We start from the raw sequence: 65,618 nt of genomic DNA on the forward strand, positions 1-65,618 counted from the left end.
GATGGTATCGAAGTTTCCCTCTATGTCCAATGACCAGCACCGCTATCTCTTTCTCTTTTAACCGACTCTGTAGATGCTGCATCAGATCATACAGGAAGTCTTCGGTTCACCTCTTCGGCAAAAAGTCGTATTGGTGGCGACTGATATTAGGTACACTTTACCCATCACTCATATTAGTGCGACCTTGTTGATCCCGAACACAGTTCAGCTGTTTGAAATTTTGTTTGTGGACCTTCGGTGACGACTCCATGGTTGCGAAATTCCTCCGCCAGTTCAAAATCTTTGTAAACGAAACTTAATAGTTCTTTGAAGATTTCAACCGAAAACAACGATGGAATGGGGCTGGTCTCCAATTAAAAAAAGGTTTTTTTTTTTTCTTTCCGAAGACCTTGTTAGTGAACGTCCTATGCTGCGATATCCGATCTGTATCTCCACTCCAAAACCTTTATTTCCCGGCGGCTATCTTTTAATTAATCAATTGCATTTTTGAACAGTCGATTGGACTCAATTTAATTAATATTACGACTAAAGGCTAATATGTTTCTAGACCACCACCAAAGACATCTATTGGAGAGATATACCATAATCGCCACGTTTGGCAGGCGAGTTGACGATCGCAGTGTGGTATATTATTGAGAGCAGTGACAATTTTAATAATGCTTGACCTATCGTTAGTCTCAATCCTCTATAAGATTACCAGTGCTATGATGTATTTAATCGACTTTTTTATAATTTTCAAATTATAATATTTTTAAATAATATACATACTCGTACTTTCTTAATCGACATTAATAAACAGAAAAAAAAAAACGCATTGAGAGTTATTATTAAAAGTAAGCAGTAAAGCGCTGGACGGAAAAAAAAAACAAGCGCTCGTGTGATAGTGGGTGTTAGATGACAGTGAGTTATCATGGCGCATTCCCACCACGATCTCAAAGTAGCGGATATTCTCTTTGTCTTGTCTCGCAAAGAGATCAAGAGATACGTCCCTCATTTACTGTAGTATTCAAACGCTAATACAGCTGCCAGATAAAAGAATAACATTGTGAAATATATTCACTTAGCGGATTTTACGTTTCCTTTTACAATTTTTTTAAAAACATTGACACATGTCAAATTAATTCAAAATATATTTATTAAAGTAGGCATTAATATGCGCTTTGTACATTATTTTAACGTTATAAGTAATAAGTTACCACCGATTCACTACGCTGATCTATTAATAGCCGGACAGAAACACAACTGTTGCACTAAAAATTAAACTTTACAATTTTTTTTTCATGTCTGCATTAAAATATTAATCGTATGAATGAGTGAACTATATTCCACACATTTCGATCAATTAAAAACGGTTGAATGCTATACTAAAATTTATTTAATAATATACGTTTAATTTTAGATTTAAAACAAAGAACTGGCAGGTCTAAGATATCTTGTGATACTTTAACATATATGCATACACCCGTACCCATAAAGGATTTGTTAGCTTTTTTAAAGTTTTTTAACATACACTATATTAATGTGCGGATGGTAATGATAGGGAAATTATAATAGCGTCATTATTTATTTCAAAATAGGAATTTACCCGTACATAACCATGCCATTCGAGAAACTACCTTATACTGTAGACCATAAAGTTGATTTTAATTAAAGAAACGGCATATTGTATCACAGAGATTTACGGCCAATAAAAATAAAGAAAAGTTCAATTTTTTTTTTACTTTTGATGTATCATTAATATAAATGGCCGGTACAAAAGAAAAAAAAATACAATAGCAAATCCGTTAAGCTATGAATAAATGTCGATAAGCAAATACGTGAATTTTGGTTTGTAACGATTTAAAAATATGACATAGTTTACCTTTTAAATTTTATTAATTTAATTTTTAAAAATAAATACGAAAATGAAAATGAAAATTAGTAACGAATGCTACGGCAGTTTTTTATTATAAAAATACTTTTAACAAAATACTTATGGTAATTATTCTCTTCGTAAAATTGATTTGTTTTTTTTTAACTTAATCCTTGTTGTTTCAGCCTATAGACGCCCACTGTAAGGAATAGACCTCCAGTGCTTCAAAAGCTGGACGGAACCACTTGTCACACGTCTAATACCAGCATGGAAGTCATACGAGAAAGATTGACAAGAATATATCCAAGAGGTGTGGCATCGGATGGCCACCACGAAATCCAGATTTTTCCCTCTGTAATTTTTATAGGGACTTTTCAAGAAACCTCGAACTATTCAAAAAATCTGAATTAAAACGAAACATTTGCGTCGAAATGGCACCGGTCCCTGACTTGCAGGCGTGTTTATATAAACATTGTTCCATTTAGATATCCCCAAAGATCGGGAGGTCACCTCGTCGATGTAATTGTAAAAAAATGATTCACATTTCTTCCTTCTTTTACTAAAAAATACGTACACATTTGCACAATATATTTGTTGTATATTATTTTCACAAGTACACTTTATTATGGCTCCTATATATACATCGTGTCGAGTCGTTTGAGTATAGAAACAGGAGTGCTAATTAAAAAGGCTGCAAGACATTTCGGGCTCAAGTTACACCGTTACCGGTAATTAACTGCTAACGAACGACAAACTATCTCTTAGAATTACTTTAACCGTTTACTTGGGTCGTTATTTCTTAATGTTGTTTATTTCACATATAATCGGACACCAAAGTTAAACATAATGCAATACAATTGGTTTTAATTAAACGGTTTTATTTAGTTCGACCCGTACGGAATTTATTTGGATCAAAATTAGAAATTGAAATTTAAGCACCTTCCCGTTGTCAGATTGATCTGAAATTTGGTACACACATTTAATTTAGATGACAATACAATATAATAAAATCAATAACATTATAAATCTAAGATGGCCGCCGATACAAAATGGCGGATTACGTATTTTTCCTTAACCCCCTCAATATGGGTATCAAAAGAAAGGGCTACACTAGTAAAATACGATGATTATGTCAAAATTTAAAAATTCAAGATGGACGCCGTTCCAATATGGCGGACTAGGTACATATTTTTCCACTACCACCACAATATGGGTATCAAAAAACCGTTTAACTTAAGTTTTTTAAATGTATTTATTTAGTGTTTATTTATAACATTTTTAACGTGTACTAAAAATGTATAAATAGTTTCATAATAGCTAAGAAATAAGAAATCTTATCACTCAAGTGAATTTCTTCCAGACAGCCATAGTGGAGAAATAGAAGAATAAATAACGAGTAGTTAACGTTTACATACATAAACATACATGGCCGTTTCAGCCTATAAGACATAGGTCCCTCAAAGATATCTATGAGGGGATATACCATGATCGTCACGTTTGACAAAAAGTATTCGCACATTCTTTCTGGTATTATGGAACGCAAAAGACACTACTGCCCATCTTCTAGAAAGTTTTTTGTGAGCAGAGTCATATCCTATATAATAAATGCACAAAGTGTGAATTATGTAAGATTTTATCTCTGGAATCGAACTGGGAAGTCTCAGTCCTCTACCGCTGGGCTACTATCGCGTGAAGTACTAAGACAGCGTAATTAAAACATAGTGATGTATATAAAATGCATATATTATTAAATGTATGTATGTTTGTACGTGTAAGTCGAATACCCTCTATCCGGCATTACATTTATAATTAATGCACGAAGTGTAAATTAAGTAAGATTGTATCTCTGGAATCGAACTGGGATAACTCAGTCCTCTATCACTGGTCTACTCCTGCTTCTCAGTACGAAATAATCTAAGTTAAAGTTATGTTTTTATTTTATGCTATATTCATAGTGTTTATCGCAAGAAGTTCTTGGATACAGGCAGCGCAATACCAATAATTGTGGCGACAGTTGGTGGAGGCATGCGCCTTGCAGTGTCCGTCTATCAGCTAAAATAATGATGTATATAAAATGTATATATTATTAAATATATGTATGTTTGTACGTGTACGTCGAATACACTCTACTTGTATTTCTTTTATTTGCATAATATAATTGCATCTATGAAATTGTTCCGATTGAAAAGACCGGCGCATAAGCAATAATGTAGAATAATAACTTATAGGATGTAACTAAGTGCCGAAAGACTTAGTTTACAAAAATTACTAAAAATACAACCTTAAATATGTATATATATATACAACGCGGATGTTTCTAAGTAAAAGCTACATTACAAAGTTATATGATACGATCGCAAGTTCCAGTCCTCTACCACTGGTCTATTGCTTAAGCTATTATTAAGCTTAAGCTTATACATTTATTATTATATACTTATAATTAATACATTTTAATAATAATAATAATAAATCTTTATTTCATTCCATACAATGACTTAAATTTAGTAATTTTAAATTTTAGATAATAGTTTTAATAATTTTGTACTAAGTTTTTATGGATCCCCTCAGGGTAAAAGCCTTCTTCAAAGCTTTCCATTTTTCTCTATCTTTGGCAGCTTATAGCCAACCGTGAGCTGCCGTAGCCACAATCCCATCAGCCCATCCATCATTAGGTCTACCTCTCACTCTGGTACCTCGTGGACCCGTCCTATTTTATAACCCTTTGTGTTCACCTGTTATCAGTGAACCTCACCACGTGACATGCCCACTTTCTTTGAAGGGAATAGGTAAGTGCATCTGTTACACACGAATTTTTGCAGATGGCTGTGTTCCTTATTTTGCCTTTTAATTTGATATCCAAGTACCTTCTCTCCATTCTTCTATAAGTGGTCTGTATTTTTTACTGGTCTTCAGCTCAAGGCTGAATACATTATAATACATAATTATAAAAATGAAAATAAATTAAAACTTCGATTTAACTAAAATCATACTAATAACTCGCCTACTTTGGACATGGTTCGTTCGTCTCGCTCGCACCTTACATAAAGGTAATTCATTTTAATGGCCGGCAGGTAAACAATTCTTTGTTTACACAATACAATGAAACCTTTGTACCTGTTTACCTGGTCCTGCATCGCGATATCAAAGTTTCAGAATCGGCTGAGTATATATTGAAAGGCCGCGGCAAACTCAACGGGGTCCGTCTCTGCACAGGAAGGCAGTTCACGCGGGAGCTGTACTAATTCCCCTCCGCTCTGAAGGAGTGTTCGAAAATTCCAAAACGGAGCGTAGTGGTGCTGTGATAAAATGTCTGATGCAAATGTTAAATGACGAACTAGTTTCTTAGTTTGAGGGCAAACGGATGCACCCTCCACATCACTGATGTAGAGAATTTGACCCTACTTTTGTTTATTTTTTTAATCAATGCGAAATGGTCAGTCAGCGTACCATGTAGTCTGAGTCGATGTTACTAAATCCAATATTCGTTCAGAGTAATAAAACCTTTTTTTTTCCAATAAATATGTTATAATAAATTTTTAAACGAGTGAATGGTAACCCCATCTATTAGCAAAAACCTTTAAAGTTTTTACACGAATGCTTTCAAACTAATGTCACACACAACTCTTTATACTAAACCAAAATATAAATAGCAAAGCGTGATAGTCACTCCATGATAAACCATAGCAAATAATCTCTTCAGAGTGTAAAACAAATTTGTTCTTCTTCAGTCGTCTTATATAATAAACCTATTTATTAATTATATAATAAGAACCTTTTTCAATAATAAATAAAATAGTAACTTCATAGAGGTAAGATAAAACTTAAAATCATTATATCTAGTTATCTTATATATGTAGATATTTATCTATGTGACTACATATAAAAGGTGATAAGTTATAGGTTTAAAATCTAAATTGAATGTATAGCTGATCTATATATATATATAAAAATATATATATATAAAAAAGCTCTAAATCAATGTTTCCCAACGAGGGGCCCAAACCCCACAGAGGAGCAATTCTAAAATGGACTCAACACGAGTTTAACCATTTCGCTTTAATATAAAAATTACATATGTTACATAGCACGGAGTAAAAATCTTAGATAAGCTAAGGTGAGACATGGCACAAAAAAAGGTTGAGAAACACTGTACTAAAGCACCTGAAACTTTTAAATCATTCTGTATATAAGAGATTTCCGAATCCATATATCGTATGACTGTCATCACGATATCCATGGAACCAAAAGGCATGGAGACTTCAAATTTTGTAAAAATATCTCTTACGCCGAGTAGAGAACTTAAAGAAGGGTTGAGAAGCGTTTATCAAAAAATGCTAATTTATAAACTAAAACTCTTATATGTATAAAACCAGATAAGAATATTTTTGGACATAATAAAATTTACCAAGAATGTATTCAGGTTATCCACTTCTATCACGAAAAGAAACATTTGAGATTGATCTTGTTAAGTCTATAAGAAACAAAGTAAGTTATTAGGGTCGAATTAAAGGAAGCGCTTTCAACATTAGCGGGCGAACGCAAGCTTTTATATTAAAGTATCCTTAGGGATCGCTAAATTTTCGAACGAATAATGCTCTAGAATTTTCGTCTGAGATTCCATTCTAAGCATTTGAAAATAATAATTCGCAGTCAACTTTAATGATGTTCATTGCCAGAGATATAGAATTGCTGAAATCACTGTATTTTGATTCTATATAAGAAAAGAACCAATATTTAGCCACTTCCGCACATGCAGTGGTAGTCATGCAACAAATTACTCAAAGTAATTTGATGTCAGAGTAATTTTGCGGTGGCGGTTGATTCGCATTGTTTGCCGCATACGCATTTATCAGCGGGCTGGCGGGCTGTGCACTTTGTTGCACAACTACCACTGCATGTGCGGAAGTGGATAAATATTGGTCCTTTTCTTACTTAGGATGGACTTCCGCAAGGTAACGCCTGATTCCATTAAATATTGATCCTAAATATTTATTAACCGATGTATTTTAAAATCTTATTTTTTTTACGTTAGGATCTACATTATTGCCTTGTTGACATTTGCAAATTTTACATACTTGAGGAGACAGATGGCAAAAGCCACTTAGCCTATGATGCCATTTAAACCTGCAGAGCTCCTGCGAGAACCTCGACTCTGGCCACTACATAACCACTACTGCTATTTCACCAGAGTGAGAGGTCGCCAAGCTCTTAGATCGCTTCAGCAGACGCTCCATGGCGTGACTATGTTCAGGGTCCCCACGAGGATACCTCAACATGAACTGTGGCTAGTAGATAATACCCACTTAGAATTCCGACAAAATGACGCCCGAGAAACCCCAACCTCCACATGGTCGGGTGCTATTGCCTCATTAATAATATTACCACAACTTCGGAAAGCGTTAACGCAGGGAGATAAACTGGCAGAATAACGAAACTTCTATCTAATATGATCGAAGGTTTACGCCCCCTATTATACCACGGGACCATGTGGTTATCAAATGGTGACGATGGAGGTGCAGTGTCCGGCTTGTCTTATTGTCATGGCGCATAAACACGGAACCCTAGGACCAGGAAGTGCCGTAATCACGCATGACCTTGCAGTTATTTATAGGTTTTAGTGTACAGTTCTCGGAAATTCTAACCGAGTACTATCTCGAACGTATTACTATCATGTCGACAGTTCAGTGTTATTTTTCGAGTTATAAGATTAACATCTATGATCAGTGATACAAAGTGACTATTTGGTAAGTTATTTGGACAGCGATTCCTTGAGCGATTTGGACTAAGCGAAAGTATACTTTTTGTTATAGTAGAGTGACCATGTGATTTGTGAATAAAGGACTCCTTGTGAACTAGTGGTGGTGTTTCATTCGAGTCAGAACCCACAGTACGTAACAATATGCAAAAATTAAAAAAAAAATCTAAGGTTTTGTTTAAGTTTAAAATACCGCTTATTGTCGACATTTGTCTTGATATTTTGTTTGAATTGATTGATAATTTCAATTGTCAAAGATCACTTTAAGTAAAACAAAACAGCAACAAAAGGTTGCTTCTAGATTTCTTACAGAACCGGTTGGAAGCTTTGACAAGGCCTCCTGTCCGCCTTGTGAGGGAACATCCTACGCTACGCTTGCCTATCGGTGGTGTACTCTAGAATCTAAAGGCTTCAGCAACTAACTGTTCTAGTCGCAATGTGGTCTACCTACCGCAACTTCTACTGGACAATCCGCTGGACTATGTCAGTTTGTCTCCTCAATCCTTGATTCAAAGTAATAAAGAAATCTTGGGCACTCTGTATAATCCTTTATAGCTCTCTCCATTAATATAGTTTAATCAGTAAAAGACTACGCATTAATTCCGTAAATCATTTTTGTGATTTGTACAATAATCTTAATACATTAGTTAATGCAATTCATTTCCAAAGGGATAGTCATAATCGGTGTAACATCACTCGTAGTTGTGTGATACGCATTGTTGGCCGCATTTGCATACTGGTGCATGGCGGAAGTAGCTATATATTGGTCCTTTTCTTACTTAGGATGGACTTGCGCAAAATAACGCCTGAATCTATTAGATAGTTTAATATATGTTTTAAATAAAAAAATGATAATTCAGAGACAGCTAGGATGACAGTCTTTTGTAAAGCCGTACACAATTGTCCAAAAAAAAAGTTACAAATGTTATGGAACTTAGAGAATCTTTATGGATAAATCCATTAATTTTTTTTAATAAGGTACTTGTATAAAATCGACATAAATAATGTCGGGTTGCAGACACGATGTTTGTGTGATACACAGACATACACACGTCCCAGCACCAGTACAATTGAATCCATATTTACATTCACTCCGGTAAAACAAGCGGAAATCTATCCGCTGCGGTAACAGTTGTTGTGTGTAGCAAAAATTGTTTCATATCCTGCAGGAGTAAACAAGGCAAAAGTTATTTATTGTTACGTACTATTACCTAATAGCCAATTTCAAAATGTCAGATCGATTTTAAATTTGGACAACTGACGTTTACGGGTCGAATCGTTTCGGAGTGTGAATTCAGCTTGCGTGTTTTTTTTTATACAGATATTTGTGGCAAACAAATTCGTCTGGTTATATGTGTATCAATTAAAAATTCTCTTTGTTACTGGCCACTATGGCCATAATACTTTTATTATTCCGCGTTTGAATTCAAATTCGAACGCCATCAATAGCTGGCAATATATTTGCGTCAAAATTGAATACCACATCGAATACACCTGGCATTAATTTTCCTCGCTATCGATGAATAAAAATACACGAGTGGTCTCTCACCGGCACCCGCTAAGCGTTCCTTTGCATTAGAGTACTATATGGGGAATCACATGAGGTTATTGACCTTTGAGCAAACTTTTCAGGATTTCCTGAATAAAACGAATATTAAACACCCACTGTGAAGATAGTCTCGTGGTTTCATGATGTATGTTTAGAAAGACATGTTTTATCACCTTCGACGATATCAAATACAACATTTGAGACACCACCGTAAAATTTCAATGGCATTTAACGACGTTTCTACGCTTTGTTCAACTCATGGTGTCCATCTAGAATAAAGCTTTTTATTGTCTAAATCAATCTGATGTATTTTACCTTATTTCTTATAAGTATATATGATTATATGTATATATGTATGTTTTGTACACATTAACTATCATTATTTATACTTCTACATTTTCAATACTATGGTTGTCTGTAAGAGATTGCCTTGTGTGATAATACCGCCCATTGTATTTTTTTGTTTAATATTATGAAACTATTTGAATGTAATGTAACCTAACATGTACAATAAAGAATAGTAAATAAAAATAAAATAAACAAATGATCATGCAAACTATTTTTAATTTTACTCACCAAGCTTGGTCGAATTTTCTGGTAGATTTTTTCGGCAGGTCGAGTCTTGTCTGTCACCTACCACACAACTTCAATACAACTTTTAATAATCGATTGCAGAACGAACCTAATTAAGACAGCACTGTAATTAGTATAATCACTTATTAAGTCATTAAAACACTTATATATAGTAACAAGAGATGGACGTTCATTATAAAAAGTTGGAAATGAAATAACAACAATATTTAAGTGTTGTCAGTTTGTGAAAGTAAATGTCAGAATTATGCATGTCAAAATATTAGTAAAGAGTTCTTTTTCGAATTTCAATATGGTTTTTATACTGGCCAGTCTCATAAACTTTTAATGTCACCTACTAGTATTTAATTTTCATATGATTTCTTCAGAAGGTATTTTTCTTTCGTAGCTTTTCTTTTCAGGTTCACAGGCTTGCATGCCGAGCCTGGGACCTGCAGGAAGGTCTTAAAGGCATACTTAGTAGTTTTAGGTGGGAAGATGCCAATGTAGCTGCCACTTGAAACTTCATGTTTTTTCTCCCGCTAGCTAATCCCCGAATCTCAACAGACGCCAAAACAAGTGCAATTGAACACTATAACTGCGCAACTTTGGGACCTCTGCATGCTATTATTCCCGCAGGTGTATTCCGTGATGACGTTCCGTATGGAACAGCACGCGATATACTTCACACTTTCGTCTTGTAGGAGCTACATAACGTCATCGTCAGCGGCGCTTCGAAAAGGGGAATTCCACAGAAATATAATTCTTTATATGCTTCAGGCGAAAGAGAGCGCTCTACAGAACTTCTGGACTTATGATTGGCCAACTAAAGCTTTTTATTGGTTGAACATTGATTTCAAAGTTTTAAATCGGTGTATAAATGGACTATGCTCTTATGAATATACACACTTCTACTTCGGACTTTATGTTTTTATTACCTTCAAGATCTACCGGCCCTAGGAAGAATCCCACAGTCTTTTATTAAACGGTTTTATTTAGTTCGACCCGTACGGAATTTATTTGTTTATTTATTTGGGTCAAAATTAGAAATTGAAATTTAAGCACCTTCCCGTTGTCAGATTGATCTGAAATTTGGTACACACATTTAATTTAGATGACAATACAATATAATAAAAGCAATAACATTATAAATCTAAGATGGCCGCCGATACAAAATGGCGGATTACATATTTTTCCTTAACCCCCTCAATATGGGTATCAAATGAAAGGGCTACACTAGTAAAACACGATGGTTATGTCAAAACTTAAAATTCAAGATGGACGCCGTTCCAATATGGCAGACTAGGTACATATTTTTCCACAACCACCACAACATGGGTATCAAAAAACCGTTTAATTTAAAAGTTTTTTAAATGTGTTTATTTCAGTTACAATAGGGAGTATCTCGTCAAGTGTGGTTAATGAGAGGCCGATAAAATATTAGAGTTCAAGTTACATCATTATCGTCGTTTCAGTCCCTAGACGCTCACTGGAAAGCTTAGACTTCCCCTAAAGGTATATCTACGGAACGATATACCATAATCGCCACATGTGTTATTATGCTACGCAGAAGTCGTGACTGTCCAATTTCTTTAAAACTTGTTTGAGCAGTGGCAATTTTATTAATGCACAAATTGTGAATCATATAAGATTGTATCGTTGAAATTGAACCAGCGACCTAGGATCTCGTGTCTCAGTTCTCTACCGCTGGACTATCAATATTCACAGTTCATTATATGGGAGTTCAATCTGATTCTAGTTTCTATAAAAATAAGTTTCTTCTCACAATCTGAAGATGTACACACTTGTGACCACTTGCTAAATGTTTAATTTAATTTGTCAATATTACTCTTCAATCATCACATAAGTTATAGATAATAAATATATAATGCCTAATGCTAAGTTTAATGTTTATATTGATTATCTTAACTCTTAACACTTGCCTAAATACGATGTTATGTTATCGTTTTATGTTACATTATTTATGGTAAACTGTTATTCTGTTTGACTCTTTTCATGTGTCGTACGGTTTTTGTGAATATATTTTACGAGTTGGAGCATCAACAATAGGTTACAATCACTCCAGACACAATCAGCAGTTTGAAACGACTATTCCATGTTTTTTTATTATACGAATGTTTATATTCATAAAGTATGAAATAGTATGTACCATGTGCAACTTATTTACGAATTTAGTTAGGACAACTTGCTTTTTATTGCTGATTTGAATCCATTACCACAGAGGGACGTGTTAACTATGCTATACCCTTTTAGTCAATTTTTTTAACTGGGCTATTTTATGCCTTTGCTAACCTGGGGTAGCAACTGGAAGTCATGATGTAATGTTGTGACACAGCGCGGATCGGAGTTCTAGTTTATTCTTCATTATCTATGTAGTCTAAAAGCTCCAGGTTATGTACTCCCTTCAAGTACTTCAAGTGTCTTGAAGAAAGTATTTAGAAAAATAGAACGGGAACATCAAAACATAGAAGTTGGAAAGAAAATGTACATTTACTTTAACATAGTTTGTTTTTCTATTTACTGTATATTTTACCTTTGTGTTGTCGTCATTAGCATACAGCGGCTTCCAACGGCCTTAACAAGATTGTCTACCTTGTGGCTGGACGTTCTCCGATATTTCTGTTTTAAATAATTCAATTAATAAAATCCATGAGAAAATACGCAAAAGAACTGTTCGTTCGAAGTGGCAGTGGTCGGGGTATATCGCTTAAGTAACCGAAGTCTGCTGCGGCCGAAAGATTCTCAAGTGGCAGCTAAGAGCCTGTACATACGGTCCAGTAGGTAGACTAACAATATAGCCAAGGCATCAGGAAGTCGCTGGATGTGTAAGACCGGTCTTCCTGACGATCTTTGGGAGAAGGCTTATGCCATCTATCTGTTAACACAGAGTTCCCCAAACTTTTTTGTGTCGTAGACCCCTTGCCATGTTTTTCCGTGTTGGATAAACTCCCTACTTACCTGATATTGATTTCCTGTATATTTCTAACTGTAGTGAAGTTTAGTGTTAAAAATTTCATGTTAACACATGTTAATTTATACATTTATTAATTAAATTTAAATTAAAACTTTAAATAAACATTAAATAAACTATAAATAAAATAACATAAGCAATTAGTCAATATTTTTAGTGAGAAGGATGAAACTGATGCTTTAATAATAAATTATCAACATTTGGCGTCAATTTTGTAAGGGTTAATCTTAAATCTCCCCGGCTAATGGTGTCCAGTCTGTTTCTTTTTTTCTTTATATATATTATGTGTATGTTTAATATTATAAGATAGTATGATGTAAGTAAATAGGTACTGTCAGTGTATGTGTTGAGACCCACTATTGTGGATCCCCATTTTCATTTCATAGACCCCCAGATTTTTTTTCGCTGACGTAGACTCCTTGTAGGTTATCATAGACCCCTAGGGGTCGATATAGACCACTTTGGGAATCACTGAGTTATTATATTGATCATGATGCAATCATTTTCACACTTAAAAGGTGATCAGTAAAAGTTGGATGTATGCTACTTCTCATCAGTCTCATTTCAAATATATGCGGGAGGACTCTGTTCAGCAGTAGTTGAACGAACGTCCCACTACTGAATTGAAGACGATGATCTCTATATATTTAATATATTTCGTAAAAATTTTAAAATTACAAACACTCTTATGTAGTAATAAAAGCGAAAAAAAAAAACTTGTTGTAACCGCAAGCAATTTGGAAACAAATTAAACTCTCTTGAATAGACGCGGGCCTTGGTGGATTTCTATTTCATTCTTCCCTAACAACTAATGTTGAGATGTTCCCACGGAAATGGGCCAAGGTGAACAACCGTGCGGTCTGTCTGTTTGCAAAAGTACGAATTTTCTTGACTCTCTTAATATGCCTTTAGCTATTTTGAACAAGCGTGTTACATTGCTATAAGCGAAATGTATGTAAAACATCGTGATTTCTTAAAAAATGTCGAATCTCTTCACTATTCGTTAATATTTTTTAATAAAGAAATTTTTCTATCAATAATCTCGAAAAAATGTAACATTATCTATACAGGGTGATTGTTTATAGGTGTGAAAGGTGTGAATGTATTCTCTTTTGCTGTCAATGAATATATGGTACACCTTATCCGAAGTCGCATGTGTTCCGTTTCGAAGCTTCTCGAAAATTTTTCTATCAATAATCTCGGAAAAATGTAACATTATCTATACAGAGTGATTGTTTATAGGTGCGAAAGGTGTGAATGTATTCTCTTTTGCTGTCAATTAATATATGGTACACCTTATCCGAAGTTTCATGTGTTCCGTTTCGAAGCTTCTCGAAAATTTTTCTATCAATAATCTCGGAAAAATGTAACATTATCTATACAGAGTGATTGTTTATAGGTGTGAAAGGTGTGAATGTATTCTCTTTTGCTGTCAATTAATATATGGTACACCTTATCCGAAGTTTCATGTGTTCCGTTTCGAAGCTTCTCGAAAATTTTTCTATCAATAATCTCGGAAAAATGTAACATTATCTATACAGAGTGATTGTTTATAGGTGTGAAAGGTGTGAATGTATTCTCTTTTGCTGTCAATTAATATATGGTACACCTTATCCGAAGTTTCATGTGTTCCGTTTCGAAGCTTCTCGAAAATTTTTCTATCAATAATCTCGGAAAAATGTAACATTATCTATACAGAGTGATTGTTTATAGGTGTGAAAGGTGTGAATGTATTCTCTTTTGCTGTCAATTAATATATGGTACACCTTATCCGAAGTTTCATGTGTTCCGTTTCGAAGCTTCTCGAAAATTTTTCTATCAATAATCTCGAAGATATGTAACATTATCTATACAGGGTGATTGTTTGTAGGTGTGAAAGGTGTGAATGTATTCTCTTTTGCTGTCAATTAATATATGGTACACCTTATCCGAAGTCGCATGTGTTCCGTTTCGAAGCTTCTCGAAAATTTTTCTATCAATAATCTCGGAAAAATGTTACATTATCTATACAGGGTGATTGTTTATAGGTGTGAAAGGTGTGAATGTATTCTTTTTTGCTGTCAATTAATATATGATACACCTTATCCGAAGTCGCATGTGTTCCGTTTCGAAGCTTCTTAAAAAATTTTCTATCCATAATCTCGGAAAAATGTAACATTATCTATACAGAGTGATTGTTTATAGGTGCGAAAGGTGTGAATGTATTCTCTTTTGCTGTCAATTAATATATGGTACACCTTATCCGAAGTTTCATGTGTTCCGTTTCGAAGCTTCTCGAAAATTTTTCTATCAATAATCTCGGAAAAATGTAACATTATCTATACAGAGTGATTGTTTATAGGTGTGAAAGGTGTGAATGTATTCTCTTTTGCTGTCAATTAATATATGGTACACCTTATCCGAAGTTTCATGTGTTCCGTTTCGAAGCTTCTCGAAAATTTTTCTATCAATAATCTCGGAAAAATGTAACATTATCTATACAGAGTGATTGTTTATAGGTGTGAAAGGTGTGAATGTATTCTCTTTTGCTGTCAATTAATATATGGTACACCTTATCCGAAGTTTCATGTGTTCCGTTTCGAAGCTTCTCGAAAATTTTTCTATCAATAATCTCGGAAAAATGTAACATTATCTATACAGAGTGATTGTTTATAGGTGTGAAAGGTGTGAATGTATTCTCTTTTGCTGTCAATTAATATATGGTACACCTTATCCGAAGTTTCATGTGTTCCGTTTCGAAGCTTCTCGAAAATTTTTCTATCAATAATCTCGAAGATATGTAACATTATCTATACAGGGTGATTGTTTGTAGGTGTGAAAGGTGTGAATGTATTCTCTTTTGCTGTCAATTAATATATGGTACACCTTATCCGAAGTCGCATGTGTTCCGTTTCGAAGCTTCTCGAAAATTTTTCTATCAATAATCTCGGAAAAATGTTACATTATCTATACAGGGTGATTGTTTATAGGTGTGAAAGGTGTGAATGTATTCTTTTTTGCTGTCAATTAATATATGATACACCTTATCCGAAGTCGCATGTGTTCCGTTTCGAAGCTTCTTAAAAAATTTTCTATCCATAATCTCGGAAAAATGTAACATTATCTATACAGGGTGATTGTTTATAGGTTTGAAAGGTGTGAATGTATTCTTTTTTGCTGTCAATTAATATATGATACACCTTATCCGAAGTCGCATGTGTTCCGTTTCGAAGCTTCTCGTAAATTTTTCTATCAATAATCTCGGAAAAATGTTACATTATCTATACAGGGTGATTGTTTATAGGTTTGAAAGGTGTGAATGTATTCTTTTTTGCTGTCAATTAATATATGATACACCTTATCCGAAGTCGCATGTGTTCCGTTTCGAAGCTTCTCGTAAATTTTTCTATCAATAATCTCGGAAAAATGTTACATTATCTATACAGGGTGATTGTTTATAGGTGTGAAAGGTGTGAATGTATTCTCTTTTGCTGTCAATTAATATATGATACACCTTATCCGAAGTCGCATATATTCCGTTTCGAAGCTTCTCGAAAATTTTTCTATCAATAATCTCGGAAAAATGTAACATTATCTACACAGGGTGATTGTTTATAGGTGTGAAAGGTGTGAATGTATTCTCTTTTGCTGTCAATTAATATATGGTACACCTTATCCGAAGTCGCATATGTTCCGTTTCGAAGCTTCTCGAATAAGCACCAGGTCCCGATCGTTCGCGGTTATCATATAACTTTCTAACGTAGCTTTTACTTAGAAACATCCGAATTATAAAAATATTTAAAATTGTATTGTTATTATTTGTGTAAATTAAGTCTATCGGCACTAAGTTACATCCTCTTAGTTATCATTCAACATTGTTTCTTATGCGCCGGTCTTTTCACTCGGGACAATTTCATAGATGCAACTATATTATGGAAATATAAAAATACAAGTAGAGGGCATTCGACGTACACGTACAAACATTCATATATTTAATAATATATACATTTTATGTATATCATTATTTTAGCTGATAGACGGACACTGCAAGGCGCATGCCTCCACCAACTATCGCCACAATCATCGGTATTGCGCTGCCTGTATCCAAGAACTTTTCGCGATAAACACTATGAATATAACATAAAATAAAAACATAACTTTAACTTAGATTATTTCGTACTGAGGATCTGTGGTAGACCAGCGGTAGAGGACTGAGTTTTCCCAGTTCGATTCCAGAGATACAATCCTACTTAATTTATACTTTGTGCATTAATTATATAGGTAATGCCGGATAGAGGGTATTCGACTTACACGTACAAACATACATACATTTAATAATATATGCATTTTATATACATCATTATGTTTTAATTACGCTGTCTTAGTACTTCGCGATAGTAGCACAGCGGTAGAGAAGAAAAAAGAAAGAACTTCCCAGTTCGGTTTTTTTTTATGACCCCTGCTATTGTAGGCCTCTCGTACCCCTATTTATGGTGGGACAGGGACTTTATTTGCAATTTATTTTTTCACATAGTTTTTTATTTTCTTTCTCTTCATTCGTACTTTATTGTCTCTTTCGGTCTATTATCTATCTTTCATGCTACAGTTCTTCTATCTTTCTCTTTTGCTCTGTTCAATCTTTCATTCTTTCCTCTTTTGTTATTACATTTTTCATTTTACATTTTTTTTATTGTACATTTTAATTTTAGATTATTATTACTTATCCTATAATTATTCTCTATCACAGTTTTATGTATCACTTTGGTTCTATTTTATCCTTTTTTTACCCCCTTTTTTCCCAGTTCGGTTCCCGGGATGCGATCTTATATTTCACAGTTTGTGCATTAATTATACCGCCACTGCTCACAAACAAGTTTCCAGAGGAAGGGCAGCAGCGTCTTCATCGTACCATCATACCACATGCTTTTGCTGCCGCGATAAAGGTATATCCCCCATAGATATATCTTTGAAATCAAATTGAAACCCTTCTGATATAAAATCTCTGTATAGCAAGCAACAAGCGCAAAGATCTCTCTAAATAAAAAAAAATATGTAGAATTTTATTAAAATTAACGGAATTTGAATTTCAGTTTTTTACTGTGACTGTTTGAAAATATTCTTTATGTGTTTCGTTAACAATTTTCTAGTGATTTCTTTTTGATACGTATGAAACTTAAATGTACATTTTTTAATATTTTAGCGACCATAAAAACTTAAAGTTTGAGAAACCGTGTTCTAGGATGTTGCGTTTCTATAATAAAGATATTCAAGTATCTAAACAGTAAGGTTTCACAAGCAAGCCTTTATAGATGCGAGACATTTAAGAAAGATAAAAAATTTCATTTTGTTTTATTTTATTTTATTTATTTTTTCACAAAGAAGACAAAGTACACAATAATAGCCGAGGCCTGGCAGTGAGTTATCACGGCATTACCACACTACGATCTCAAAGAAGTGAATTTCTGCTTTGTCTCGCGTCGCTGAGTACAACGAGATCAAGAGATACGTCCTCTCGTTAACTTTGTTCATTCTCTGTATATGTGTGAGATAGTGTTTGTATTAGTATAAGTGTGGTTGTATACAACAGAAAGTTTTTTTTTATAATGTCACATTCGCTTAAACCAGTGATTCCCAAAGTGGTCTATATCGATATCTATACTTACATCATACTATCTTATAATTTCAAAACATTTAGATTATTTATAAAAGCATGAACTAAAAAAAATATTAATATGTTACGTATATTTTTCATAGCAGATACAAAATTTTATTTTGAGTAGTTTTAATTTAAATTCAATTAATTAATTAACAGGTGTTTTTACTTTAAGTTTTTAACACTAAACTTCACTACAGTTAGAAATTTACAGGAAATCAATATCAGGTAAGTAGGGGGTCTACCCAACACGGAAAAACATGGCAAGGGGTCTACGACATAAAAAAGTTTGAGGAACTCCAGCTTAAACCTTCACTATATAACGGCAGAGATATTTCAACTTGGATGTTTTTAAACTATCCATAATTTTTATGGTTTACTATCTATGCCCCGTGACTTCATCTTTATTGTGAATTTAACCAAAAAATTATATTTATTTTCATCGTCTTTATTTTAATTTCATGTTTCGTTGTTTTCGTTTCAATTCAAATCAAGTATGAACTGTCACGGCGCTATATGAAATTCATTAGAATGACATTGGCAAAGACTCAAAAATTGGTGGTGATAACTTAGAAACATTTGTGGGATTATGCACAATTACTTTACTAAAGATTATCACATGATCAAATGCATAGTTTACAATTCTATAAAGGACATACAGAAAAACACTCATTTATATATATATATATATATATATATATATATATAATTATCATAATATCAGCTGATAGATGACCATTTTGCGCTGCCCGCAACCTGCAACTTCTCACATCCTTAACTAAGACTTCTGTTCACCCAATGGTTCAAGAGTGGCGTACGTGCCGGTAAACTTCAGTATATTCTAATTTTTTGGGCTGGACTTTCACTGCTGCTCTAGTAACATTTGCAGATATGGCGGATCCAAAGACAGGAAGCAGAGTGCGGAGCCCAAGAACTCTTCTAGAGTAACAAAACTCAAGGACTCCTAGAGGCATCTCGGATCAACTTGACAAGACTTGATAATAATTATCATTATGTCAGATGTAGACAGTTCAATGGGCCACATAGGCCTTTCCTTGTCCTTGCTTTGATTCTCAAATAGTTGGAGCCGTGACGTCATGTAGTGATCTTATCTCTTACATTCTTCCTCCATCGTGAAATGTATGATCTTAGAATTATTCATGCACCGACGCATAGGATCACATCTCCTTGGTCTCCTATCATAAACGTTGACAATTAATTTTTGGAGATAGTATCGCAAGGTTTTAGGGAAATATTTCCAAAGAACTTGAGATACTCTTTCTGCACATATTTAATATCTTCCTATATATATCCAATAAGACCGGACCAGCGGTTTCCGACAACCATTGCAGGGTCGTCTGTCATTATAATTGGGCGTCATTTATTTGCCAATCCAAGGTATCCACTTTAAAACCTGCAAAGCCTACGCACTTCCACTTGAATAATACATATTTGCAGCGATTTTTGAGACCAGAAATAACGAAATACTATAAGTGATATTCATTTATATACAAAATTATTTTAACTCTTATCTATATATAATTAAAAATCAATTGTTTGCATACAAAGCGCCTAACTCGGTAACGGCGCTTTCTAATATAATACCGGAAGAAGTGAAAATTAGAAACATGCCTTCGTACCTTTAAAGAGACTCATCAAGTTCAATCGGCTTTTTGCCTAATCGCTATCAAGAAAGCTCTTAATAAAATGGAGCAAATCATTCACATACTTTATTATTATTAAAAAATCTTAAAAAAATTCAATAAATCTTCTTGTATTCAATAAAAAATTTATTTCAGAACTTTACAACGTTTACTGTACAACGCTAGCTAGTTTGATAATTTTATAATAGCACGCGTTTAAAGCCATCAATCACGTTAGACATATCACAATTTTCACTTCACTGATTTCGTTAAAACTCGTGTCATTATTCGATATAATTTTTCATAAATACTGCACATAGAGACGTGTATATTTAAATATTAAATATAAAAAATAAATAGAACGTAATCGTTGGTTTGGTTTACATGCGAAACAAGTTTCTGAAATTAAAAAAAAATATCTACATCATACTGTATTCACATATTTATATTTAAGATAAGTAATTCAAGTATGTCGTCGTCATCAAAATCATTCCAGCCGCAGGAAGTCTGATTGACACACAAAAGCAATTTTATTCAAAACCGACCTTATCTTTAAAACAAATGAACTAGTTCTTAACTGTATCACAACCGCCAGAGTTCTTCTTCTTAAATATTGTAATGATTTAATGATACCATAAATATATTATTTATGTATTACAAAATTCTGCTTAGCATAGAAATATTACAAGCGAACCGAAGAATTTACGCCCGAGTAGACATTTTCTAATAAATCTCTCTGTTCTATCTAATAGTGAGACAAAAGACTCCATAGCACTTTTATTAGCTATAGCACTATTATTACGCAAAAAACTTCGACGAAATCTCTTTGTTGGCGCCATTTTTAACGATTAATTGAAGCTCCATCTAACGTAAAAAATTGACACTAACATGAAATAAAGACCTTTGTAACAAATTATTCATTAACCACTAGATGTCGCTTCTGTTGACTAAAGCATTTCTTAAAAACTATAAGCTTCCTATATAATTAGCGTAAATAAAAAAAAAGTAACAATCAATAGATTTTACAAAAAAGGTATTTTATTTGACAAAAAAAACTGTTTTGTAAGATCTCATTTTTATAAATAAATGAGATCTTGCTTGTTTTGTCATTTATTTTTTAAATCTTTAAAACAGTAAATTAACGTTTAATTTAAAATGCTGCTCATGTTATTAACTTATTTAACTACAAAGGTAAAATAAAATACGTCATTTTTCATTTTACGCTAGTGAATCCAAAATTGTTATTTTGTTTTATAATTTAAAATAACGCCATCTATAAAATAATAAAGAAACTACTTGTGTTTACAACTCCGTGTTATCTACGAGAACACCTAAATCGCGCTATTAAAGTTTCAGAACTTGCTAACTATATATAGAGCATTCGCTGCAAGTTAATTGGGAGTCCGTTTCTACACAGGAAACCAATAAATATGGTATTGCAGCTGCTTTCTCAATTCCAGTCCACATACCGCAATACCTAGGTGTTAAAGGTCACCTGGGAACGAGTTAGTTGACTTGTTCGCAGAGGTGGTGGGCCTGCGAATGAATACTTCCGCAGAAGTGATTACCTGCGGTAAAGTTTAGAGCCTCTCATTCCTGCGGACGTTCAATACCTGCGGATGAGAGAGGCTCTCTGTCAACAATTCGACGATACCTTCGAGTCCAAGGTATATTTGCCATTGTGGACGGGTTAATACCCAACGGAGTTTTGAGGGCAAACCCATAACGGATCTAACAAAGATTTGTATGGGAAACGAGGGACTCTATCACCAAAAGGTTGATCTCTCTCATCAACACTGCTGTAGAAAATATGACTCTCTTTTGATTAAATTTTTAGCTTGAAAATGAATTTAAAAATTTATGATATACTCATCAAAGATTTAAGAGCAAATAATGTTAATGTACTGTTTTATAAAATCTATACAGTATGTAACATAGTTTATAGTCGCGAAACAAATACACGTGTATAACGCTATTTTTCATAAATATTTATGACGCGAACAGGTTAACCCATAAATCAACGTCAAGCTGAAATAAAGTGACACGACAGGTAAGTAGGCATCTTGTAACTTGAAAATACATGGCTCCAAGAAATCTAAATACGCCCTGATCGATACTTTGTTGATGAAGTGTTATACTCTCAAACTACTTCAATTTTAATTTACGCAAATTATACTTAATTAATAACATTTAAATCCTTTTTAAACATATAATCAACAAAAGAGAAAGTTTTCTTCTAACTCCCATGTTCAAGACAAAGGCAGTGAAGCTGTATTTATGTTTATACGTATTTTTTTCTTACATTTACTGTTTTGCCATACTTTAAGCTTTTCCTTTTAATTCTGCTCAATAAATATTTGATATAAACTGTTAAATATTCAGCAGAATTTTTATCCCGATATTCAGGACAACATTCTATCGTCAATTTCAAGTTTTGTTACATAAAGCCTACTACTAAGCTCTATTAAAAATAAAATTACATAAGTTATTAACAATATAATAGTGAAACTTTTAATTTATTAATTCCTAATAAGACTTGTATTATCATTTAATCAATAAGGCAACTCCAAAAGTAGACCTCAAGATATATACCTCCCTCATAAGACCTCCGAGGACTTTCACAAGGTCCTCTGCCCACTGTGTGGGTACTTCGCTGCGCTTGTTAATAAATAAATCTTATGGCTTTTAAAACTGCAGCTGTTTTTTTTTTAAATATTTAACTTTTAACAAAACTCTTATTGAATGTCAACATATTAGTTTAATAATACAGATTTATGCGTATACACTTTATCAGATACATACTAAATATAAAATTATAAAATAATCAGGCGATATCACCGCAATGGATTCCTGTAATTTAAATAATCATTTATTAAATAATAAGCTTTGGCTGTCATGATTAAACATTATAATATTTTTTTGCTATGTTTCTCAAAGATAATACGTTCCGATTTCTGTGAAATCCGTCCGATTGTAAAAATAAAATATTTTTTATTGAATTATATTACTATACAAATATTAATCTGTAAATAGATTTAGATTATTAATGGATTAGCCGTGATGTCTTAACAAACATTAATTTTTGTTTTTATACTAAATTCCACTTTTATCTATATTGTTTAAATTGTATTTTATCATCAACTTAAGATTATTAGTGTTCACTTGGAAACGTCATGAGGAGCTTGCTAGAAGAGCTTGATTTAAAAGAAACTAAAATCAAATCCCCCGCCCCCCCCAAGCCAACAACAAAAGAAAAAAATTGAAAAAACAGTCACAGAAAATTAAACATGTTGCAGCTCCAATTGTCCTCACATTAAAAAACCAGGAGTAACATGGAGCAGAGTGACGAGAGATAGAGTAGAATGGAGTAGGTTGGAGGAGGCCTTTGTCAACTGGTAAACGGACTTACTAAAAATAACAAAACATAAAATTTGTGGAAAAAGTAGTATAGTAAGTAAGCATAATTGTACTTATAAAGTCCGTAAAAGGCTTTATTATCATTATAAAATCAATTTGAACTTCCTTATAATTGCATCCCTTAATTTAAATCTACAAAGACTCCAAAAGCACCAACGAGAGTCTACAATAAATTGAGATTATTTTTCTGGGTTCGCTTTCATAATATCCTTAATAGCACAAGTTTCTGGTGTGAAGAACGCGGACCACATCACAGGATGTTCACACAATAAATGGTCAGATTTGTTCACTTGTTAAGCGATTACCAGGAGATGTTCCACGGGTTTACTCACATATCATCATTACCATAAGAAATTATAATCCTTAACATAAATTATTAAGAATATTAATAAGTGACCTTCAAAAATAAACCCATCAGTGTTAGTTGTGGACACCTGTTGGAAGCTATATCCGTTTGGATTGATTCGAATAACAAATAAATCCACCTCAGATGAGTTCCCTGTCGTGTATTGACTGATTGACATCTACTAGATTTATGGAGAAACGTGTGAATCTTTTCCACGAAGGCATTTTATCTGAATAGTTAGATCAAGGCGCGTTTGGAACCTTCGTAGTTTTAATTTAAAGGCCGCTATAAATGAGCTTAATTATAATTTATTTAAAAAAAAAAAAGGTACTTGTAGCATTACATATACCAATGGGTACTGTAAATCATTTATCATTTATTAATTCAAATCCATCTTGTATCTACAATACTTTGTACCTCTACATATAACGTACTGTCTCAAAATTTTAAATATTATTTTAAAATATAAGACCCGATAAGAACAATTATTAATTCCATTAAAATCATTATTTTTTTATTTTACATCGTCAAAAGTTTATTGCCAGTCACAATGCAATAAACAAAAAAATCGTATTACATTTCGCAATGGTCACTTCATGGATTTTACCGTTTTTTTATGTTCACTTTATAAAACATTATGTCTGATCATAAACAATGATTAGTAACAAAATAAGTTTTTTTTTCATTTGGTATACTACAAGATTTACAATTTTATTTATTTATTTATTGGCCGTATTGTTTTATGGTACACTATTTTTTTATTTTCTTCAATCCTAACACGCCTTGGGCAGTGGTACCCTAGCAAGCGTAGGTCGCGGGTTTGATCTCCGGAATTTAATCTAATATAATTAACACTTTGTGCATTAATTATATAGAATTGCCACTGCACACAAATATGTTTCCGGAGAATGGGCAGCAGTGTCCTGAGCATATCATAATATAAAACTATGATCGCCAACCCACTTGCCAAGCGTGGAAATTATGGTACATCCTCTCATAGATATCTTTGAAGGAGGCCTGTACCTTGTAGTGGGCGTCATGGTGAAACGACGTCTTTTATTAGTTTTGATTGAGGCGACTTTTTATTTTCTCTTTTTAAAATTTTTGTTCCTACTCGTAAATATTGCATTTTGTGCTACAAAATTATGACAAAGAAATCTTGATCCAACATTTGGCGATTCATTTTTAACAATACACAATAAATAAACGGACTTGAAAAAAATTAGGTAAGTTTTAAAACACAAAACTTATAACACATTCATTACGAAAACGATCTTCCTTTGTCTACACAATACAATGGATCATTCAAAGCTGTTTACCTGGCCATACTATGAAAGTTTCGAAATCCGGGGTGAGGACAACTTTGATATTGACTCAGCTAAAGGTTTTCGGAGAAATGGTTCACACCTTTCTCAAACTGAGCAGATATCAATTAGTAAAACGTCCGACGTAATTTTTTTTAATTTTATTACCTCTTTGATACAACTTTTATAATTCGAACAGCCTAGAAATGTAACAACATTTCCATTTATCTATAACTTTGGAATTTTCTAGACAAGAGTGAATAGATATCTTTTAGTCAAGCATGTACCATCGTTGACTTCGTCATCGCTTAAAGTTAGAAACGTGGTCACTTGCGATGGGTCACGCAAAGAGCAATAGAGAGCACGACGTAGCTCAAAGAATTGCTCGTCTGGAGTGATAGTGGCTTGGGCACCTCGCTCGTGGAACAGATGGCGGTTGGGGTCGAAAGATTCTCGAGTGGCCACTACGAGCCGGTAGACGGGGAGTGGGCAGGCCTGCCACTAGATGGACCGACGACATAGTTAAGATCGCTGGACGTGGGTAGCGCAGGACCGATCATCGCTTCGATCTTTGTCGGCTGAAAAGAAGATGAAGAATGTGATGATTTATGGCGTAAGATGATTTTTTATTGCATTTTTGAATTTGAACAATTCACATTACGCTGCTAGCCGACTTAGGCTTTGTGCACCTTTATTGAATTTGAGCTCGCGTAAACAGCAAGTCTGCGAGCATTTTTTTTATTAAGTAAGGATATTTGTATGAGATAATAAAAGTTATTTTTTTTTCTATTACTCTTGCAATCTTCAATTTTTTTCCACCGTAAAAATATTCTTAGTGTTACAATTAAAAAATAAATAAAAATATCAGTTAAGTCATTAATATTATTTGAACATAGCAAGACATTACGTGATTTTTCTTGAAGACTGTAATTTTTCTACTTACTTATGCCTTTTAAAAAGAGTCCCTTTAATTACAAACCGCACGATTTTTCTGAAAGGAACTGAATTCGACCATTCCCGAAACCATTTGATCGTGAAACTCAATAATTATTGCCATCCTTTTGTTCTGGCTCCTTTGTTGAATAATGTGTTCGCAAAGTGGTTTCAGCGCTTCCAGAAAAAAAAAAACTCCAACGCCCACTTTCCACTTCCCAACCGTCGTTCGTTAGTAATGGAAATTAAGAAAGTAATTAAAACTTTTATAATCTCTTCGAAGATTTCATTGAATGCGGATGATAAATTCCTAAAGTTTTCATTATTGTTATTAAATTTAGCTGTCGTGTGCTGGTAATTAACTGTATGTTGCTAGAGCTCATTATTTATTTATACATTATTAATTTTTCAATAACAACACCGCTTGTATTCATTTATCGAACAAATCAGAAATTAGGACAGAGAGAGAGAGAGTGTAGAACAGGTAGCATTGATCTTGATCTTCTTGTGTTAAGACCACGGTGAGCGCGACATAAGACGCGTCCACCCATATGGAGGTATTATCCTTTAACTATTTATTTTTATGGCTTTCGCTGTTGAGAGCCTCTCGTACCCCCTATCTAGTTTGGGACAGGGACTTTACTTACAAATAATCTTTTCAGAGTTTTATCTTTATTCGACACTCACTTTCATACTTCTCAATTTCTTTTATTCTTTCCTTTCATCCTTCACAATATCTTGCAATTTTTGTTCTTTCATCCCTTCTTGCTTTTATCGCCTTCCTTTCCTCATCTTTTTACTCTTAGGTACCTGGGTACATTTTTATTTTCCAATCTTTATTTTTTGATATCACAGATTTGTTTGGATTTGAACTTTTTAATACATTGCTAGACTTGTCTTATATTCTATTATTATTTGATAAGTTTACATGTGCATATATTTCATTTTTGGTTCCAGTTTTTCTATTTGGTTTTGTTCCTTTTAATAGCATTACTTATCACCCTGCGAGCAACCGATAGGAATGATGGGCGAAGGTTGTCGTCGCCCATCCTTTAACTATTGTAGGTCATTAGTTCGATCATATATAAATGACACTTTATTATTGACACTGCTTACAAACAAGTTTCCAGGTGATAAGCAGCAACTTGCGTGCCATAATACATAACTGTCCTCGCCAACCCGCCAAGCGTAGTTATTATGATATGTCGCCTGGTCAGTCGGCGTCTTCGTGTCAAAACAACGACGAAGTCGACAAAGCATTATTACATTTTGCATATCAAAATAAAAAGTTATTTTTATAAATAGTCGTTGTTAATTATTTATAATATAAATAAATATGTACATTCATTAATTTTCTAGTTATTGAATATTTGAAACTGTTACTTACTTTGATCGTCTAATGATCGACCAACAAGTTATCCTAAAAATATCAAAATTTATTCTAAAAAATGCTATTTAAAACGTTACCTATCTTTGAAGGGTGTAACATATACGTATCGTTTATATTTTCGAAAAATATATTAATTAAAATAAGGAAGATATAGATAATGCGAAAGAAACATGTATTTAAAGATATCTAAAATTTATTACGTGGAACAGGCTACGTAAAAGTAGCAATGATATTTTAGCTGTGGTTGCGTGTGATGTGTTTGAAAGCAGTTTCTATCACCACTGGATATACCTACATAAGAGTGTAAATGGCAAAATAAACAAAATAAACACTATAACACTATTAAAAAAAATATCTTAAGTAAGTTTTTAATTAAAGCGACTTTTTTAAAAAAAAATTTTAATTAAATTGTTTGACATAGTAATCCATAACTAACATAGCCTTTAAGTAAATTTTTTTACTAACTTACTTAAATTCTATGGGCTCACTAGATCCTGAAAAAAAAATATTATTATTATTATATTTTTATAGTTTAAATTCACACATGTGTAGGATATTTTCGCTATAAAATTGTTTACATTAAACTTATTTATGTTTGACTTTTAATGTATGTTTATGAAGTGAAGCAAAACAGCATGTGAAGGTTGTGCTATTGTAAATCAGTTACTAGTTATAAAAGATTTAAAGTTATGAATTTATACCTCATATGCTAATACGTATAGTGCAACTTGTTCGAAAAGCATTTTCAAAATTCGAATGTTGTAATACCCGTCCTTATAAGCTTTATTCTGGCAGAAATATTTGTTTTTTGCTGAGTAATGAGCTATGTATTAACCTCATTAATAATTATATCTACAGCCATTCTCCGTGCATGTTTTTTTTAAACAAAGAAATGAATCTAATTTATTTATTGTAAGTGACATCCGCCATAAGTTTTCAAAAACCCGCCTGTAAGTTTAAGCTGTAAGAACCGCAGCAATTGTTTTTTGATTTCTTTCCTTCTACAAACTGCACCAGCAAGTGTTTTCGGAGAACTATAGAAGACTGTTCTTAAGATGATTTCATAAAAAAATTACAAGCTGATAAATCAGGACTTCATGGTGGCCACTGAAAATTACTATTTTCAATATGACTTTTATTAGGATCATTTCTAAAACAACTTCCATACTCGCTATAGGCGCGTGCGTAGCATCGTCATGCTGGAACCAAGCCACGAAGTTTTACTCTTTGAGGTCTTAGAGCTTTGGTTGCAAGAATTTATTTAAAAAACAAAAGTGAGCAATATTATAACTTTTTTTTCTTCGAGGAAACACTTTTCTAAAATAATTTATGTACATTGGTAGTTTATTTATCAATTTTATTTTATAAAAATTAATTGTGCATAGCTGTTGCAATCTATTGATATTTGAAACACACTAGCTGAACGAAAAATATTTCGGCGTATGTAACACCATCTGTTAAACACAAAATAAAACAAACAATTTCTTATCATCAATACTTACTGAATTAATTTATAAAACAATTAACACAAATAAAACATATATAGTTTGTTTCAACATTTTTATTCACTTATCTAATCTATAATTTATAAGGAAAAACTTAATGTAAGTTTAAATTAGGACTAAAAAAGATATCGTTACCTTCAAAAATGTTTTACAATGTTAGTCTTAAATGACTTTCCAAAGCGAATGAAGGCTTTAAATATACAAAAATCTTAAAATTAACATTAAATTATATTAATACATGTAAATTTTTCTCCTTGTTTAATTTTTTTTTTCTTCTGCTCTCTCCATTGCTCTCTGGGTGAGCTTGCCTTCTAATAAGGCCCATCATAAGTGACCACGTCTCCTATCAATAAGTCATCACCAGCAACACGAATTGTTTAAAGCCATTGTCATTATTTAAAATCTTTCATTAATTAAACAATTAGTACTTATTTACTGAAATTCTATGCATACCACTGTTTCAATTTTACTAAGATCATTTAATTTTTTGTAATAGCACAAAGACCTTTAAAATATTAGGTAATAATGTTTGTTTTAATTAACGTAAAATATTTAATTACAATATTATAGTTTAATTTTAATAGTTTAGATGTATTTTGTAAATTATACATTATGTGAATACGTGTATGAAAACATAAGTAATAAGTGTCTACAAAGAAAATATTGAAAAAAGAAAAATTCCGCATTATTGTTTTTATCTAACAGACTTTTAAAATTTAATTTAAAATTAAAATAAAAAAAGGGGAACAAAAATATGAGTTAGTGGAACAAAAGTGAGAGTCTTATCTTCTACGGCAGGGGTGTTGAGAGCCTCAGCTCTCTATTCAACATTGGGTACGGATGCCTCGATTACGCCCGAGGCTACGGAACACTTTGGAGCAAGCTCCTGTTCATATGTGGAGTAAGGTGAAATACTCCGCGGGTTAGTACTTGTGGAAGATTTAGGGCAGCTCTTATACCACTATCCACTGCTTCACTGCGTAGAAACGGACTCCCGATATTCCTTATTTGGAGGTTCTATATATAGTTATCGGGCATAGAAACTTTGATAGCGTGTTTTAGAACTTTTGCCAATATCTCCATATTCTCGCATCTATTTTGATATCGCCTATGTCTATCATGAAGTAAATTAACGTAGAAATCTTTTAATATACCATTTTAATTAAAATTATGTCCAGTTTTGCTATAATTTACAAAAATAGTATTTTGACGTGTAACAATTTTCACCGAGAGGAAAATTTTCACGTATGGCACCTATTTCATGGGCAACATGGCTCATTTTCCAAATCCATTGTGGAAGATCTCGTTTTGTAAAAATATTTGAGCAAGATAGATAGTAGAGGATCTTTCTTTCGTGCTTATTTATTGATTTTGGGGTCTCTAAGGTGTAAATGGGACAGTCTGTGTTGGATCTTCGTCTCGCACAGAATTATTGATCAAAACTACCCTATGTTTGAATGGGATGAAAGTTGGGACCTTTCTTTCAACGTTCCCAAAGGTTTCAGCCATTGAAATTTTTCAACCAATTGGCGAATAGTGAATTAGACTTTTCTCTTTCACACGATCATGGAATCTCAACTTATGCGTTTATATCTAGGCACCAAAGATTAAGATACTAAAGATATAGAACAGTTGTGTTAAAATAATTCAGTATTATTATAATAACTGTAAACAACCTATACCAATCATAGAACAAAACGTGGGCGTCTAGAATAGAAAATTATTGCATATAAAATAATCGGAAATATATTTATCTGCGATTATTAAATCACCTGTCCATGGCAATCAAACGTTAGATGACAATAAAAGCAAAAAAAAAATATAACTGTATCTTAAAAGTGAGAAAAATAGCAGCTATCGCAACCTTATTTAATTTTAAGCAAATTTTACATTATATATCTACATGTATGTCCATAAAAATAGAGCGCCAAATGTATAAACGCATATAACGTCAACGGCTTAGCCAATTCGGCTAATTTTTCATTTTTATATCTTAATTAGGTCGCGGGGAAAATTGTGAAGAAAATAATTGAGAATAACATACAAACTACGCAGTAAATTAATACAACTGTGTACACTCATCGAACAATTGACGTAGAACAAATAAAAATAATGTTAACGAACCTACGCTAGGATGTAATGAAAAATTTATCGTGTACAATAAAACATTGCAGTGACATTACAATCATATAATTACTAATCTTACGGTATACGAAAAAAAACCTTTTATCATCATCATCGTGAACAGCCTCCAGCATAGATTTCTAACAGGTCCACATAAAAGCTTGCCTCCGGCGTCTCCCGGTGATCTTTAGAGGGTCCTGTGACAACCTTTGGATGAACGGACGTTCCAGCCTTATTACCATTCATCCATCTGACCAACTGTCCGCGCGCTAACCGGCGTGAATTTGAAACTATCCTGATGAATATTGTCCTAACTTATGAACACGTATAAATATAAATATAGTGTTTATTGTAATTGTTTTTGATGTTGAACGGTTTTGAGCTACTCGCATCCAATCTAGCGGCCTTAATTATATCGTCGGTCCACCAGTGGCTTACACACCTAACTTACACTCGACCGCGAAGATTAGGAATCAATTTCTCTGACTATTAAGTTAACCCATCTAATATTCTTAAGGAACCAGGTCTTGTTTGTAACCCACGGAACTTTTATCTGAAGATTGTCGTCATAGAGGAACTCAATCTGATTCTAGTTAATATCAAATTAGACTCTTCAAGTGTTTTTTTACTACTGCAAGTTCAAAATAAATCTAGTCTTAGCTTGAAAAAAGTTTTCAGTTTTACATTAAACATTTTTCAGTTTCATACATAGCGGAAGGATTGTCAGAATACAACACATTTTTTATACTTCACCGTAAAAAGCGAACAAATAATAAAATTAATTTACATTTACACGAAAAAGGTCCGATTCGACTTCCTGAAACACAACACTTGTGCACATGTTTTCAGGGAAAATTTATAAAGAAACACAATATACGGGGTTCACTTATCCGGTTTACATTTAATAACATGCTGAAAACTCAAACAATATTTCATAGAGAAATGTATATTTATAATTTGTGTAAGTAAAATTTTACTTGTGTAAATTTCGACTGCGATCTTTCATCCTAATATAATTAAAACAAGCTGAATTTATATAACCCATGTCGATTTTTTGCGAAATGTAAATATAAATTAAAAATAATCAAGAGAGGCTTTCTTTATACTAAAATAATTAAATAATATCTTAACAATTAATTACTTAACAATTAATTACTTAAGGAGATATACCATAATAGTAACACTTGGCAGGTTGACAATCGAAGTTCGGTATTATGGTACGCAGAACGCTGTTGCCCATCTTCTAAAAGCTTGTTTGTGACCAGTGGCAATCCTATATAATTAATGCACAAAGTGTGAGTTATATAAGGTTGTATCCTGGAAATCGAATCCGCGACCTACGATTGCAAATTACAATCCTCTACACCAGAGTTCCCCAAACTTTTTTGTGTCGTAGACCCCCGTCGTAGTCCGTGTTGGGTAGACCCCCTACTTACCTGATATCGATTTCCTGTAAATTTCTAACTGCAGTGAAGTTTAGTGTATGTTCAAAATGTATTGCGACCACAAAGCGAATACCAACATCCTACAACTTACATAATTTTATAAACATATATAATATTTTTTTTACTTCATAGGTACTTTTATAAATAATGTAAATGTTTTAATATTATAAAATAGTATGATGTAAGTAAATAGGTACTATCAGTGTATGTGTTGAGATCCACTATCGAGGACCCCCATTTTCATTTCATGGACCCCCAATTTTTTTTTCGCTGTCGTAGACCCCTTTGAGGTTGTCGTCATAGACCCCTAGGGGTCGATATAGACCACTTTGGAAATCACTGCTCCACACCTAGGTTATCACTACGAACTTTTATGTTAATTTTTTAGTTTTTATTTGTTGTTTGTATGAGTGTATGTCAACGTCGCGTCAAGTCGATTCAATCTGTATTTGGGGGAGACCTATGCCTTGAAATAGATGTCTATCAGCTGATATGATGATGTAATTGTATAAGTAAATATACATATGCTCGTATGTGCATGTCGAATTTGTAACCACTACTTTTTATCATTTCATTTCGATAATATAGTTGTCTCTAAGAGATTGCTTCGAGTGATAAAACCGTCGCATAAGCAACAATCTCTGATGATAATGTACAGGATGTTACTTAGTGTCAATAAACAGCAACTTTGTAAACTACGGCGGCCATCTACTAAACGCCTATTACGAATTCAGTAGATAAATAGATTTAATATATATTAAATAAAGAATTACAATTTCATACACATAATTACATAATTGTACGCATAAATACACATGTTTTTCATTTAAATAAGTATTTATTTATTTAAAAAATAGAATTACTATAGGATTGAATATAATTCGAATTATTATATAGATGCGTATGCACGGACGAAAATAAAACTATAATAATCTACAAAATAAACTTAATTTTATTGTTATGAATACATAAAATTGTAATGAATAAATAATTTGTTTGTTTTGTACATAGACAGAGTTAAAAATATATCATAAAACCGAGAGAAGTTTCGCGCCATTCAATTTATTCGGTCGATTAAGTGAATTTATTATATTATAAAGAGAGAGAGAGAGGTAGAGTGTTGGCGAAGTAACGTTTTCAGGCCAAATGGCAAAATTCAATTATACTACAGTAGTGGTGTGTGAAGAAGAAATAGTACCCAATGTACAACTCCTAAATACGCATGATAATTTTCACAATGTTGTCGACTAATGGAGATCTGGAATATTTGAACTATGTCATCTTCCCGTTTAGTACCTCCGTACGAACTGAGCAAAATCTTTAGTTAACTTTTTTTTTAATTTTTCTCAGCAGATTCTGCAGGCTCAGAGTGGCAGAGCGCAAATTGCTCTTAACTTTAAACCTAATTTGAAGTAGCAAAGCTCAAAAGCTCCCGGAGAAGTTACTAAATTCGATTGATGTTGTACACTATTGTCCTTTCTGGTTTTTAGCCTAGTCGAAGACGGTTGCAAGGACCCCCTGGAGGGTACCTCGCCTTGGGCTGCCTGACGTAGCTAATACCCTCTTAGATTCCGATACATAGGTCCGCGAGAAGTTATTGGATGCAGCACATGACCAATCATCATAACGATCTCGTAGCTCATTCGAGAACTTTCTTGTGGTTACACGAGCGATATGCCCCGCCCATTGCAACTTCAAGACGAGCAATTCTTCGAGCTACGTGGGTAACATTAATTCTTCTTCCGATTTTCTCATAACTGATTCCATTTCGCAGCGAAATTCCGAGCAAAACACTTACTATTGCATCAACTTCGTCTTGTCTTATCCGGAGGCTTTAATGAGATCATCGTGCGTTGTACCCAGATCTTCGTGATCTGAGGTTCTCGCCATTTATGTTGATACCGATTTAATCCATGGGCTTGCCTGCCAGCATTTACAATAATTGAAAGCCCTTATTTTCGTTGAGCATGTATTAAATTTGAAACACTATCGAGTATCTTGAACGGAAGAGAAAGGACCTATAAAATGATATTTCGCTTACGTCTGTATTAGACTACGCCTCTGTACGGACAATACAGAGTTTTTCCAAAATAGTTGTTGATGAAAAGCGTCATCATCTAGATCAGAGATGATCAATACGCGGCCCGCGGGCCGCATGCGACCCTTTTAACATATTTATGTGGCCCGCCAAACAATTCAAAAATTTAATTTATTTTGTCATCTATTAAAATATTGCAATAAAATTAATAATAACAGTGGTATTACATAATAAACTGAAACAATTTGTTTGTAACGAGATACTCATATACAATGTACACATACTGATTTGTTAAAACATGCAAGACGAACGCTACACGTCTGCGCAATTTATTTGTATTGAATATGTACAAGAAAACTATATTTTTTTGTTTAATTTTACATTCTTTAAGTTTAGTATATTATTAATATAGATTATTAATATGTTTTGGTGCAGCCCGCAGAACAATTTAAAAATTTAAATTGGCCCGTTTAGTAAAAAGGTTGCTCACACCTGACGACATGGTCAGAGACGAGGGAAGCCGCTGAATGCGGGCGGCGCGAGACCGATCATCGACGAAGGCCGGCTAGTGTGCGCCATTTGATGAAAATAATAAACTTAAAAAAACTAGCATATTTGATATATTTTCAGTCTGTTTACTAGCTACTAGTGGTTCAATTAATATTAGCCATAGTTCGATATTAAAATAAAATGTTGTTCACAATTCGAAAAAAACAGTCTTGGCGGCATTTTAATGCTTAATTTCTCTCTCATTTTCTTCGTTGCTGAGAATCGTAGTTCCTTTCGACTCCATACAGCTATCTCCATCTGTTTAATTCTGGTGATATATTGTGCTCATTGGTGACCACCAGAAACAAACTCTATGTATCTTTAACAAAGGATCCCAGCAGTGACACCGTCATTTACTGGCTGATCAAGTTTTTCAAGAGGATGGTAACGTATAAAGGATTATAGGAGGCGTTATTGAATAGTTCTATTTTCATTTAAATACTTTGGCAGACCAAACAGTGTTTCCTAACCTTTTTTATGTCAAGCCCCACCTAATCCTTCCCCAAACCCGAGCCTTTTCCTATGTAACATACATATTTTTTACATTAATGAGAAAGGGTTAAACTAGTGTGGATTCCATTTTAGAATTGCTCCCCTTAACAATCAAATTACTCCTTGTGGAATGTGAGCCCAATGTTGGGAAACACCAAAAATCTTTATTAACATTTAAATAAAAGGTACTTCCCGGACGCCGTATTAGCCAACCGCGCGCTCCGTAGCATCGAACTGGACACAGTCTTGACCCTGATGCTCACAGGGTACGGAGGATTCTCGGACTACCTACAGGTTTAAACTCAAGAAGAGTCTCTAATGCTTGCCTCGTGCCTGCCTTTCTCAAACACTGTAGAACCATAGTTCATGACACAATCAAAAGGAACAGTACCGAAAAATAACAAAATATGTAGTTATAAAATATATATGTGAAAATTTTTTTTAATTAAATAAAATATAAAATCTTACTTATAAAATAAGAAAATATACAGCTTATTAAAAATATAAAGCCCAGTCCAAAACTAGATGGGGTGTACGAGAAAAAAAATTAGTTTTACAAATTGATTCTGTATACGACTGTACGTCGGTGCTAACACATAATTTTTGTATTTTTTTTTAAATAAATTAACTCATTTATGTCAGGCTGATAGACGCTCTGTGAAAGGTATAGGCCTCCTCCGAATATCGTCATAATATCCGCCTACAAGTCTATTATTAGAGAGATAGAAGGAATTAATTTTTAATTGTAGTATTTTAGAAACATCTAGTCCAAAACCAATCAGTGGCTAAAGACAAAGGCGTAGACCAATGTGTGTTATACGTAATGACTTACCGTACTGAAACATAGTCTTATCACTTTAGTTCATAGCCATGAGATCATATCAGGAATAAGGGAGAGGAACGAGAATAACTGCTCTGTTGATTGGCAAATTGAAGTAGCAGTGGGGGCCTTGAAGCCTCCACTGCTGAACCTGCAATAAGGCGTCCAAAAAGCTGGACATATCACCTTGTTAACGTCCTTGGAAGACTATGGTTGCAGGTTGTATCCAAACGGTCTTATTGAAAATCAATGGAAGTCTTTTATCCCAGCAGTGGATGTCCAATGGAATCATGACGATTAAAAAAAATATTATTTGTAAGTTTTAACAATTCTTAGTCGTCTGTCCCTTTCACTCATAAGTGTGGTTGCAAGAGCGCTATACTGACTACAGTAGTATAAATATAGTATTGTATCATTGCTAATAGATACGTGTTTTTCAGTGTTCTTACAGCTAAAATGATGATGATAACACGTATTTTCCATAGGTGATCGGATTGTGTTGCAATGTGCGCGCAGGTGTCACCTGAGGTACGTATAGAGCAAAGTAAACAAACGTCTGTTTTTAAAATACCGTGTGCGTCTTTAAACTGCGCCCTCCCCGTCCTTGCTTTAGATAGCTGATGCGGTGACGAGCATCTCCTACTACCACTGAAAGCAGTCTCTCATACACAAACCCTTGTTATAATTTTCTAGCAAAAAGCACTAACCCTTTTTAGGAAGTGAGCGTGAAGGAGGGGATTTCTGGAAATAAAAACATCAATATAATGTAAAATTCTACAGGAATAAATGAAAATGCTTTCATCTGCTACAGTACTTTTACTATGCCATCTAGAAGAAATGTAATCAAAAATCGCCGAAGCACGATAAATGGTTTTGCAGTGATGTTATTGAAGAAATCAATTAAATCATTTAATATAATTATTATTATGCAATAAATAGTGTGATGTAGACATTTAAGATAATTATTATGCAAATTATAGCAAAGGTGCGATTATTAATTATAAAATAATTAAAGTATTTAGAATGAAATAACACGTTACATTAATTACTCTTATATATAACATCAGTGCGATTTACAGAACAATAAATAATTAAAGAAGCGAAACATCAAATTTCAGAAATTTTCCGATAAGTAATATCCGGCATTTGATATGGCACATCGTAAACAAGAGCAATGGAGAGAATTTATCATAGTGAAACAACGTGGTATTACAACATCGCTCCGTTATACAATCCATTGATTCTCACTTTTCAGTCCGATGTGCAAAATCAAACGCCGCGTACTAATTTATATTGTTCATAATTAACAGAAGGAATATTGCTAGATTTGTAAAAGCATCTGCTAGCAATATAGCTTACTTAAGCCATCAGTGTTCAAAGCTTATCTCTACCATAAATTCCCCTGATCATACATATGTAAGTATGTCAGTTAAGATGACAATCCATAAATGGTTCAGTAAGAAAAGTTACAGATTAAACCATAAGACAGTAATAACTAGAGTTAGACGCGACGATTGACTGTGAATAACATTAAGTGCCCACATATCCCAAAATAACCTGTTGTCATTTGTAAAACTTAAATATTTATTAAAAAATATTTCTTAAACCAACGTCAAGTCGAAATCTATACACAGATCACATAGTGAACTAAAAAAATTGTTCAAATGAATTTTTTTTTACTGTTCTCAACAAGAACGTATGATGGGTACAATATAAATAATTACTGTGTCTATCATCTGACCTTTTTCATCTTAATTAATAAAACGGTTTTAATAACAATATATAATCAAAAATGTGCAATAGATTGTTTTGGAATATTTTTTTCCGGAGTCACCCACTTCCCATTGACGTTGAAGGGAAAGTCCTTATATCTCTAAAGCATGCAAAATAATTTAATAAAATTTGTCATTAGTATTAAATATACCAATATAACAACAGATACCTGTAGGGGATATAAATTATGTTATCTAATGCACTGGTAAATTTTTATCAAAATTACCTTTTTAATTTCATAATTGAAACACTATCTTAAATTTCAAAAGTTACTCTACAACCATAACATGTTTCTAAAATTTATTTATTCAAAATCACCAAATGGTAAAATACTATGAGATTCAAATATTACATAAACTACATTATTTTGACAAATTGTGCGGTAACATATGTGATATAAATAACGGAAATATAGTTCTAAGTCATAAATACTGATCTAGTAAAGAATTTGATATAATCACATTAGAGAAAAGTTCAGACTATCACGATATAACATTAATATTCAAATAGACAATAATATTCATAAGCAAAATAATCAGAGATATGATATTTGGGTGCGCAGTTATCTAAAGTTTATGTGTTGTTATATTATGGAGAGAACTTTTTTTTACGAAAAGCTGCAACGTGCAAATAGTGGAGGGAGACTAGTCACTTCACCTGTAGTTAGCGTAGCAATTAGGAAGTCGATGATGCCGTTTCCATATCTGCTGAGCAAAGCTAACTAGGTATGCATACAAATACCTAATCTCTGATAATCATAGTAAATCACAATACCTTTCATAATACAAAGCAACAAACATATACATTAAATAGAGAGACATTTTGAAATGCAACCGATGTCATTTGATAACTACAGTTTTAAAACATTTCAATACTAATAAGTTATCGCCTCGCTGGGCAAACTAAAAATCCTTTTTTCCTGTTCCACATCGAATTGTTTTTTCGCTTACGTTCTAAATTATTATAATGTAATCATGTGATGGAAAATATGTCAGGGATTCCGAAAGTATCAACACCTCGGGGCCAACATCAAACAAAACTGATTTTGGAGATCACCGAGGTCTAAAAATTTAACCACATAACACAAGCTCTTATTTGAAATCTTTTGACCTTATGTATTTTGACGTTTTATATATACTAAATTTTTTGCATCTTAGTCTGGGTAAATTTTCATGAAAATTTAAAGTTACTCACATAACCAACTTCAAAGTTTTCTAATTAATATTTTGGGTCAATAGAAAAAAAAGTTGAGATACTCAAATTTGGGAATGTGGGTTTGATGTATTAGTTCGTAATGGGTATTTTGCCCAAATTAGTTTGGGAATCCCTGATCTAGGTAATCACAAATGAATACAATTATTATGCTTTTAATTGCGATTTTTTTCGAATCTAGAAAGATCCAACTCAGTCACACAATAAGTTAAAAATATTATATCGCATAAAATTTTCAAGCATTAAAATTATCAAAAAATCACCGGGAATGTATTTAACACCTATACAAGCGATAAAATATTCATAAAGAAGTCATTTAAAGGCACACATAAAAATAGAACAAGTCATTAAAAATAATTTAATTTTTATAAATGAAATACTTAATTAATACTGTGTAATATTCAAGGAATGTCATGAAGTAACAATGTTTTATAAATGTATATTTAAAGTTGTTTACATGTACCTAAAAATGATAGATTCAATTTTCCTATGGAACTCAGTCTTGGAACTTAAGGAATGGATATTATGTTCTAACTAGGCATATGAGGTAAGTATCGTTGACTTTAATTTTGTGCATTTGTACTACGCATAGCAGAGGTCAGCAACGTTTTTGGGTCACTGGTCATAATAGGAAAAATATGATCAAAGAGATGTTAGGATCAGAGATATTTTGGTATCTCAAATAATTTTTTATGTTCACTTATTTTCTGAATTGGCCCATAAGTTGCTGACTCCTGTCGTAGGATAACTAGCATATATTCTAAAACCTCTATAGTTGATGTGTATAACTAGATATTAAGTAATATTTTCAACTGCTAACACAACTACATTTCTATTTTAAGAGAATTCGCTCGAGCAGATTATCTTTTACTTTTGGTGACTAAATCAATAACTGCATTGGTTCCAAATGTAGATAACAATAATCATGATTATTTTAGTTTTTTTTTCAGAACATATACAAGTGATCGCTGTAAATGACCCTAACTGGATAATTAAAGCAAAATAGAAAAAAAAATGAACCAACAGTAGCTGTAGAATCCGAATTAAATGAAAAAATGAAAATAAAATCATAGGAAATTAAAGGCTTAGAAAATTTTACGAATAAAAATAAACAAAACAGATGAGTGTTTGGATCACATTGAATAACATTTTTTTAATTACTTAAAAAAAATTGTGTATTTGGAATCTATTCACTTTCCTTTTCTTTTTAATTTAATTGATATTATGGAATTCTTACATTTTATTGTTCTATTATGGTTGATTAAGATATTTTAATACATAGACAACTGCTGTCTAGTTAGTATAATAACAAACAAATAAGTAATAAAACACGACATGAATCTTATCCTAATTAAATATATATATGAAACGCTTTAGATCAGTAAAGCCGCCTCCTTATTAGTACAATTTAAATACATAAATATTTATCAGGGCAGATTTTCAAAAGTGGACTTTTAAATGTTTCTTTAAATTTCTTAACAGTTGTTGACGCTACATATAATCATCTCTTCCTTTTTTTCCTTGCAAGTGTGATTGAGATAGCGGTATATTAACAATCCAACAAATATAGTAAAAAACCTAGTACACCGAAAATGAGAAATTAGAGTTATATTATGCAATTTCTGGACAAAGTAATTTAGTCACCAAAAAATAAGAGAACTATGTGATATCTGAGTTATTGTCAATTGCTATTACATTTATACGTCCGCTAAGCTACAAATGTGTAAATAATGTTTGTTAACGAATTATATCACGCCAGCAAACGCAGCAGTAAAATTAGAATTTTTTACTATAACAAATCACTTAAGACAGGGATTCCCAAAGCGGTCGACGTCAAAGGGTCCAATTAAATTTTGAATCAAAGAGAAAATTTGAGAATCCCTGTTCTAAAATACAGAAATTCCTATCCGGTTTAATTTTTTTGAAATGTAATTAATTGTATAAGTGCCCAAAGATTTTCTGACTTAATATAGCAGTAAATAATAACAGAAAAACATTTATTTTTGGAATGATTGCGGGCTACAAAAATCTACTGAAGCATTAAGGCATAAGTTATTTTAATTGTAAAATCTTTGTATACTTGAATATCTAGGAGTAACAAACATCAGAGCCGCAATTGTCAAAATACCATAGACAAGAAGCCGCTTCAGCTTATTAATGTTTAACAATTTATTATCTACCTAGCCACAGCGACATTCAGTAAATCCATAGGCACACACACATTGTCATAACACTGTAATACATTACATATCCGTATTACAAGATCTGGTGCTGATGATTCAGGGCTTCCTAACCAGCAGAGAGCATGCGCTGAGCCCGGTTGATATTGCAGCCAGCTCCGAGAAGCAGATGGAACGCCTGGCGAAATCAATCTTCTCACAAAACACCTGCAGCAGAAATCAGATATTTGTTTGTAACTCTAAAAAACACTGATGTCAAAGACGGCTTCGTGCTACGTCAGTGACCTTGGTTCTTCTTCAGAACTCCTTAATTCCAATCGATTCTACCTAGCGGCGAAGCTCCAGGCATAGCCATTATTCATAGCATAGCTTTCCAATGTTCACTGAATAATTTTGTGGCTTCTTATAAGGCCCATCATATATGATCACATCTCAGATTCATATATCATCACCGGCAGTGCACATTGCTCAAAGACTTGTTTTCAGACACTGTGATATTTTGGACAAGAAAATGTTTGAAGCTTCCTGAACGCTACCCATCAGAGTTGGATTCGGACAGTTTCTCCTGGGTAAATAATTGTCCAATAACTTCTTGAGTAGACACAAAATAAACATTAGACATCAACTTTTCCTTGTTTATAATCATTGTACGGCCTACTTGTTTTCAGGCTCTACTGAGACCACCAAGCATTTTATCCAAGTCTTCCAACGTCTTAGCCATTACGACTACGTCATCGGCAAGCCAAAGGTGAAGATATACTTGCCGTTTGTATTGATACCGACATGGAGTGGGCTCCATTTTGAGACTAAAGATATCTTCCAGGGCAGCGGAGAACAGTTTCAGAGAACACTCTGAAAACTGTTATCTAACATCTCATTGTTTAACACCTCTCTGCAACAGGAGTGGTTTTGAGCTTTTGTTCTCTGTAACTGGACTGACATGGTAGCTTTTTCTTACAAGTACTTTAATGCTTAAATGTACCATTTATCTGGCACTTTTGGTGAGATTGCAGTATAGTCCAAGTTTCGACTAAATCAAAGGCTTTTTCATAGTCCATTTCATATTTCATAGGCCAAGCATACTATTTAGTTTTCTGTATAATCTGCCGCAGCATATGATATGGTGTTAAAAGATACAGGCTTATTTGGGAGGCTGGGAGTCATCAAAACTATGTTCGAGATGATTCATAACATGAAACTGTAGAACAACTTGTGCACTTGACTTTTTTTCTATTGAACTGCGACAGGCCAATAACTATGATAGTGTATAATCTATCAGGACTGCTAGTGTATATAAAATAATCATAGAATTATTGCATTTATATTTTTATAATATATTTACCTTGAAAGAATCTGGTATCTCCTCGATAGCTCTATGAATAAGTGTTCCATTGACATAGAGGCAGTTCGCAGCTTCATCTTCAGGAACAGTGAGAGTTTGATAAGAAAATGTCGCCTCTCTCTCCATTCTCTTCAACAATTCTTGCGCTTCCTTGCTAGCACCCACACAGAGGATATCAGGTCCGGCTACTGTTATGTAGCTTTTCAAACGCCGTGCACTTTTAGGCATCTGTAAAGATATATACATATGTATATAATACTATAAAGGTATTAAATATTTATACATATATGACTAAAATGTTGATGAAAAAGTTCCTCCGCATCTTATATAAAAATTCGAAGCATATAATTTCAAATACATATATGCCCAGGTGCAATTTTGTTTGAAGACTCTTTGCCATCATGTAGTAGTGAAGTCACACAAATCATTCAAGAAGGTTCCAATCAGTAGTGATACGACCCAATGAGGAAGAGAAGGTAGTGATATGATAACATTACTGAAAAAAAATTGAAACTTCTGATCGAAACAATGCAGCAAGTAGTTTTAACATGTGTGAATGTTCTGAACATTCTGAAACTGGTGCAAATGAGAGTGTGCAAGTCAGGATTATGTAAAGGATTCATTATCACCACCCCCTCAAATTTCCTTAATTTTTGCTGAGAAAGAATAGTATCAAATGGTAATGCTGGTATAAAAGTCGGTCTATGTATCACAGGGTTCTCCAACCCCCATCCATCTAGACAGAAGCATTGCCAGAGTTTCTTCCGCAACTTCTCTCAGTGCTAGCACTAGATGTTTCGGAGCTGCCTGAACTTGAAGTTGGACTTACTAATTTGAACCATTTTTCCTTGGTCATAATCATCTATAACTTCGAGTATAACTCGTCCGACAAATACTTGAGTACTCGTATTCATGACATGGATGTTCAACATCAGTTATTATTACTAGCATTAGTATCATATTATAATAAAACAGATATTCTCACTACTTTTAAAGCCTTGATCAAGCTAATATGGAGGTCTGAAGTGTTAGAGATATATACTCCTTGCTATCATTGAGAAATAAATTATTAGGGCGACCGGAAAATAAAGTTTTTTCTGTCAACAACTTTTGCAGATAAATCGATTGATTTTTACAGCTCCAGCATTAAAAATTTGTATACTAGATAGCAAAAGGTTGTTAACATATTGTTGATCATAAATAAAAAGTAGTTAAAAATGTAGTCATATGAATTTAACTTAAGAAAGCGAAGTTACTTTCTGCTATATTTATCTATTGCTCACCTTAATGGGTGTGCAGGGAAATTCAGGAAATGCCTCCGCCACTGCACTGGCACCAGCCTCATTGCTTGCTTCAGAAATGCCTACAAAAAACTCACGACCTAAAATGATAATTATTAATCCATTAATAAAACTTTATTTAACACAACATCCAGTAATAACAATTGGTCTATCCATTCATTATTAGAAAGTAAAGTACACAATGGAAAGTTGAAGGCACTAGTTCTGAGTGTAATGTCTAATTAGAGACTATTTGACTGAAAATGGGGTGTGGCTAGGTCCATAGACATTGTTGTATCACTGAAATCATAAAGTGAATGGTCAATATCATGGTGAATTTCTTTATATCTGTTACCATACACAGTGCAACCCTGTAAAGTATGTACACACAACATATTACTTGCTTTTAATACCCCCTCTTCAGAGTTGTTCATTGGTATTACTAAAATTTATTGTTATAATTCCAGTAAGAGATTGATTAGCATAAAAATCATAATCATTTCAATTTTACTAATTTTACTGCTGGACATTAACTTTATAACATATTAATAATACACTTTAATTGTACCTGTAAACAGGACATCAGAGCCCAGAAGTTTGGCTTCAGGATCCGTTAATTCAATCACCGTTTGCCCAAGGTCTTTCTCCATTATATACTTTAGTATTTTCATCTATAAAAGAGGATATAAACTTAATTCATTAACACTATCATTTAAAGCAGGGATTATCAAAACTTTTTTGGCCAAGTAACCCTTTTTAAAAATACACGGTACACAATGGTTTATTATTAACCATCTATAAAATGACCCTGAAAACCTGGCATCTAAGTTAGGTAGCATCAGTTACCTTCAGCCCTTGAAGTCATTTGATATCCAACAACTAGACTTCAGATTATTAGAAAGGTTACTACTGTTAAGAAACACCTACATAAACATTACAACTGATTACAGACAATACTTTAAACAAATATTTTATGGATTTCTTAAATCCCTTATCTATTTCTTAAAAGAGTTTTATTTAATTGCTGCTAAATTTTATTGTTAAACAGATACATTTTTACATTAAGTTGTGCCCCAAGAACATAATTTTTATAAGGTGCCTAATACTTTTAGTCAAGGTTGTATATATATATATATATCCATTACATTGAGTTTTATTCACATTATCCTTTTATCAACCAATGCAATTGGCCTGATGTCAAAACAATTTTTTTGTAAGCATTTGCTATTAATATTAACTGAACATGACAAACATGTATACTAAAAGAAAGATATTTAAATCACATGTGAAAGTTTATTATGTAAATTGTTTTGTAAATTTATTTACAAAATAATTTACATAATAAACTTTCGAACTAAGATATATAGAGGTTTTCCGAATAAATAGCATGATACCAAACATGTGATTACATTAAATTATATAGTTAGAAAATGAACACCTACCATTTCATCTTCTTCGCTAGATGATGGCTTCGTGAATAAGGCAATCCCATGGCAGACGATAGCAATGTCCTCCAACAAAATATTTTCAGGGAAAGAGTAATCAAAATCCACATCCACTACCTCTAAATTGAGTTCCCTGAGTAAGCGCAAATAGCAATCGTATTGCCGTCGCGCATCGTTAAGATCTGCCCTGTCCGTAATTCGTAAAACTGGAACAACTTTACCAACCACAGCATGAGTGTATTCATGCATTTTGAAGTCCATTTTTAGAATAGAACCGACGCCCTTTCAACTTTTATTAATTAATCACTTTCATGTATTGTAAAATAGTACAATGTATTTATTATTTTCACAAATACTAGATATTGTTAAATGAGTTATGCATAACGAAAAATTTAATAAACAAAATGCAGAATACAATGTTTAAAATATTAAAATTCTCGAATCAGTAAACAGAACACCGCTGCAAAGACTATACAGACTATTTAGTGTCATAGATAAATTATTATTTCAGACATGCGGGATTTGCGTCGGAAAAGCGTTATGTTAAATATTGTATTACAATCACCAAAAAAGCAATACCAAAAAAAAGTTTTTTGATAAATAATCACAAATTCGTATTGTGTCAGCAATAACCAAAACTTAAAACATGGTATCGATGTAGCAACTTCTGTAGGACAATATTTAAGTCCGGACCTGAAACTGCTACCGCCATCAATGTCCCTACGAGACGTATACAACCTTTCATCGAGGATTTTTCGCAGCAAATTGTACCCGAAGATAACTTTCAATTGTCTCTGCCTTACTATATACGAATCTCCTGAGACGCAAATATGACTCTAGGGCCGTTATGGGATCGAGAGATATTATACATGCATGTCATACATATATGATCCCACTCCGGATTTACTGGGTTAACAAATTGCCTAGCCAACAGTCTGGCAAAGCAAAGTATCTCTAACTCTCCAAGGGGAATCCCTTTTGATTCGGTTACGTGCAACGAAATTGTGAATGTCATTTGCCGTCGCCGCCCGTACATAGCACTGGGTTTAGGTAGCATAACCGATAAGGTAGCCCAATTCCTTCCGATGGAAATTATTCTGGTCATGGGTCTCATTTTAACGCGTCCAAGATCAAAGGATTCTTCCTCAATCAATGGTATATTGCAGAGGTCGTAATATTTGTTTATGTATTCCAACGTCCGAAACTTTACTGGAGTAACTTTTGTTACTTCTTCCCTCAGCACTAAAGCTTTTCATAATGATAGTAACAACACCAACTTAATTACGAGAAACTCTCATCAGTCAGTATTTTTCTGTAAAATTTTGAATAAATAAATGATTTGTTGTAATACTAATAATATTTTTAATTTTCGAGAAGCATGAAGTTGGTTTATAATAATTGTATAAGGTTTTTATACATAAAGACGTTATCGCAGTGCGTGAGTCATATGTTAAAATTTTTGCAGTCAATGAACTTGCTTCATGCTAGTTGAATCTACTTTTTTAGTACTTTATTTTAGTGTTAATTTGTTGTTATCCGCCGTATGTTTCATTGCTATTCCGCAGCAGCGCTGGTGTACATTAACGTAATACCAATCGAATATAGATATGTGGTATCTTCTAGGATAGTGCTTGTTATTTCTTTTAGCCTGCAGCTGATGGATTCTAGTTGATGAATGTCTATCTTTGATCAGTGAATTAATTCTACGTGCCCACCAAAGATCCACTGATGACCATTTCTCCATTCATGGTAGATCATGTTCAAATTTACAAATGATTATGTGAGTAATTTTATCGGGCGTAAGGATTTATTGATTACCCGTTATTTCAAAAAAGTCTATAACACTGCCCTGTTGCTTAATGTGGTCTATCATAATATTCAATCGAAAGACTTGAAGACTATCCAAATATTAATAATTTCCGCAGCCGCCTGTGCAGCTCATCAGGAAGATAAAGTAAATATCTCAGCAGCATATTTTGAGAAAGTTTGAGAATCATTTTATTTCTGCTAGCTTTTATATCACTTTTCTTAAAATAGTTAAATAACGGATAAAGCTGTTGCTGTTTCAACGAAGTAAAAGAACGTTCAGGATATTAGTTGGAACACTTTTTCCCCAGATTATATAGTTATCTGTAAATAAGTTATTTATTGAGGTAGAAATAATAAAAAGCCTAATGACACACTTTTATTAGTAATAAATTTAAATCATCTTCAATTAATTATTTTTACTAAATTAAATAAACCATTTTTAGCTTTTCCTGTGAATTTTATTTCCAACATCAACAAATTATTAACGAAATACGATCTCTACAAATGTTGCCTTGTCATGCCTGTGTTTTGCAATTTAAAAAGTTTAGAGGATTATTTTTATTTCCATAGCATTCTCTCTTATGGTATTTTATTATGGGAGAGTGCTGCCGACATTAATTCTGTAATTACAGAAAAGAGCGGTGTGGCCTACTTATAACTTAAAAGTTTGATATTCCCAGCAAGACGTTTTTTTTTAAAGAAATTATATTCTAACAGTTTCTTTTTAAAATAACATATCTTATGCGCCATAATGTCAAATCTTATATGATAAACAATAACAGACACATGATGAATACAAGAAATTAAAATAAACTCGACACTCCTAAATTTCGTCCACAAAAAGTCAAATTTTTCATTGGTCTTAGTTTATACATACATAATAAAGTTCCACAAGATATCTCACACCTTCCTTTCCTTTGTTATAAATCTAAATTTAAAAGTATATTAACAAAAATCTTATAACATTCAATAGTTTTTAGTTGATCGCAATGTGGAACTTGATTTGTTAACTCATTTACATGATGTACACATGAAAAATTGTTAAATTTAATTTAAAGATAGCGACTGCTTAGTTTCTGGGCGGCTCCTCTCAACAGTTTAGTATTCCGAGTTAGTGGTAACATTAATTCTTTCATATGGACATAGATTTTGTTCCTCAGTCCAATTTTAGTACAGATAAGATAAATCATTTTGTTTTAATTACAGACCTTTATATTATATGATTAATATTAAAGCTAATAATACCTCATAAGAACTCATGACATTTCTTGATTTCATTTGTTGTTACAATTATGCATTGTGTCTTCTCGTCATAAACGGAATTTCTGGGTGTTTCTAGAGCGTCGCTTACGACGACATATAATAAGAGCATCTTGTGGAGTAATCTTTAATCTCTCAAAGAGGACACATGCTTGCGCCGGAATGATTCTACTCAGGCATTGCTGGTCTATGAAAATGATGATTATGGTGAAAAGCCGAATGCCCCCTAGCCGGTTGCCTGAAAAAAGAATGATCTTCCAGCTTCCTATTTTTGAAAACAAAGGGTGCTCCCGGGAGCTGACAGAATACTTTTTTTTGACAAATAAATTTCTTAAAGAATTTGGATTTCTTTTAAAAATGACAAAACTACTATTCAGTGGAATAGCTGTGCCTGGGTGAATCCGCACTTTTCATACACTTTGGGTCCTCGCACATGCCTCCAATGTCATTGACTTCCATTCCATACACATTTAGACTTAACATAGTCACAGGTAGAAGAGATCACAACCTCCAGCAATGAGGTAAACGATACAAGGATCAGCAAGGCTTTTTTTCATGGAGACCATTTGGTCTCCTTGAAAAAAAAGAAAACCTTTAAATCAAATACAATTTAAAAGTTGCTAAATCAGTTTTTTTTAAATTTTGGCAAGTGTTACATGCATATCTTGTTAACCAATAGGCACTAACAATGGCACAGGCCTCCCCTAAAGGTCGCTGCGATGACCGGTCTTTGGCTGCGTTTATATCGAGAAACTACCTTAAGTATGTAATCAGCTGAATGGGTGAAGTAGAGAGAGAAGTTGTTCCTCTTTGTTAGAAAGTTAGCGTGAACATAGAGTATGAAAGTTTTTGGTAATCGAAACATAAATATAATGGATAATTCTACTGGAATAAATAAAAATGCCTTCATCTGCGCTTGTACTTTTATTATGCCATCTAAAAGAAATATAATCACAAAATTTGTTGAAGCAAGATAAGAGGGTTTGCATTGATGTTATTCAAAAAAATCAATTAAATCATTTTTATATATATTTGCAAATAATATTGTGATGTAGACATTTAAGATAATTATTATGCAAAGTATAGCGAATCTGTGGTTATTAATCACAAAAAATTTAAGTATTTAGGATGAAATAAGACATAACATTAATTACTCTTAATCATAACATCAATGTAAATTATAGAATAAATAACTAAAGAAGTGAATCATCATATAAATTTGAGAAATCATCCGAAAATTATAATTACCAGCATTTGATATGGCACATCGGTGACAATGGTGACAGAGAGATATCCAGCTAGATTCGGTTTTATAATGATAAAACTTTATTGCAGTGAAGCTGTTCTTTGATACGCTGCTTATTCTATGATAAACTCATACAAATTTTGCCCAAGTGTCACTCTTATGTCCAATGTGCCAAATCAAACATCAGTTGCTACATTAAATTTTTAATAATTGACAGAAGAAATATTACTAGAATTTGCACAAGCATTGGCAATATGGCTTACATGAGCCTTAAGTGTTTAAGGCTCATCTCTCATTAATAATTATTTGCAGTAAATATCACAAACATTTCAGTCAAAATGTAAATGCAATAATGCTTCATCGAAAACATTGCAAGTTACATATAACATAGTACTAACTAGAATTGTACTCAAAGATATTTACTATTAATAATAGGAAATGTAGAAAAAGTGTCTGTAAAAACATTTAAAAGTTATACAGTGTGTTCTTAAAAATAATACTTAGTCAGAATCACGTGACGGAGCTGGTAGTGGTTAACCACAAAAATTATTAATAATCAAACCCAAAAAAATGTAATTTTTATCTATCATTTATAGAAAGGTTTGAATGCTAAACTTATGTGACATAGATTGTTTTGAAAATTTTTTTGGAGTTGCCCACTACCTGTCCATACATTGATATACGGATCAGTCTCTATCTCTAATGCACGTAAATTACTTTTATAAAAATTATCGTTGGTATATATATACTAATAATATAACTGGTACCCGTATGGTATGTAAATAATGGTACCTAATGCACTGATATATTTTTTTTATCAAAATTAACTTTATATTCTTATAATTTAATAACTATTATAAATTTCAAAAGTTACTCTACAATCTTAACATGTTTCTAAAATTTTTTTATTCAAAATCATGAAATAGTAAATATACTATGAGATTCTAATATTACATAAACTACATTATTTTGATGAATTGTGCAGTAACATATGTGACATCAACAACGGAAATAAAATTCTAAATCATAAAAACTGATATAGAAAAGAATTTGTTACAATCACATTAGAGAAAAGTTCAAACTATAACAAAATAACATTAATATTTAAATAGATAATAATATTCATAAGCAAAATAATCAGAGATATGATATTCGGGTGCACAGTTATCTAAAGTTTATGTGTTGGTATATAGCAGAGAGAACTTTTTTTTAACGAAAAGCTCCAGCATGCGAATAGTGGAGGGTGACTAGTCACTTCACCTGTAGTTAGTGTAGCAATTAGGAAGTCGTTGATGCCGTTTCTATAAGCTAAGTAGGTATGCATACAAATACCAAATCTCTGATAATCATAGCAAATCACAATACCTTTTATAGTATAAACCAAAAATAGAGAGACTTTGAAATGCAACCGATATCATTTGATAACTACAGTTTTAAAACATTTCAACACTAAAAGGTTATTGCCTTGCTAAGCAACTGAGACCTTTTCTTCTATTTTATATCAAAAATTGTTTTTTCGCTTACATTCTAAATTATTATAATGTAATCATGTGATGGAAAGTATGTCAGGGATTCCTAAAGTATCGACTAGTTGGGGTTGACATCAAACAAAACTGATTTTGCAGATCACCTAGGTCTAAAAACTGAACAACAATGTACAAGTTGTGTCATCTGTACCATACTTTTTATAATTATAATCTTTTTTATTTATAATTTCACTCTTTAAAAAATTCATTTAAAATTTACTAAATTTTGTGCTTATTTGTTTTGTTAAATTTTGATGGGAAATTGACAAAGCAAAAAAGTATATTTATAAAGAACATAGAGCATATGGGTCTGAAGTAATTGTTTACAACGGAAAAGGGATCTTTTGCCCATCATAGTTTGGGAATGCCTGACATAGGTAATCAAATAAGATCGCAGGTACAATTATTATGCTTTAAATCGCACTTTTTTCAAAGTATTCCTTTAAACCTGAAATATCTAACTCAGTTACACGAGTTATCAATTAAATATAACCAAAAATTTTTAAGCATTCAAACTACAAAATCACAGCGATTGCGACTAACACAAACTATAACATATTCATAAAGTAATCATCACAAAAAATTAAATTAACTTAAATGAAATGCTTAATTATTAATACTGTGTAATATTCAGAGAATGTCATGAAGTAACTTTGTTTTATAAATGTATATTCAAAGTTGTTTACATGTACCTAAAAATGATAGATTCAATTTTCCTTTGGTACTCAGTCTTGGAACTTAAGGAATGTATATTATGTTCTAACTAGGCATATGAGGTAAATATTGTTGACTTCAATTTTGTGCATTTGTAATACGCGTAGTAGAGGTCAGCAAAATTTTTGAGCCATGCTCATAATAGAAAAGATATGATCAAAGAGGTTTTAGGATCAGATATATTTTGGTATCAGAAATCATTTTTTATATTAATTCACTTATTTTCTAAATTGATCCCTAGGTTGCCAAACCCTGTCGTAGTAGTTTAATAATTTATTATCTACCTAACCACAGCCACTTTTAGTATATATTCTTAAACCTCTACAGTTGATATGTATAACTAGATATTAAGAGATATATTCAGCTGCTTAAAAAAACTAAATTTCTATTTTAAGAGAATTCGCTCGAGCTGATTTTTTTATTTTTGGTGACTAAATCAATAACTAATAAATTGTGTGTGATTATGATGATGGAACGGATTTAGAAAAGTGACAATTCAGATGACATATTTTTTGAATAGTTGTGTATTATATTGTTATAGACTAAACTTACACAGTTTTTGTCTTTGACATGGATCTGTTTGGGGCAATAAAATAAAGTTTTACACATGTTCCACTTCCTTAAAGATATGAACAATTTTACTATGTAAATAGTTAATGAGCACCTTTTAGAAGCGGAGTGTGTAATCTTTAAATTTCTTTACAGATGTTGATGCCATGTACATTCATCTGACTCTTTCACTTGATTTCAACAGCGCGAATGAGATAGCGTTATCAATATTCGCCAGCGAATATATTAGAGAAACAACTACGGCGTAAACAAGAAAATAGTGTAATATTAATTACAAAGAAATTTAGTCACCAAATAATAAGAGAACTATGTGATTTCTGAGTTATTGTCAATTGCTATTTCATTTATACGTTCGCTAAGTTACAAATATGTAAATAATGTTTGTTAAAGAATTATATCACGCGAGCAAACGCAGCAGTAAAATTAGAAATTTTAATTATAACAAATCAACAAATCCCTTAAGACAGGGATTCCCAAAGCGGTCGACGCCAAAGGCCCCAAATTAATTCGGAATTAAAGAGAATTTTGAGAATCCCTGTCGATAATATTGAAGTTCCTATCCAGATTAATTTTTTTGTAATGGTATAATTGGACAATTAATTATACCTATATAAGTGTGAAAATTTAACATAAATACATTTATGTTTGGAATGATTATAGTCTAAAATAACTTACCGACGCTTTAAGGCATAAGTTATTTTAATTGTAAAATCTTTGTATACTTAAATATATATTTTTAGGAGTTACCTACGACAGAGCCACAATAGCCCACGAATGTCTGCGGACAGACAAGAAGCGGTTTCAGCTTATTAAAGTTTAATAATTTATTATCTACCTAACCACAGCCACTTTTAGTAAATCTATAGGCACACACATTGTTATAACACTGTAATTAATACATTACATATCCGTAACATAAGATCCAGTGCTGGTAATTTAGTGCTCCCCGACCAGCAGAGAGCACGCAGTGAGTCCAGTCGATATTGCGGCCAGCTCCGAGAAGCAGATGGAGCGCCTGGCGAAATCGATCCTCTCACAAAACACCTGCAACAGAAATCACAAAGGACACTGTAGTCAAATTATATAACATGCATGTTTGGCTAAAGTTACTTTTAAAATTATGGAGAATGTTTTAATGCGTTTTTGATGAATAATTTAATAAATTGATTTATTTTAAGTCTGTCTGTACCCAAGCAGGTTTAATTATCCCCTTTATTCATCATCATCATTTCAGCCACAGTATGTTCACAACTAAGCATTACGTCTCCTCCATTTAGTCAACACTTTTTTGTTTAGACAAATATGTATTTAAACACTTTGAGCATAGCATATTCTCAATTAGGATACATGGTGGTATAAACACATTTAAATATGGTAATATAACAAGAGTATTTGAAGCCATAGTTTCATTCTAAGTAAAAAATTCATAATAGCTAACTTTTCAATCCTGGCTGGCCCAACAATGTTTAATGCAAAGAATTGCTTATTTTATTCATTATGTACAATACAACAGACTGTCTTCAATTATTTCCTGATTGTATTGTTTAATAGAGCCATTTAACATTTTAATCTCTCTGAAAGGAGACAACTTGTGTATCCCATCTGTGGTTAAAACACCATGATATAGGTATGTAGTGATGTAGGTATAGCAATATAATTCAACTTTTGCACCAACTTAGCCTTATCTCCTATAGCGCTAAGTTTGTACAAAAGTTGATATATTATATATACATAAAAAAAATTACAATCAGTTTTGCAAATCTAGTGAATGGATTAACCTTAATAGAGTAAATTGAAATTCTTCCTAAATTAAAAAGGATGTTATAAAAGAACATTACAATGTGAAAGAGGAATTTTCATATTACCATTATAAGTTCGGGATAGCCGAGTATATAAAACCAGGATATTAAAGTGTAATTTTCCACAAATAATTATGTGCAAAATGTTTTACTTTTACGTTTTTTGGACTGCGACATGCCAATAAATTGAAACAGTATGAATTATGTTAGGACAGCTAGTGTATATGAACTAAACATATATTTACAGAAATGATAAATATTTACCTTAAAAGATTCTGGTATCTCCTCAATAGCTCTGTGAACAAGTGTTCCATTGATATAGAGACAGTTTGCAGCCCTATCTTCAGGAACAGTGAGAGTTTTATAAGAGAATGTCGCCTCTCTCTCTATTCTCTTCAGCAACTCTTGGGCTTCCGTGCTGGCACCCACACAGAGGATATCGGATCCAGCTACTGTTATGTAACTTTTCAAGCGCCGGGTCCTTTTAGACATCTGTAGAGATATTTATTTTTAAATTGATACAATATTACCCTGCAGGCTGTTCTATAAGTCAACATTAAGCTGAACTGTAAAAAAAAAATTGAATAATTTTTTAATATATTCATGTATTTTAGACTGTTTATTTGCTTTACTAGAATGTAATGAAAAATAAACATCATCGCCGAATTACACGATAGATAAACATTGCAAGGCATAGATCGCCACAATAACTAGTCTTGCATTGGCTCCTGCCACTTCCTGCGACTCTAACTATATCTGCCTATCCACTCAGCGTCTACAGCCCTCGTAATCACCTCTCGATGCGATCACGTGTGAATTACCTAGATATACCATACAATACTTGGCATAACTAGAGGAACTCAAGCACAACCCGTATTTCAACCAAATTAATGGAGTTCTCATAGACCACAAACATTGTACTCCTTCAAAATAACTTGCCCAAGTGCGTCAATGATAATATTGCTGTTAAAGAAGAACATACAGACGAGAAATTTGACAAATTAACTATAAGATCTTCTCAAGGTGTCTTTGAGTGTTTTTGTTTTTCATTTGTTTACATTGTGTGTTGATTAATCCTGCATTATTTCAGATATTATCCGCTTGTTCAATTCTCACCTTTATTGGTGTGCAGGGAAATTCAGGAAACGCCTCCGCCACTGCATTGGCACCAGCCTCGTTGCTTTCATCAGACATGCCTACAAAAAACTCACGACCTAAAATGATAATTATTCATCCATTAATAATACTTTAAATAAAACAATATTCAATAATACCAATTGGTCTATTCATTCATTACTAGAAAGTTAAGTTCACAATGGCCAGTTGAAGGCACCAGTTTTGAATGCAACAGCTAATTAGAGACTTGACTAGATATGGGGTGTGGCTAGATCTGCAGACATTGTTGTATCACTGCAATCATAAAGTGAATGGACTATAGCAGGGGTCGCCAAGCACTTTTGTTAGTGCAAGCCATTTTTCGAAATTTGAAATTTTTTGCATGTAGCAATTGAATATGCATTCAAAACATGCAAAAGAATGTTTTATTTTTTTACAAAAATCATATTTATTGAAATTATTTAAACAAAAGAATAAAATAGCATAGGCAGATGTATATGTCATCAGCATTCCTAATGATACTTAAGATGCTGTTGGATACTACTAAATTTATGGTGGAGTAATTATATTATTTTAATTTCCCAGTTGCTGATAAAGGTAATATAAATTTAAATGTTAAAATAATTCAACAATCAATCAGAGCCAAAAATAATAGTTCAAAGAGCTCCGCAAGAGCTCGCTAGCCACAGTTTGGCCACCCCTGGTCTATAGTATCTACCCTAACATCATTGGGAATATCTTTTTACCTGTTACTATGCAGCGCGCAATCCTACCTAGTAGGTACTCACAACATATTATCTTGATTTTTAATGTCTCCACTACATCTTCATATGTAGGCATTACCAAAATATATTGTTATAATTCTAGTAAAAGGTTTATTAGCTTAACTATCATCATTATTCCAACCATATGAGTTTTACAGCCAGATATAAGCGATAATACATATTAATTATACCTGTAAACAGGACATCAGAGCCCACAAGTTTTGCTTTGGGTTCTTCTAAATCAATCACTGTTTGCCTGAGGTCTTTCTCCATTACATGCTTTATCATTTTCATCTGTAAAAGACGATTTAAACTAGATTTATAATCACTATCATTTATAGCAGGGATTCGCACTTTGCAAAATTAACATATTACTTTAAAAAGCCCGAAACCTTAAGGTTTTGTACTATTAATACATAACACCAATTTAAAAACCTTTCAGTGAGTAAATTGGGTATTCTTTTTTTTTTAAAGTAAACAGTGAGAATGCCTATCAGCACAATTAGGGGAACACAAAAAGAAGGCAGATTTTTTTTTAAATTTTTGTAAATCTTAAGAACTAGTTTTTATTACGGTGTAAGTATCATCTTAAGAAATAACATACTTTAAAATTTTGATACTTTTCAAGTGCGTTGACAGGATTTATGGTTCTTATAATTTTAAAATCTATATTTCGGTGGGTCGTTGCGTTAGGACGCTACAGGACAGCTGGATCTTACGTGCGGAGGTGAGGGCTAGGCAGAAATTGGTCAACTAGTGATGTAGATGACTGATGTTAATACACCCAATGCATGACTGACTGAACAGTAAGTATGTGCCTCCTCGATCATGGTTAAACAGTTAAATGAACCACAGTCAGCATCCAAAAAAGTTCTTATCAAAAATCAGCAAATTCTTAAAAGAACCATAAAACCTGTCACCGCACTTGAAAAGTGTGAAATTTTTAAAGTATGTTTTTCCTTAATAGGATATTTTTACCTTAACGAACACTAGTTCTTAAGATTCACAATGACTTTTAAAAAAAACTAACTTTTTTTGTGTTCCCCTAATTGTGCTGTGTGTATATTAGCCATTCTTATAAGAAATTGGTGCCAATAAAACATTTGAACTATTGCCTGCCATGTCTTGTGCGGCTCTTATAGTCTTTAGAAACCATCTTAATAATTCACTGTATCCATAACAGACTTTTAATTTTAATAGTACAGTATGGTAAGGCTTTGTGCTGCCTTGAGGAAGATTGTGCACCAGAGGTAATATTTTCAAATTTATAGCTCTCGGTTTCTAAAATAATAAAACTTCAATTCAGTGGCATAGCTATGGTATTTGGGGCCTGGGGCAGATTGGGGCAAGGTGCTCCCCCCCTCTCTAAAGATTCTAAATAATTTCAAAATTCAGAACAGAATGTAGTTAATATATAATTTTTTGGTTCAAAATAATAATAAATATATATAAAATTACATTAAATCGTAATAAAATTTATTGGGAAAGTTTAAAAACAAACATTCCTCGCTTTTTAATTTTTTTAATCTAGAGTTAATAGGAATCCATGGTTTAAACTAATTAATGTCCATAATTCAATAAAGATCTCCTGTATATCCACTACATTCAGTTTCATGCATGTATTAAGCATCCTTTTTTTTTTTGAAAAATTTAGTTTGCTTTTTGGCATAGACTGCTTTGCTGACTTTGATGTGGCAAAGTGTTGAAGGCGCTTAGCCCAGACCACCTTATAGCTATTAAGCTTGTCAGCACACTCACAAACCTGGAATTTACATATATTTATGGTCTGAGCCAATAACTTATTTATTTTACTGAATTTGGAAGCTACAAATCTCTTAGACCATTTAGACAGATCTCCAACGAAACTCTACCATAAATCAGTCACAAGCTCAATAGCGATGGATTAGTTGCATTTCGACTTTCAATTTTTTGCATTCTTCTTTATCAAATATAATTGTACCAGTAATACTAATGTAAACGTAATGCGACGATGCAATTTGAGATAATTGACAGTAGCGCAAAATCGTGCTCCAGCGCCACGGGGGTCACCGGTGACCCCACCGACATTAACATGTCAAACATGTTTATATGTTACAATTTATTCACTGTATATAATATTTCAACATTATATGTATCGTTAAATGTAAAATTTCATCATGGCGCCACGGAAAATTCCAGTAAAATCTGCGTAGCATTCATCCTGTTAATATTCATTGAAAATGCTATAGATGAATGATGAAACATTGCACAGAAAAATTTATAAGACCCGCCAGTTAACTTCTTCAAATAGATTTTTTTGATCTAACATGACATTAAAAAAGTGAGAGTAGGAAATTGTTAAAAAATGTACACATACCATTTCATCTTCCACACTGGATGAAGGCTTCGTGAACAAGGCAGTTCCATGGCAGACGATAGCAAGGTCCTCCAACAAAACGTTTTCAGGGAACGCGTAATCGAAATCCACTTCCACCACCTCTAAATTCAGTTCCCTGAGAAGACGCAAATAGCAATCGTACTGCCATCGCGCATCGTTAAGATCTGCTTTATCCCTAATTCCTAATGGTGGGAAAACTTTACCAACCACAGCATGTGTGTATTCATCCATTTTGAAGTCCATTTCTCAAATATCTTTTACTAATATTAGATACTTTTTGTTTTGCCAAAAAATAAGAAAGAAAATGAAAACGATACAAATTGGAATTCAGAAACCAGTAAACAGAACCGCAAAGACTACCCGTCTACATAATACAATTAGGACCATAGATAAAATATTATTTCATAGGTGCGAAAATTTCACTAAGGTATATTTTTTTTACCTTATTGAGATAATACACGACAAAAACTCATGCAAGTAATCTTTCATAGGTTAAACATATTAGTGGTAAATATTATTATAATTATGTTAATAGCAGAGTCACAAAAATAATAATGATTCTAAATCGGCTACTTTGCATTTAAAGGTAGGTTGTCTAGAAGGTTCCATTCTTTGCGCCTTTTTATTTCTGCTTTATAATAGTGACATCTTTTTTTTAAAATGTCCCTCTGACATTGTGCTATTTGCTGATGATACCTTACTTAATTTGAAACTTTAGCGGAATAAGAATAATAACAATGAAATAAACAGTGCCCTGTCACGTATTCTTTATTGGTTCGAAGTTAATAATAGAGTCTTAAATACTAAAAAAAAAACTGAATGCATTGTGATTACACTCCCTAATGTAAAAAATCGAAATCGCAATGAACTGACCAACTTAACAATTTTCTTAGGAATAAGTTTAGATAAAAAGTGCCAGTGGAACTTACATATTCCTACATTGGCAAGATAACCCAACTGTTTTTGCATTTGAATTCATGGACATATTATCTTGCGGTATTTTATTATGAAGAAGTGTCGCTGAAATTAATTCTGTATTTATTTTACAAAAAAGGAGCTGCGTACAGCTATATATAGCAGCAATATCTAGCTTTTAAATTATAAATAACGCGTACGTTATTTATAATTTAAAATTTCATGAGAGATGTGTTGTAAATAAACGTATAACAAGCAAGCAACAGTATAGTATATCTGACAGTTGCTTGTCAGTTTATATTGTATATGCGCCAAAATTTATATTCTTTTATAAAAATTACGCCAGACACATGAAAAATACACAAACAAGAAATAAAAATAAGCTCGAAGGCCTAAATTTCATCCTCTAAAAGTTAACAAATCCTCTAGAGATGAGAGAATGCATTTCGTTCCCCTCCATATCTTAAACATCTGAAAGTAAAAGTGTTAAAATAAAAAGTACTATAAAATAAAAGTATTAAATAGATCTTATTATATTCAAAAGATCTAAAATTTTGGAATTGATTTTTTGACTTATTTACATACTTGATATGAATATGATGACTGATAAAAAGATTGATGTGCATTAACCATCGTTAAATTTAATATTACAAGAGCAATTATTGAGCTTTTGGGAAACTCTTATCAGCAGATTAGCATACCGGTGGTAGCTTAGCATTTATCATCTTAAAATAATCGACGATTCTAAAGTGCATGTAAATGCCTACTTGAATAAGGAAAATTTACATTTAGAGGAAAACAATGTGTACTTCACATTAAAAATTACTGTAAACCTATAGGATTTTTTTAAAAAAAAAGCAAATTAATACTTATTTATTGCGCATCAGCATTATGTTACCAAGCGATAATGTAACAACGATAGAGCTGCCCCTGTAGGACAATCAGTGAACTAAAAAGTGAATGCTGGACATTGTAATTTATACCTAATTTGTTTATATTTCGCGTGTTTCGAGTTTTGTTTAATTCTTCTATAGATATAATATAATTCACCTTTTAAATATGACATAAAACTTAACAACACAGTAACAAAAGGGGATTGAATTGAGAGTCTAATAGTAGTAGTAGAACTGTGCAAGTGTTAAACATGGTTCGTGTTACTTTTTTTTATTAGAAGCATTAAGAGTTGAGGTAGAAATAATAAAGACCACATTATGTGTTTCAAAAAGACGATCAAATCTCATCTCAAATCCCACAATAATTGCAGCATGGTGCAGGAGGAAGAAAGGAATAACACCTTTTGTTTACTGACAAACTGAAACTTGTCCTAAGGTATTACACTAAAGCTCTTCTGTATTTAAGCTTAGAATACTAGCATCATAATTATTTTACTATTATGTTGTGTCGCAATTAGCTAAAATTTATATAACTACACATTCACAATCTAGTATGTTTAATGGTCTAAAAATGTAACCTTAATAACTAAAAGTAATAAGCATTTCCTAACTGTAGTCCTCTTATTTCAATTGAAATTTTGTTATGTATGTTAAATTGTGTAATTGAATTCTTAATTACCAAGATAAAGAACATGATAAAAAATTTAGAAGAAATTATAATATCATTTGGTAATAATATCATATACATAAATAAAAATCTTAACTATAAATAGTAACTTAAATTAATTAACTATAAAATGAAAGAAATCACAAATGTTAATTCTGGTTTCTGTATCACGTTGTTATGTAACATAAAGTCATTTTTATGTACTTAATAAATGTTAAATGACCAAATTAAAGTTTTATATCATGCCTGATATTGATTTTTAATTTTGCTGTGGCCTAACAAGGTTTACAATATTTCCTTTACACAAAGTCTACCATTTAAGCTACACTCACTGCAAATAAATAATATATAAAAACATAGTATACATTATAAACAAAAATAAAACAGATTAAAAAAAATAATCAATTAGAGTTCTGTTAAAAGTTCCAATATTGAATAAATGTATTTTATCTTATCTTAACATAAATAAAAATAGGTTCATGTTATTTTCATTACATAGTATTTAACCTAATTAATCCATATCTGGTTTTGTCCCTTTAATCTAAATGGCAGTAAATAAAAGTAATAAAAATAATATTTGTGATAGATATATTATTAGTTAGGGAAGATTCAATTCGGCTGTTGCTTTTTATTTTAGTGAATCTATTCAGTTTGTTTGTGCACAAAATACAATAGCATGCTCATATAGTCTGCAAGCTACATCCTGTGCAAGCAACTTGCTTCCATGTTTGCTGCTTTTACCATGAGAGCAACAATTGCAAGTTTTTCCCGTTTACACCTTGTTTTATTCTAATCATTATCCATTTAGATTTAATTGCACTATCTATTATGTTAAAATTATTTAAGAAACATTCTTATATTATAGTTATTCATATATCCTAAAAACTGCATGTATGTATTATTTAATATAAAAGTATAGCACAATTTATTTTTAAATTATAATTCATGTTACAAAAACCTATTTATTTTTTTACACTTGTTACAACTTGTGACAGACTTAATGCCTCATAGGCATTCTTAACCAGTCGACCCAAGGTGGTGCAGAGATTTAATCATATACACATATACTCTGTATACAAGATAAACCCTGTAATTATTGTCTCATTACTAATAAACACATTAAATAGGATAATATAATATATACCTAAAAATTTAAATATGATATACAGTTAGGCATTATAGAGAGTTCAATGATATGAAAACATACAATAGAGATTTAACAATACATAGCCTTTATATTTACACTATACATAGTATTGTTTAATTAAGTTAATGTTGTATAACTTAGAAATACAAGAATTATTACAATATCACTCATCTCCATTAAGGTAGTTTAGCCTTGTTCTTAAATTTGATATCTGTCCAGTACTATAACACTAAAAGATTATTTTAAGCAAAAAAAAAGTAACTTAAATCAGAATTTTTGACCCAAACACAAGTGAATTTGTTAACACAAAGGTCTATGTAGATTTAAAACAAACCTTTTTCCAGATTTTAAAGACAAAAATTCCACAGCGGAAGGAAGTAAGTTTGGTGGTTAACTCATCATTAGTTCCTTGAGATCTTGGTCATAATTCTACCTGGTTAGCTAAGAATGCTTGATAAGACATTCCATTAGTTAAGAAATTTAACCATCCAATTCTTTTTCCACCTACTTATTATTTGCATAAATTATCATACTGATGTGTCTTAGCGATATCTTTTGAATGTTAAAAAATTAAAACTTGATTTGAATTTTGACTTTAAGTTTAAAATCCAAGGACAGATTATCCAGTTAGACCTCTCAGTAATGAGTATTTATATTCTTACACTGGACCACTTAAATAGCGAATACCACATAATATGCTTCTTTTAATTATAGTGCAAAAGATCACTCTTTGCTATACTATAACTTCTAGTATCTCTCTCTATGTAGCTATGCTAGGTATCATAGAAACACAATAGATAGAACAACATATTTCAAACAGCAATTGTTGAACATCGGTCCAAATAAAATTCAAAGTGAAATTTTAAAGATTGTAACAGGCTAAATCATACCGATCCTTCGTCATCTTTGAAATGGGATGTACAGTAGTGTGTAGTATTACCAGAAGATTGGCTAGTGATCAATTTCTCATGTTTAATTGACTTTTATTAACAAACCATGGTTTAGAACAATAATGATTCAATTTGAGAAAACTTTCACTTTTCGTAATATTCAGCAACACAGATGTCTTTAGGATCATTACCTGTAATTTTTTTTGGTGCAAATCATACAAAAAGTAATATAAATCTTCTTTTAATATTCATTTTGATTCCACAGGTAGAAAAATAAATAACATAAAAAGATAAAATTATGACAACAAAAAATACAGAATTATGAAAGTTCAGTCATTTAAAATGAGACGATACAAGAAAAGTATGAAAGAAAATATAAACTTCTAACAGAAAACAAATTTTAAATATCAAACTAAAAAACAAAAAGTTATACAATAGGTAAAGTTTTACTAAATTATCTTATCTATACTAAATTATATTATACTAATTATACCTAAATAATCTTTAAGGTGTTATCTAATTGTGCCAGTAAAATTATAGGGTATGATATAATAGCCAGTATGTCATTAATTAATTGTTATTGAACATAGACCAAAAATCAGTTACATGGCTGTTTATATGTAAACAAAAGAATAAATAAATTAAGAATACACCTGTAATTAGCACTGCTATTATTATGATATAAAACACATCACATATCTTAGAGAGATTCAGATAGGTATTTTTAGGAGAGGTATTTTGAGAAGATTTATTATTTGAATATGTCTTTTTAATATAGGTATACTTCGATAAGATGTAGTCACGAGTTTTGCTTGTTTTCTTTTTTGTACCGCAGTTTATGAGATAATCTATCCATGGTCTACTTCCTGCCAATAAATATTCTTCTTCGGGTTCACTATCTGATGACCACTGTTCAGTGAAAAGTGGACAATATTTACGTTTATAAATCTTTGTTTTCTTACAGTAATTTATATTAGCTGATGTTTCTAGGGAATCTGTAGTGTTGGACAAATCGAAGCTCGTTTCTCGCTTGTGCCAGTAATTGAAATGGGTATCGGGTATTCTATCGAAATCAATCTTAGTAATCATTCGGTTTTTATTTGCTGCAAAGTATGGGAGTTCTTCCGTCCACGTTTCCCGCTCACGGCGATATGTTATTAATCTATTTGACCCCATATTTGGTCTATATTCGAGATCGTTTTTATTTCTGCTCATTTTCGATGACTTTGAATCAATCAATCGATAAAGTATAACACTGTTTTAATTGAATACCGTTTTAACAAGGCAAAGGTAAATTACTCTTGAGCGATCTATAATGAGTGCGAATTGCGAAAAAAATATAGTTCGATCCATTTTTTCTACAGAGTATATAGTAAACTTCTAATAAGTTACTCATTTAGGTAAAAAGATAATAAAAACTTTGCGCGGATACACTTTTACTTCTATTAAATTGTAATTATCTTTAATTTTGTTCTGTATTACTGTTTCTAAAATAAATTAAAAATTTTAAATGGTTTCCGTTACTTTTTCCAATGGTTTTTAAATTGAGAAACTTAATTAACCAAATACGTTCATTGAAAATGTCACATTAAAGCTTACATGTGTGCATAAATTTTGTTCTGTAGAACGATCTATTTAATATAAAGTAATGCTGTAGTTTTTAAGATTAATGAAGATGTTGTTTTTAGTCGATTAAATAGTTTCAGAAATTCCAAAAAGTAATCGGTAATCGTCGCGATCTTTGGGGGCGGACTTTGCCGTATAGTGTGCGTCTATCGGAAAAAAATATATTAATCAATAAACATCCTATTAATAAAATCTTTAGGTACTTTGGACTCATGACGTATCTTGATTCTCATTATTGTTGTTATTATTGAATTGTTTGCGCTCTTTGCGCACTCAATACCTTTTTCGTCATAAACGGAACAGTCAGGTGATCCCTGGGATCGTATCCGATGACTAACGACACAGTTTCAGTTGTTTATGTAAGCTCAATGCGTTTTTTGTCGAAAGGATTGTTTTCCTTTTTTTTTCTTCGACTGTGAGTAATGTACGATTTATATGAACAAAAGTATTAATATACTATAGGTGTTTGTTTATGAAGAAACGATATACATTTCGTTTCTTCATAAACAAACACCTATAGTACATTGATATTTTCGGATAGTCATCGGATAGTAATAATGGCAAATGTTAATCAAAAATAGTCAAATAAACAGATGCTTTATGTATGTATAATTTAAACCAGACTTCTTAAAGTTGAATTGAGAGTTTATTTTTTAGTTTACTATTCTAAAAACTCAAAATTAAAGAAAGCTTAACGTAAATTGTTTTTTA

The 65,618-nt window shown here is 32.4% G+C and overlaps 2 protein-coding genes across 2 annotated transcripts; both read right to left on the reverse strand.

Annotated features, from left to right (window-relative positions):
* Positions 1 to 41,362: 41,362 nt before the first annotated feature.
* LOC137920968 (N(G),N(G)-dimethylarginine dimethylaminohydrolase 1-like) lies at positions 41,363 to 45,956 on the reverse strand. The gene is made up of 5 exons (XM_068763913.1): positions 45,586 to 45,956; positions 44,712 to 44,814; positions 44,147 to 44,244; positions 42,864 to 43,091; positions 41,363 to 41,728 (listed from the first exon to the last, which is right to left on the reverse strand). The coding sequence occupies exons 1-5, from the start codon at positions 45,847 to 45,849 to the stop codon at positions 41,621 to 41,623; spliced, it is 801 nt and encodes a 266-aa protein (XP_068620014.1). The 5' UTR covers positions 45,850 to 45,956; the 3' UTR covers positions 41,363 to 41,620.
* A 7,395-nt stretch (positions 45,957 to 53,351) lies between these two features.
* Positions 53,352 to 59,086, reverse strand: LOC137920786 (N(G),N(G)-dimethylarginine dimethylaminohydrolase 1-like). The gene is made up of 5 exons (XM_068763901.1): positions 58,749 to 59,086; positions 56,584 to 56,686; positions 55,629 to 55,726; positions 54,777 to 55,004; positions 53,352 to 53,757 (listed from the first exon to the last, which is right to left on the reverse strand). Exons 1-5 carry the CDS (start codon positions 59,010 to 59,012, stop codon positions 53,650 to 53,652), a joined length of 801 nt encoding a protein of 266 aa, XP_068620002.1. The 5' UTR covers positions 59,013 to 59,086; the 3' UTR covers positions 53,352 to 53,649.
* Positions 59,087 to 65,618: the final 6,532 nt, after the last annotated feature.

The sequence above is a fragment of the Battus philenor genome, unplaced genomic scaffold (genome assembly GCF_028537555.1).
Source record: "Battus philenor isolate CCGP_79_NKW_IND1 unplaced genomic scaffold, ilBatPhil1.0.hap1 SCAF_1, whole genome shotgun sequence".
Classification (NCBI taxonomy): domain Eukaryota; kingdom Metazoa; phylum Arthropoda; class Insecta; order Lepidoptera; family Papilionidae; genus Battus; species Battus philenor.

Coding starts and splice junctions, on each gene's coding strand:
- LOC137920968 (XM_068763913.1), bottom strand. CDS start 45,849: ATGGACTTCAAAATGCATGAATACACTCATGCTGTGGTTGGTAAAGTT. Junction 44,245..44,711: donor CTCTGATGTCCTGTTTACAG/GTACAATTAAAG, acceptor TTATCATTTTAG/GTCGTGAGTTTTTTGTAGGC. Junction 41,729..42,863: donor AGATACCAGATTCTTTCAAG/GTAAATATATTA, acceptor TTTCTGCTGCAG/GTGTTTTGTGAGAAGATTGA.
- LOC137920786 (XM_068763901.1), bottom strand. CDS start 59,012: ATGGACTTCAAAATGGATGAATACACACATGCTGTGGTTGGTAAAGTT. Junction 56,687..58,748: donor CCAGTGTGGAAGATGAAATG/GTATGTGTACAT, acceptor CGTCTTTTACAG/ATGAAAATGATAAAGCATGT. Junction 53,758..54,776: donor AGATACCAGAATCTTTTAAG/GTAAATATTTAT, acceptor TTTCTGTTGCAG/GTGTTTTGTGAGAGGATCGA.